The sequence below is a fragment of the Asparagus officinalis genome, chromosome 10, assembly GCF_001876935.1.
Source record: "Asparagus officinalis chromosome 10, Aspof.V1, whole genome shotgun sequence".
NCBI classification, from domain to species: domain Eukaryota; kingdom Viridiplantae; phylum Streptophyta; class Magnoliopsida; order Asparagales; family Asparagaceae; genus Asparagus; species Asparagus officinalis.
In genome coordinates, this window is record NC_033803.1 from 71,475,723 (window position 1) to 71,528,761 (window position 53,039).

The 53,039-nt window shown below is 37.2% G+C and overlaps 1 protein-coding gene across 3 annotated transcripts; it reads left to right on the forward strand.

Annotated features, from left to right (window-relative positions):
• LOC109824929 (phosphatidylinositol 4-phosphate 5-kinase 9-like) lies at nucleotides 20,336-42,890 on the forward strand. Of its 3 annotated transcripts, XM_020391557.1 has the most exons (10): nucleotides 20,342-20,468; nucleotides 20,631-20,726; nucleotides 32,855-34,179; nucleotides 36,383-36,550; nucleotides 37,639-37,804; nucleotides 39,229-39,339; nucleotides 39,491-39,678; nucleotides 40,006-40,163; nucleotides 41,213-41,378; nucleotides 42,297-42,890. In XM_020391557.1, the coding sequence occupies exons 3-10, from the start codon at nucleotides 32,912-32,914 to the stop codon at nucleotides 42,562-42,564; spliced, it is 2,493 nt and encodes an 830-aa protein (XP_020247146.1). In that variant the 5' UTR covers nucleotides 20,342-20,468; nucleotides 20,631-20,726; nucleotides 32,855-32,911; the 3' UTR covers nucleotides 42,565-42,890. The 3 variants fall into 3 exon arrangements, with proteins under 3 accessions (XP_020247145.1, XP_020247146.1, XP_020247147.1); XM_020391556.1 differs by lacking the exon at nucleotides 20,631-20,726 and having other exon boundaries at nucleotides 20,336-20,468; XM_020391558.1 differs by lacking the exons at nucleotides 20,342-20,468; nucleotides 20,631-20,726 and adding an exon at nucleotides 30,002-30,020.

Sequence of the window (53,039 nt, forward strand, 5' to 3'; positions counted from 1 at the left end):
GAAGGGCGTTGTCCTTTTTGTGAACAGTGCTGGGTTCCCGATTGGTCCGGGTCTTCGTTGTTCCGAAATCCTATCAGCTCACGTAGCTCGTCGATTCACTTCAGTCGTTCGTCGACATCAATTAGACTCTTGTGGATCGGATAGTGACGTTCATCGTCGCTCTTTAACACTGAACCGTTCGTGGAGACCTATAGGCAATTTTCGATGCCTACAGATACCCCCTCCATTGACCTAGAGTTACGCGTTGACCGGCGTTAACCCTAGGGTTTTGAACGTCGTACGTTGAATTTTTGCTTCACGCTCTGTGAGAGGTGCCAAGGAGACTAAAGCTCCAAAGGTTGCTCCTATGCCAAAGGAAACCCTCTCCTTTAGTCGCCGAGATTACTCGAGCAGCCCTACCTCTAAAGGAGTGGGCTCAGTTTATGCCAAACGCAGCCCTCAGTGGTGCGTTGTGCAATCAAAACGCAGCCTTCAAAACTGCGTTGATTTGGCGGAATGCAACTCTCAGGAGTGCGTTTCAGAACCAAAACGCAACTCTCAGGAGTGCGTTCAAGATCCAAAACGCAGACTTACAAACTGCGTTAACCAACAAAAACGCAACCGGCAAAGGTGCGTTTCATCAACAAAACGCAGACTTCGGTCTAGCGTTAGTAAAACAGAACACGACCCTCGTGTTTCTTCTTCAGAACACGATGAGATTTGTCGTGTTCAAAAAGATCAACGTGGACTCAAGATCCATGTTCACCAGGAGCCAGTCTCATCCTTTAATGGACAGGGGGTTCCATCTTTACCCTCACGCTCTGTGAGAGGTTCATCCCAAGTCTCTGACTTGCGGGAATTGCTGTCGATGTTCAACCGACCGACGAATGTCGTTTTGCTCAATAATCGACGACATCCTCACAGGAAGAAGACTTTAGAGGATAAATACCTTAGAGTCACTTCTAACATGGTTGGTAGAGGGAGATCATCAACCCTTAGTTCTGACGAGTCAGAGACAGATCGTTCTCCAAGCGTCAGAGAAATCACTAACGAGTTTGAAGGAATCTACCAACGTACTCGGACTCGAACAGGAGCCATTCCTCCTATCAACTATCAGAGTTTAGCCAGAGGAACTAATTCCGATGACGAACACTCAGCCATTGCGGAGTCCCAATCATCAAGCTCTTTCGTTGGGCATGAGAGCTTCGTCCACATGGCAGAACATTCGGAAGACCTTTCAAAGAGACTTGATGAACAGGAAGCCATGCTCAAATCTCAGCAGGAGGCCATCAATGAACTCATGGCCATGTTGACTCAAATCGTCGCAGACAAGGCCAAATCTCAAGAGACAGATTCGCCGCTTAGGCAAGAATCTTCCCGGAGAGGAAAAGCGTCTTCATCCCGACCTCACACAAGCAAAGGGAAGGGAAAAGTGGTTGATGATACAGCTTCTGACCAAGAAGCCCACAAACTGGAATCTGAGAACGAGCAGAATCTTCAGTCTGCCAAAATGGAAGAATTGGAAGCCCGCCTTAAAGCCATTGCTAACAGAAGCGAGCTCCAAGATGAGGGAGTTATCAGACCCTATCCTGCCGAATGGGATGCATCCCCTTATCCTCCAAAGTTCGAGGTCCCGACGCTACAAACTTTTGACGGCACGGGATCACCGAACCAACATATTTATCATTTCAAGTCACAGACTGGAAATATAATATCGAACGATGCCATACTGGCTCGATTGTTCATTGGCACCCTCAAGGGAATTGCCTTTGAATGGTTCAGGAAACTGCCTGCGGGCTGTATCCAAAAGTGGGCGGATCTAGAGAGACTCTTCCTGTCAAGATTCTTTGAAGAGGATACAGAAGTCTCCATCCATACCCTTCTCTCTACTAAGCAGAAGAAGAGGGAATCAGTCAAAGCCTTCGTCAAAAGGTTTCGAAATATGGCCTTGCGTTGTCTGACAGGTATGACATAGTCTACCCTAGTACAAACCTGTCGACACAACTTACAAACCGACCTCCTAGCTCGAATAGGAGTTGTAGAATGCCGTTCCTGGAGACAACTAATCTCTCAAGGCGAGCATGCTCAAAAAATTATTGCCAGGATCAAAGCTGAAGAACCAAGTAGGCAGGATCAACCTGAGCAATCAGACCAAGCCCAATCTTCTCCTGAGCAACTGGACCAGGCTTACTCTTCCCAGTCAGAAGGGAAAGGTACTACGGCCACTGAAGCTAATCCTCTTCAGTAGGATGGCGGGTCCAACAACTATCATGTTAACAGTTACCTCTGATAGTCAAACTCATCAGATAATGGCCTACCAGGTGATGTGCCTCTATTCCGACTTTATGGATAGTGCCCCACTAGGCTATGTGCCTTGTCTACCTCTTTTTTATTCCCCTGCTAAGTCTTCATCAAGACTGGGGGTTGGTTACTTGGAATCCACTGGATTAAGAGTAACGAATCTTTCACATCGTCGAGTTAACATTACACTTCTGACGATCATCATCCCCACAGAGTATGCATTCAGTTTGCATCACTCCAAATTCTTGTCACGTTAACAATACACCTCTGACAAAACCCACTTATCAATCCTCGTCAATAGGATGATAAGTCCCCAAAGTTGCTCCAATTGCAACACAAATCCTGTCACGTTAACACTACACCTCTGACAAAATCAACTTATCGACTCTTTCCAATAGAGCGATAAGTTCTCAAAATTGCTTCCATAGCAATATCTTTCTTGTCACGTTAACACTACACCTCTGACAAAATCCACTTATCGACTCTCTTCAATAGAGCGATAGGTCCACAAACTCGTCAAGTTAACACCACACCTCTGACGACCAAATCAACTTATCGACTCTCTCCAATTGAGCGATAAGTTCTCAAAATTGCTTCCATAGCAATATCTTTCTTGTCACGTTAACACTACACCTCTGACAAAATCCGCTTATCGACTCTCTTCAATGGAGCGATAGGTCCACAAACTCGTCAAGTTAACACCACACCTCTGACGACCAAATCAACTTATCGACTCTCTTCAATAGAGCGATAGGTCCGTAAAATACTGTTATGTTAACATAACACCTCTAACAGTCAACCCCCCAATGAACTTGTTAATTCTTTCGGTGTTTCAAGCTACACAGGAAGAAATGACACCAAAAATCCATGCCTTCACGCATGGGGGACTTTATCTCGATCCCTAATTAGAGATAAGTCTGCATCTAACACATGCTGCCGGGTAGCCTATTCCCGCAATAATAGCAAAGCCTACGTATTCAATATCGTAGCAGGTCGTTATTAATAACGCCAAAATCCATGCCTTACACGCATGGGGAATTTTATCCTGAATCCTAAGTAGGGATAAGTCAATGTCTAACACACGTTGCCGGTTAGTCTTTTACCGTGAAAAGGACATCAAAATCCATGCCTCACACGCATGGGGGACTTTATCTTGATCCCTAAATAGAGATAAGTCTACGCCTAACACGCGTTGCCGGTTAGTCTTTTACCGTGAAAAGGACATCAAAATCCATGCCTCACACGCATGGGGGACTTTATCTCGATCCCTAAATAGAGATAAGTCTACGCCTAACACGCGTTGCCGGTTAGTCTTTTCCCGTCAAAATGACAAAGTCTATGTATTCAAAATCATAGCATCAAGACTAAGAGAGTTCATTCTCTTAGCACAACGTTACATGTGGAACGGACCTAGATGATTCACATGCTAGCCCGACTCAAACGGTAGTCGGTAAAGGCTTATCAAATCCGTTGATGGCTGAGGGTTTGCCAAAAATCCTACGCACATTTGCAGGCCCATCAGCTTAATAGATGTGAGTCGAGACTTAAAACAGATGCGCCAAAGACAAGTCTCAAAGACTTAGTCAAAAATGCACGGAAGCCACTTCCATGTCTTAAGTCAAAATGTTGACCCGCGATGCAAAAAACCAAACGCCGAGGTCACACCTGTGTTCCAAATTCAACATGCAACGGTGAAACCCGCATCTCAAGTTCAAAATGCAGGGTCCACCCCCACATTCCAGAAGCAGGATTATGGCACATACCTTCACACAGGTCCTGCATGGAAAATCCGTTCAACCAAGCTGCTTTCGAAGCGAGTGCAGAGAACAACTCCTTTGTGACAAGGAATCAACAGCTCCAAGATCAGAGTTGAGATCCAAAGTATTCCGAAAATTCGTCCCAGTCAACCGCGAACTTTCGAAAACTTTGGAGGGGGTTCTGTAGGCTGTCTAAAAATCACAATAGATAGTTAATCCCTCATCAAACACCGATGATGGAAGTTATAATCTGACGACTTCCAGAAGGCTACAATTTGAGGACTTTCACGTAGAAGGTTACAATCTGACGACCTTCACAACAACTAATGAAGGCCCCAATTCAACAGCATTCACAATCAACATCGGGAGTTACAACCTGACGACTCTCATATTTTCAAGGAGCCAAGACGAAGATTACAAGAGGACGATCTGTGCAAAGCTCTAGCAAAAGAGACTACAAATTGACGGTCTCTTCATATTAAAATGCAGATATCTCTCAAACCGTAAGGAATTTGGCAAAACGGAGGAAGCGAACCGAAGCCTTCGGCTCGGTTCGGATGGCCCCGTCTCGTCGAGATAGCCGATTTTCATATATAATTCGTCTAATTCCGACTTACGGTTTGAAAGTTATGACCTGTTCTTCGCAGCAAATTATGTTCTGAGGTCCGTCTGCAAGACTGGACTTCATCAGAACATTGGACTTAGCCTGAAGCCCGCCAAGCCCGCCTAAGGTTCGCCTCTGCATTACAGAGTCAAAGCGCACATGCTCAACTCTGCGTTTTCAACATCAAAACGCAAAGTTAATCACTAAAACAGCACAACTGTGCGTTTTCAGCCTTTAAACAGGCTCAACTCTGCGTTTTCAATCTAGAAACGCAGAGTTAATCTTTAAAACAGCACAACTGTGCGTTTTCAGCCTTTAAACAGGCCAACTGTGCGTTTACAGGTCAACTGTGCGTTTACTCTGCATTACAGAGTCAAAGCGCACATGCTCAACTCTGCGTTTTCAACATCAAAACGCAGAGTTAATCGCTAAAACAGGTCAACTGTGCGTTTTCAGCCTTTAAACAGGCTCAACTCTGCGTTTTCAATCTAGAAACGCAGAGTTAATCTTTAAAACAGCACAACTGTGCGTTTTCAGCCTTTAAACAGGCCAACTGTGCGTTTACAGGTCAACTGTGCGTTTATGGGCTCAACTGTGCGTTTTTAGCCTTAAACAGATCAACTGTGCGTTTACAGGTCAACTGTGCGTTTATGGGCTCAACTGTGTGTTTTTAGCCTGAAACAGGCCAACTGTGTGTTTACAGGTCAACTGTGCGTTTATGGGCTCAACTGTGCGTTTTTAGCCTGAAACAGGCCAACTGTGCGTTTACAGGCCCAGCTGTGCGTTTTCAGCCTTAGCTGTGCGTTTTCAGCCTCAACTGTGCGTTTTCAGCCCAGCTGTGCGTTTTTCAGCTCCAGCTGTGCGTTTTCAGCCCCAGCTGTGCGTTTTTCAACCTCAACTGTGCGTTTCAGGTCCAGAAACGCACAGTTCGAGCCCAGAACGCTGTTTTCAGCGTTTAACTCGTTCAAGCACGATTTGAACGGTTCCAGAACCGTTTTCTCCCCAAGATTTTAGGGGATCACTACCCTATCATGGAGAGATTTATGGGGAGCAGTTAGACCCCATTAAACCCTCATTAAGGAGATATTTAAGGGGGCGGTTATACCCTTAACCCCCTATAAATACCTCAAAACTCAACTGAGTTCGGATCCTTTTTTTTGGAGGGGGGGAGCTGACTTTTTGGGGATCCTTGATCGAGCATCTTGCCGCGTTCTGCAGCAACAAGGAGTTTTGGAGACCAGCAACAGGAGCTTCTTCCTTGGCTTATTAACCGAACTTTCGGTTCAAATCAACTCTTTTTCAAGAGTTCAAACTCGTTCAGAGTTATCAACTCGATCAGAGTTCAAAACTTGCTCTGCAAGTTCTTCTAAAACTCGTTCAGAGTTATCAACTCGATCAGAGTTCAAAACTTACTCTACGAGTTCTTCTAAAACTCGTTCAGAGTTATCAACTCGTCAAGAGTTATTTCAAAACTTGCCACGCAAGTTCTCCACAGCGTCAAATCGTGAGGAGAAGACATCGTTCCAGTGAATCAAGACGTTCGGATCGTCAACGAGAAGCAAACTCGACGCGAGCATTCGAGGGAGGCATCTCATCGCCACCGTGAAGAACCCAGAATTAAACAAAGGGGAGAATCGAATTCATTCTCCTCTCTTTTGTAATCGGAATCCAAATTGTAATTGATTTTGAGAGGAATACAAGTCAAATTTTTCTTTCATTATTTCTTTTACTGCAAATTTCCAACAAACAATAGGCCCAAAAGAGCTATGACTCAAGCCAGCGTAGCGACGCAAAGCCCAGTTAAGAACAAATCTATTGACCCGCCGAGCAACGAGTCATCTTTATCGACGCGAAGTGTGGGATCAGTCGACCCCTCATAATCAAGACGACTCCTCAAGAGTCCGTCCGCCTCATAATCGAGACGACTCCTTAAATAGTCAGCTAGACCATCTACTCGACTGTCTACTCGGCCAGAGGCTCACTTGACTGTCCGATCGGCAAGTCATGGGGACGATTCAAAAAACCGACCCGTTACTACTAAGGGGATAATATCCAACTAATCTCCCTTCAGATATACATCAATCAACACTACAGTATTGATCGATCCTATCAAGATCTCAACTCTGATAAATCTCGTGCATAAACAACTTTCTCTGGCTCACAGGTTACTTCACAGATATTACTAAAATATCCTCTTCTGTGCTCGAATGACCTTCCTTCCAGTCACTATCCGACATCTGTAGAAGGATAAACGATTAAGCAGTCAGCTTATCTTCCGCCATACCTTATCTGTCAAATTCAGGATATAATGGAGATATCCTCTCCTGTGCTCGAATGATTTTCCTTCCAGTCGCTAGCCGATATCTGTAAAGCGAAGGATGACTCAACAGCCTGTCCGCCCTAACCGCCCTCCTGTGCATAGTCAGAGCCAAGGGTCAGTGTCTCAAAGGCGATTGACTATAAAAGAAGAGAAGCAAGGTAAGAAAAAAGGAGGTTCGGCCTTCATTAAACTTTGGGGATTATTTCTCCCTCCTGATCTATTTTCTTTTTACTAATAACTCAAAGAGAGTACCCCCTTCAAGGACCTCAATGGCCCCGGGACTCTTCCAAAAACCCCACTTAAGCTCACCGTCTGACTTGATCATCAGAGGTATCACGAGGGAAACAAGCCCCGCCCTCTTACGATTCTTGCGTGTGTAGGTCATCCATCAGTCCCGAGCTCTAAGAATCAGGCATAAAGTCAGAGGAGGAGTCGGTCCCATCTCTCATCCTCTCACTCTTCGTCATCAGTGCGAAGATCTGAGTTGTATCCATCAGCGGATAGCTCTTATTGGCTGTGTGATATCGAATATCAACAACATTGATTCATCACATCTCCTGTAACTAGGCATACTAGTTGACAGAGCATATTTATATCAACTCTAATCATTTCCTGAAACTTCAAGATAAAACATTATACATGTAGTCAAATAAAGAGCTATAAAAATTAATTTTTCTAGCCATTATTAAAATGACAGGACATTAAAACATGTTAGTATAAAAGATCATGGTCTATGATTATAAATAATCGTAGTCTATGTCTGAAGATGTAACTGCATAGGGTTAGAATTTGCCCTTAATATCTAAACATTTCAAACTAATATGGAACTAAAATACTGTACTTATATCTTTACATGCATGTATATGCACATACATGAATAAAATTACTAATAGTTACATGCAAAGCATTCAAGAGAACCTTATAATATGATTTCATGTATTAAAGTATATTTCATACTTCATATGCATAAATTTTAAATTCTCGTATTATAAGGGATTGCAAATTTGTTGCCTATAAAGGAAACCTTCCAAATTTAAATTGGTTACCTACAAAAGAGACCTTTCAAATTTAAATTGGTTGCCTACAAAAGAGACTTTTCAAATTTAAATTTATGCATATGAATTATTCTCATAATTTTGGTCATCTTATTCATGCTTGAATATAAAATGTTTCATATGGAATTATAACAATTATCAAAGAAATATAATCACATAAGCATATGACGTATAAGCCCTATTTATATGGAAACCCCATATCGAATGATTTGTAATAAAGTAATAATATTGTATATGATTGTAAAACAAAAGCTATAAATGAAAAGGTTTTTGTTAATACCATTAGACCAGAAACTTAACTAGATCAGCTCCTAACCAAAACACCTAAAGTGAAAAGATTAAAGTTTTACCCGGATAGTTTAGTCAGGTAAGAATAGTACTAGAGGGAGATCAAAGGTCAATTAAGTACCTCGTTTCTTACGGAGCGCGTTACGCAACCCCTAAACATTGCCTTAAATACCAACTAATCCAAGAAAACTTGAACCGTTTCACTTAATGATTTCTTGTTCCTTAACAGTATATGAGAATAGTGACTGTTAACAATAAATACGTAAATAGTAACTGTAAAATTGTATCAGTAACCGTGAACAATAAATGCGTGAACAATATTGGTGAATAGTGTTTGCATTTTGAACAGTCCTTATAGTTTTACTATTTATAATGGCATGGTAATTTGCTACAGTAACTGTCATGAATATTTAATTGCTGCAGTAGCTGTCATGATTACTTAATTGCTACAATGACATTAATTAATTATAATTAATTACAACAATTAAAATAAAGAAAGAAAACAGTTACAGAAATCGTATTTTTCCTAGAATGAACAGTAATTACATTTTTATGAACAAGGAAAATAATTCTCTGATGAACAATGCTCTATGTAAATAGTAAACATATTTTTCAGATAAAATAAATAGTAATTGAAACTGTTTTTAGATGAACAGTAACATTTTAATATAAAATGAATAGTATGGTTTTTATTTTTAATTAACAGTAACCGAAACTATTTTTTTAAATCAATACCATTTTTAACAGAAATTAAAATGGGTGAATAGTAACTTTGATGAACAGTGATTTTTTTTAAAAATAATAATTTCGGATTTAAAACAATAGTTATAAACTTCTCAATTTTCTAGATTGTTGGAAAAATATCAAATAAAAATTATAGCATGTAAAATAAATCTGAAATAAAATAATAAGAAAATCTGGCCTGATCGGGAGCAGTCGTGTAAACACTGCCCTAGAAGATTGAGGACCCGCCTATCGCCCTAACGCAGATGATCCTCTCTCCCTTAGCAGTAAAAACCCTTGGAAGAGGCCGACCTCTGTACTCGGACGAGAGAACAGAGCTTCAGTTCAGACGAAGAATGGTTGCTCAAAAATAACACCAACATATGAACGAAAATAATATGCAGAGGAGAGAAGAGGAAAAAGAGAGAATTGTTTCTATATATATTCCGAAAGTGAATAAGTGGTGTAAATATATAGGGTTGAGAAAGCCATTATAATTCCTACAATTAATACGGTAACGTTCGTCATAAATTTTCGTAACGTTCCCCGTAAGTTATATAGGGACCCGACTCCGCCACTAATCACGGTGACTAATTTATTCTTTCTAGCCTTCAACTATTTGTTTATTTCAACTCGTTATATGTGACTTGAGCACCAAATTTTCTTTTATATATACAAGCAAGCATACATCCATACGAATCACAACAGAGAAAATATTGGTGACCAATACATTGGCTCAAAAAATTAAAAAGTTAGCCGACCACTTATCCATGAAACGTAGGTGATCAGCAAAGGTTCTATTCCCATCAACTTTTTCGAATTCCTCTCAACTTTCCACACGTTTCCCCACTCCCACGAACGCCCTTAAAATTAAAAAAAAAAAAATCACTATCATTGCCAAACATTAGGCATCTTTGAAGCCCATGCAACAAATACCAACTTTTATATAGTGAGGAAGAACAATATAAAGTTTCTCGACCATTATTGTCCTTTACCTCCTTTGCATGTATTTAAATATTATTATTAGTACATGATCAATTAGATTAAAGCAAAAGGAGGGGTTGGAAATTAAGATACGCATAATGCACATGCAACACACAAAGTGGAGTAGATTAACGTAGAAGGAGCTGGAAAAGATGAGCGATAATTACACACACGATGCATATTTATATAAATATATATATGGTTCTTTTGACAATATATGCTTCGTGGAGTTGATTTAGAGGTTCTTTCATATATAATATAAGTGATATATTTGTACAGTGATTGAGTTGACAATTTTTTCTAGCCCAATATGTTATATTATTATTTTTTAATCTTTAGAACCTTATGTGAGTCACATTTGAGAAGATCAAAATTATATTCCTACTAAAAGGTCAATATCTAGACCAAATAAACTAAAGAATATATTCTTACTATAAGAAAACGAGAATACACAAACCAAAGGAGAGAGAATCAATTGAGATAGTCTTTTAGTCATATGTAAAGGAGACCACAAGATGCACTGTGTTGAAAATATCATAAGACTGTGTTAATGAGACAATGAGGATTAATTAATATAGGTCTACTAGAATGTGGCTAGAAACATAGTTCGCATTAAATATTTGTAGAACTCCTTCTTTGGTTTGTGCGAGTTCATTTCTAAAATTCCAAAAATGCTTTCATATTTAAAGGTAAAAAACATCTTATATACTTGAAAAATCAGCAGAAAATGTCCTCACACATTATAACATAAGTTGCATGTGTTTACACTTACTTTACGATACGTATAAAAGTGGCATTTTATTTGTCAATGAATAAACAATAGTGACACAAATAAAAAGTATAGAAAATCACAATACATATTTGTGTCATTAAATATACAATTAATTATAATCGAAAAAGGCTAATAGTCAAACATGGATTGTGTGAGGATCTATTGATAGGCTTAAAAAAAAACTTAGATATTAGTTATAATAATGATTAAACATTTGTGATAGTGTATAAGCTAGACAACTCATTAGTTACGTGTGCTTTGTTTAGAGTAATTCTAGGATGGACGACCTTCTAAGAAGTTATTGTGTTGAATGGTGATACTCTTTATATTTTTATGGTCTAGACGATATTATATATGTGTCACCACTCTTGACATATGTACGTGTCACGAGTTTTTGTGACACACGTATGTGTCACCACTCTCGACATACATATATGCCGTGAGTTTTGCGACACATGTATGTATCCTAAATTTTACGGCACATATTTGTCACAAATTTTGCACCACATTCTCACGTGTATAATAGGATGCTCTCCAAACATGTTATGCCACACACTTTCAGTATGTATTGCGCTCTATTTGTACAATACACAAATATGTCACCTAGAGATAAAAAAATATATCATAATTTACAACTTCTGTTATAGTAATATTTGAAAAAAATCAATAGAAATGCCCTCAAATTTGTAAAAATCGAATTTTTCTAGTTCATTCTCTTGACAATTCGACCCTAACACTTCATCAAATTTTGTGTTATGCACACATCACGTAAATCGGAATATCAAGCTGTTAACATAACAAAAATTTGAGACAAAGTTTTTACTGTTGTTGTATTGTAGATTTCACATCAAACAAATTAATGGTCTTCATCAAGTGGAAGACAAAAATATCATCAATTGGAGACGTCCCTTTCTCTTTCTCATATCCAAAGCAAATAATATGGTTTTTTCAGGAGGACAATTGGAACTTATTCTCTTTGGAGTTATACTATTTTGGTGTTTGTTTTATCTTATTATTTGATTGTTGCAAACTTGATAAAGTAAACAACATAACACAATCAACAATATAAGATCAATCCTCATTAGATGTGCAAAATAAAATGTTGGATTTAATCTAATAAATCTATTTGTGGGCACATATGATTAAATAAATGTGTATTGCTATCTTTCAGGATAACCCACTAAAGTGATCAATTAAGTTGGGTTAATTTGGTATTTAAATAAGTCATGGGGTTATATGTGCAGATACCAGGTTGTAATTGTGATTTATTGAGGGGCTAAATTACAAAAGTACAACATCTGTAAATAAGGGGTTATGGTCCCTAACCTAGAGTTACATTCTCTAATTCTCTACACCCCCATCTAGATAGAGAAATTCGGATTTAGAGAAACCCTAAGGTTAGAAGATCCAAAACCCATCTCAAGTTTCATCCATGGATTCAGGTATAAGCTTCCGCTCTTTTGATTATTGTTAATCTCTTTGAATTAATCATGGCTATATGGTTTTAGATCTCAAGTTTTGGTATAGATCTAACAAGTGGTATCAGAGCCACCTTGATTAATTCTTAGGGATTTAAGTTTTATTGGGTTTTTTGATCTTAAATCTCTGGTTAAAGATTCAATTTTTGGGTTCGGATGAACAGTAACGAAAATTTTCGGATGAACAATAAAGTTTTTTTGTTCGGATGAACAGTAAAGTTTTTTCGGATGAACAGTAACTGAAAAATCGCCGTTGAACAGTAACTTTTTGGATTTTTTTTCGATTTTTCTTGGTCTGGATCTGAATTTGGAAAAATAAAATCGAGGAATTTTTTTTTTGGTTTGTCGGCGGCGGTTTCGGTTTGAAACCCTAAGGGTTCGTGCGTGAAACGTGGCGAACATTAAGGAGGTGGTTACCTCAAATTTTAGCGAAGCTGAAAGCTTCAAACGAACCTCGCGTTCGTTCATTTTTTAACCGAACTTCGCGTTCGTTATCAAGTGAGCCTCTCGCTCAACGAACTTCGCGTTCGTTCTAAGGTGAGCCTCGCGCTTAATTCAGGTGAGCGTCAAGCTCAATTTTTAACGAACCTCGCGTTCATTCTAAGGTGAACCTCGCGTTCAACTCAGGTGAGCGCCAAGCTCAATTTTAACGAACCTCGCGTTCGTTCTAAGGTGAACCTCGCGTTCGTGCTTCAGTCGAACCTCGCGTTCGAGCTTCAGTCGAACCTCGCGTTCGAGCTTCAGGCGAACCTCGCGTTCGAGCTTCAGGCGAACCTCGCGTTCGAGCTTCAGGCGAACCTCGCGTTCGTGCTTCAGGCGAACCTCGCGTTCGAGCTTCAGTCGAACCTCGCGTTGGAGCTTCAGTCGAACCTCGCGTTAGAGCTTCAGTCGAACCTCGCGTTAGAGCTTCAGTCGAACCTCGCGTTCGAGCTTCAGTCGAACCTCGCGTTCGTGCTTCAGGCGAACCTCGCGTTCGTGCTTCAGTCGAACCTCGTGTTCGAGCTTCAATCGAACCTCACGTTCGTGCTTCAGTCGAACCTCGCGTTCATCTTCTTTAACGAACCTCGCGTTCGTTCTTAAGTTGAACCTCGCGTTCATTTTTTCAAACGAACCTCGCGTTCGTTCTCAAACGAACCTCGCGTTCGTGCTTAAGTGAGTCTCGTACTCAATACAGTCGAACCTCGCGTTCGAAGTCAAGCGAACTTCGTGTTCACTATGGTTAAGCCTCAGCTTTTTATGGGTCCACTTTGGTATACTTAATTTATTCAATTAAGTTATGGGCCCTAATTAAGCTGTGAGACCCCAATTAAGTTTTTGAAATTCAATTGATTTAAATTAAAACTTTTTAATTTAAATCTAATTTGGTTTTTAATCAATTATTTAATTCAAATATTATGACACTAAGGAATTAAGGTTGTCTCTCACTCCAATTGATTAATTGAAATAAGAAGTTACCAAAGTAACCTCTCTTGTGTAGATTGTTCATGAGGAATGTGAGATGTTTATGTGTATGTTTTCGTGTAAATATTTAATCGGCCCAAAGGAAGGTTAATATTTATTTAGACTGTATACACATCTGCGATGATAAGCGTGTGACAATTATAAGGTTTACATGTGAATAATGAATTGATCCAAAGATAGTTTCATTATTTGACATGAGTTATTGTCAATGTTTGATCATTACAATAAGGTATCACTTACAAGTTAATATTACTGTCCAAAGACTTGATATTAATATTGTGCCCGATATCTTGGATGGGGATTTTCATTATTTGAATTTTATTAATTATGGTTATTGATGTGAGCATTTTTTGTTTTATTTCAGCTAATGCATCTGCTGCAACAATTTCTGCTAACATCAACTCAATTCCCATGCTAAATGGGACAAACTTCAAGGTTTGGAAAGAGAACATATTAATTGTTCTTGGCTGCATGGATCTTGACTATGCATTAAGAACTGAACAACCCCAACCTCTCAATGCGGATAGCACTCCTGATGCAAAGAATGAGCATGAGAAGTGGGAGCGTTCAAATCGCATGAGTCTTATGATCATTAAGCGCGGCGTTCCGGAAGCCTTCAGGGGCATAGAATCCGAAGGGATTACTAAGGCTAAAGATTTCCTTGCCGAAATTGAGAAGCGTTTTACGAAAAACGATAAGGTAGAAACAAGCACACTTTTAGCTCGCTTGATTTCGATGAAGTATAAGGGTAAGGGAAACATCAGGGAGTATATTATGGAAATGTCTCATATTGCTTCAAAGCTTAAGGCACTTAAACTCGATCTTTGTGATGAGTTATTAGTGCATCTGGTTCTGTTGTCTCTTCCTGCACAGTTTAATCAATTTAAGGTCAGTTATAACTGTCAAAAGGAGAAATGGACTCTAAATGAGCTCATTTCATACTGTGTGCAAGAAGAAGACAGGTTGAAGCAAGATAAGACAGAAAGTGCTCATTTGGCCTATGCCTCTAAGGATAAGGGCAAGAAAAGGAAGAATGATAAGGAAGCTGCTAAGGGTCCAGTTGAGAAGAAACAACATAAGGATAATCAGGGTTGTTTCTTCTGTAAGAAGCCTGGACATGTAAAGAAGGACTGTACAAAATATCATGCCTGGCGTGATAATAAGGGTACGTTCCTTGCTTTGGTCTGTTATGAGGTTAATTTAGCTTCAGTACCTAGAAACACTTGGTGGTTAGACTCTGGTGCTACTACTCACATAAGTGTTTCTATGCAGGGTTTCCTGAGCTACCGAAAGCCAAGTGATGTTGAAAGACACATCTTTGTGGGCGACGGACAATCGGTAGATGTGGAAGCAATTGGGCACTTTAGGTTGTTGTTAGGAACTGGTTCTTATTTGGATTTGAAAGATACTTTTGTAGTACCGTCTTTTAGACGGAATTTGATTTCAGTTTCTGTATTGGACAAATCAGGTTATGCTACCGAAAGCCAAGTGATGTTGAAAGACACATCTTTGTGGGCGACGGACAATCGGTAGATGTGGAAGCAATTGGGCACTTTAGGTTGTTGTTAGGAACTGGTTATTATTTGGATTTAAAAGATACTTTTGTAGTACCGTCTTTTAGACGGAATTTGGTTTCTGTTTCTGTATTGGACAAATCAGGTTATTCTTGTTCATTTGGAAACAGTCAATTCAGTTTATCTTTTAATTCAAATGTTGTGGGAACCGGTTACTTGAGTATTTATGACAACCTATATTTGCTTGATACAATTGCTTCTTACAATGAATCCTTGCATGTGGAATCACGTGGTACTAAGCGTAAATTAAATAAGGAAAATTCGGCGACATTATGGCATAAGCGCTTAGGTCATATCTCAAAAGGTAGAGTTGAGCGTCTTGTGTCTGATGGCATTTTGGATTCCCTTGATTTTTCGGACTTCGACGTATGTGTTGAATGTATCAAGGGAAAACAGACCAAAGTGAAGAGATTAGGTGCCAACAGATCTTCGGATGTCTTAGAATTGATACATACGGATATTTGTGGGCCATTCCCTACGGAATCCTGGAATGGTCAACAATATTTTATATCATTCATAGACGATTACTCACGTTATGGGCACCTATATCTTATTCATGAAAAATCTGAGTCTCTGGACATGTTCAAAGCCTATAAAGCTGAAGTTGAGAATCAACTCAACAGAAGAATTAAAACCGTCAGATCTGATCGTGGTGGTGAGTACTACGGTAGATATGATGGTTCAGGTGAACAACGTCCAGGACCATTTGCTAGATACCTAGAGGAATGCGGTATCGTCCCACAGTACACTATGCCGGGTTCACCTAGCATGAATGGTGTAGCTGAAAGACGAAACAGGACTCTTAAGGATATGGTAAGAAGTATGATTGCTCATTCTTCTTTACCAGAGTCACTCTGGGGAGAAGCACTTAAGACAGCAGCTTACATTCTGAATAGAGTACCAAGTAAAGCAGTTGCTAAAACACCTTATGAGCTTTGGACTGGTCGAAAGCCCAGTTTAAAGCATTTACATATTTGGGGATGTCCAGCTGAGGCAAGGCCTTATAGGCCAAATGAAAAGAAATTGGACTCCAAAACAGTTAGCAGCTACTTTATTGGGTACCCTGATCGCTCTAGGGGCTATAAGTTTTATGATCCCACTATAAGGAATATTTTTGAGACGGGAACAGCAACATTCTTTGAGGATGTTGAGTTTGGGGGGAGAAATAAGGTTAGAGACATTAGTTTTGAGGAGGAATTGGCTTCAGATCCAATCCATACAGTTACTTTTGACAATATTCAGGTTCCTATACCTGTTGTTGCTCAAGAAGTAAATCCGGAACCTCAAGATGATAATGTTGAACAACTCCCTGTTCCAGAAGAACAAACTCAACAACCTCAAGAACCAGTGCCATTAAGGAGATCCACGAGAGAAAGGAGAAATGCTATTCCGGATGATTATATTGTATTTCTCCAAGAACATGAGGAAAGTAGTGGAATGTTAGAAGATGATCCAATCAACTTCTCTCAGGCCATGAAAAGTTCTAACTCTCAACAGTGGATTGATGCCATGAATGAAGAGTATAAGTCTATGCAAGACAATAAGGTTTGGGAACTTGTCCCATTGCCAGAAGGTGCAAAACCAATTGGTTGTAAATGGATTTTTAAAACCAAGCGGGATGCAAACGGTAATGTGGAGAGGTATAAGGCGCGTCTTGTGGCTAAAGGCTATACTCAAAAGGAAGGCATTGATTATACAGAGACTTTCTCTCCGGTTTCATCGAAAGACTCTTTCAGAATAATCATGGCACTTGTTGCTCATTATGATCTTGAGTTACATCAGATGGATGTTAAGACTGCATTTCTCAATGGAGACATTGATGAGATGATTTATATGGTGCAACCAGAAAACTTTGTGTCAGGAGACCCAAAGAATATGGTTTGCAAATTAAGGAAATCCATCTATGGACTCAAGCAAGCTCCTCGTCAATGGTATCATAAGTTTCAACAAATAGTTATCTCGTTCGGTTTTGAGATGAACATTGTTGATGACTGTGTATATCACAAGTTCAGTGGGAGTAAGTATATTTTTCTGGTTCTGTATGTGGATGACATCTTGCTTGCCACTAATGATATAGGCATGTTGCACGAAACCAAGAGATTTCTATCAAAGAATTTTGAGATGAAAGATCTTGGGGACGCCTCTTTTATATTAGGGATCCAGATACATCGAGATCGCTCTCGGGGTATTCTTGGATTATCACAAAAGAGCTATATCGATAAGGTACTTAAAAGGTTTGGCATGCAAGATTGCAGACCAGGTGACACCCCTGTTGCTAAAGGAGACAAGTTTAGTCTCAATCAGTGCCCTAAAGGTAACCTTGAAATTCAGGAAATGCAGAAGATTCCTTATGCTTCGGCTGTAGGAAGTCTAATGTATGCTCAGGTATGTACGCGTCCGGATATTGCGTACATTGTTGGGATGTTAGGCAGATACTTAAGCAACCCTGGTATGGATCATTGGATAGCAGTCAAAAGGGTTATGAGGTATCTTCAGAAAACAAAAGATTACATGCTCACATACAGAAAATCAGAGAAATTAGAGGTCATTGGGTATTCGGACTCTGATTTTGCTGGATGCCAAGATAGCAGGAAGTCTACATCAGGCTACATTTATATGTTAGCAGGAGGAGCTATATCATGGAAAAGTGTCAAACAAACACTAGTAGCTTCCTCCACTATGGCAGCAGAATTTGTAGCTTGCTATGAGGCATCCAATCAGGGAATATGGCTGCGAAATTTTGTCACGGGACTGCGCATTTTGGAAAATGTTGAAAGACCACTAAGGTTATATTGTGACAATAAATCTGCAGTAATGTATTCCAATAACAACAGGAGCTCAACTAAGTCAAAACATATTGACATTAAGTTCCTGGTTGTGAAAGAAAGGGTACAGAGTGGACAGATATCCATAGAGCACATTGGGACAAACTCCATGTTAGCTGATCCTCTTACTAAGGGATTGCCACCTAAGGTCTTTCATGAGCATACTGCTCATATGGGTGTGGTATTATTTGAGGATATTATGTTTTAGTGGGAGTTTGTATTTGTGGTGCTTTATGTTTGTTTGTATTGTCTGATCAGAATAAAGTTTTCAGTTAAGACACTCTGTTACATTATGTTTGGTTTTGACCTCACTAAGGAGGACCAGTTGAAAATAGACATGTACTGATCACATTGCATGTAATTTTCATGCTGCACATCCATGATTGATCTATGTCGTTTGATTGTATTGGTATATGTGACCATTGATGGGTCGAGTCACGATAAATGTGACGAAGGCCGCTTTGATCCTATATTGATATAGTCAATGGACGAGATTGTTCGGAAATACCTTTTCAGTGATAGCAATTTTTGAGCTCATAAGGTTATACACAATTTAAGGAATCATATGGTGCCCAAGTGGGAGATTGTTGGATTTAATCTAATAAATCTATTTGTGGGCACATATGATTAAATAAATGTGTATTGCTATCTTTCAGGATAACCCACTAAAGTGATCAATTAAGTTGGGTTAATTTGGTATTTAAATAAGTCATGTGGTTATATGTGCAGATACCAGGATGTAATTGTGATTTATTGAGGGGCTAAATTATAAAAGTACAACATCTATAAATAAGGGGTTATGGTCCCTAACCTAGGGTTACATTCTCTAATTCTCTACACCATCATCTAGCTAGAGAAATTCGGATTTAGAGAAACCCTAAGGTTAGAAGATCCAAAACCCATCTCAAGGTTCATCCATGGATTCAGGTATAAGCTTCCGCTCTTTTGATTATTGTTAATCTCTTTGAATTAATCATGGCTATATGGTTTTAGATCTCAAGTTTTGGTATAGATCTAACATAAAACACTAAGACTTGTTTAGTACGGGATTAATACTTGTCCAAAATAATAAGGGGTTTTACGCCTTAGAAACCACCTTTAATTAAAATATGGTAATTATACGGAAACAACCTTTCATTGTTTTAGTTATACAAAAACCACATTGAAAGTTGGTTTTAATTGCAATCAACCACATCACAGTCAAATTCTTCACTTCAAATCCAAAATTACCCTTAAAAAACTCGCATTCAATGTACATGACTCATTTTTCAGTGTTTAGGTCTTGCTAGGATACAAAATCACGTACTTTGAACTTGAATTTTTAAAGCTTATTTTTGGTTTTTTTAGTGAAATTTTGATAGGAGATGGTTGATGACAACAAAAACTTACTTTAAAGATGTCTTACGTGTAAATTAAAAATAAAAGGTAATTTACATATAATTATCCTATTGTTAAAGATGGTTTTCAGGAAAAGCCCAAGTAATAATAAGGTTTTCCCAGGTTATCCCCGTCTTTTTTTGATACAAGGGAAACCCGGTTAGCTCGCTCAACTCTACTCCTTTGGAGTCCGCCTAGCTTCCATAGTTCGAATCCCCCAATCCGCACTTCCGCACGGGGCACACCCTCCTCTCATATGAGGGGCCCACCCCCATGTGACTGGGGACATGCAGGGCCAACCTAGAGGGACTCAAACCAGTATGCGTACAGATGAGCTGAGTTAGCTAATCGGTAAAACCCCGGGTCTCCTTAACCACCCAACCTAAGGAGACCAGGTGAAATTGTAGCGGGGATTCGAACACAAGATCAACAGGACACAATTGCCTAGGGAGTCCACCTCCCCCATGGTGCTGCTAACGAAATGGGATCCTCTCCCCATGCATAGTGTCCTAATATTTCCTAATGTTCAATTTTGATCATTCATTTTACACATGTGGGACCCATTGGAGGGAATGGAGGGTGACAGAAGGGATGGATACATTAAGAAATATTAGAAAATACTATACATGAGGAGAGGATCCGGATCCGCTGCTAACCATGTTATCCCCGTCTTTGTCCAACGTCCATTCATGGAACATTAAACAAAAGCAAAATCATTAACTTCCTAGTACGCAAATGCCGCCCGCGGGTCCCACATCAGTGAGGGGGTAAACTTTTTATTTCCACCACCCACCCCCACCCAATTTAAAAGGATCCCTCTCTCTTTTATTCAATTTAAATTCAACACCCACGAGCAAAAAAAAAAAAAAAAAAAAAAAACCCTAAATCTCTCATTGAGCTCTCGCCCTCTCGCGCTCTCTCTCGATTCACTTGCAGGAATCTGAAGCAATTTCATCAATTTCAAGAATTCGTGAGCTTTCTCTCTCTCTTTCTCTCTAACCAAGCTCATGATTTTAATGCTGTTTTCGTAATTTGCATCCTTTTGTAGTTTGTTGTTTGCATGAAGAAACTAAATTTGACGCCATGAGATGCTAATTGCTACTAAATTATCTTGTATGTTGCTTGGACAAAGAAATCGCCCGCAAATTGAGATGGAATTGGGTTTACATTCTCCAAAATTTCAAATCCTAGCGTCTTTAGCATCCTTTGGGGAGTTATTCTTGCACTGGTATCACTTTGAAGCCTTCCCACTGCATCAAAAACCCACCTTTGGGGTTTAGGGTTCTAAGTTTCTCAGTTTTGACTGAGAATTCTTGTCGGATTTGTTCTATATGTTACAGTATTTAATTCAAACTTGGAAATGAAATGTTCCTAATTTCACCTTGTATTGGTTTTTGCTCGTCACACGCAAAACCTTTTGATGCTCCAAAGAGTTGGTTATAAAGTGTTTTATCCACCTTATATCTGCCAAGCACCAGAAATTTTCACTTGGTATGATTACTCGTAAAGTTTGTTATAAGAACAAATAATGAACTTGGTATTACTACGACCAATATTTGTTTCATCTTGTACCGTTGCATTACTCATTTTAATCCGAATAATGGGTATGAGTTGATTGCCATCTTAAAAGTAATACTAAGTGGTATAAGATGTCAGAAGACGCATTTGTGCTCTCTTGAAGATCTAATTTCTTATACCCAATGAGTGTCAAAGAAGTTAATCTGCTCTTCAAATGGGGAAACTCAAAGGGAATATGTAAAGAACTTCTAATAAATGAGACTGCATGTTTGCATTTCAGCACGGCATGATTAAACACAAATCGTATTTAGTACTCTAGTGTATCATACAACCATTTGAAAGTCATGCAAACGTATTTCATTAGCAAAGATAACCCCGGGTTTATAACGAAGATAACGTAGCGCAAAAATAATAAACCTCGGAATTCACCAAGGGTTGTTCTTTGAATCGACAAAGGACGATCTTCGAATCCACAAAAAGAATATAATAAAGAGGAATTTATTTATGAAAAGTTATGCCTCTAGGACATTATGCAAGCCTCTGCGTAAATAGAAAAACAAACTAAACTCCCATTAGGACCCGAATTTTATCAAAAATAGAAATAATAAAACTATCCTCAAAAGACTCATTATGATTGAGGAAACAAATCGGTCCAATTTAGAATCAAACCTGATTTGTTTCCTGATCAAAACAAACCCCTAAACATTACCTAAAATAGTAAAAAACTAACAAAAAACTCTAATCTCTCTCAATCCAGAGGGAATGTCACAAAACAAACCGTAGTAAACCGATTAACGGTGGGTGGTTGATTCCGTCTAGAAAAAATACACGATTTTCATATATAATTCGTCTAACCCGACATATGGTTTGAGAGATATGACCCGTTCTTAGTTACAAGTTATTTTCCTCTGCCGGACCTCCACTTAGGATTTTGACAGTCTAGTTTCTCCATGAATATATCTGTCGTGCGTTCTACATCGCTCTCCCCCTTCTTGATAAGAGCTCGACCCTGAGATTAAACTTACACGGACAGTTGCTCCTTCTGGTGGGTAGTATTCAAATAGATCAACAACATTGAAACGATGAGAAATGGCTAAGTCTTCAAGAAGGTCAATGACATAAGCGATGTCACTAATCTTGTTCAATATCTCGTAGAGGCCATACTTCTTGTTCTTCATCTTGTTATATGTTCCAACCGAAAAATGCTATTTTCGCAGAAACACCATCACCGTATCTCCTTCCTCAAACGCCTTCTTCCTCCTATGTTAATTAACATCCACCTTGTATTTAGCATTAGACTTTTCTATCTACTCTTTTACTTCATGTTGAATAGCTTGTATCTTCTCGGCTATATGATCTGCAGCAATTCTCTGACCCAGTAGTTTAGGCAATGGAAGCAGATCAAGATAATGGTTTGGAAGTCTCCCATATAGAATCACAAATGGAGCTCTACCTGTATTTCAACTCTCCATACACTATAAATAAATTCAACATGTTCCAGAGGAAGATCCTATTGTTTTGGACGATCGCTAGAGATGGATCTGAAAAGATCACCAAGAGTGCAATTGATCACTTCATTCTTGCCATTTTTTTGAGGGTGGTAGAAGCAAAGTTTTGAATCATTGCCACAATGTCCTCCAAAAGTGATACAAGAATTTTGAGTCACGATCAGAGATGATGAACTTTGACACTCCATGAAGGTGTACTATATCTTGAAAGAAAATGTTGACAATGTTGCTAACATCTGGTGTCTCATTGCGTGGAATGAAATGTGCTATTTTTGTGTATCTGTTAACCACAACAAAAATAGAATTCATATCTCATTGCGTTCTAAGGAGCCCCAATACAAAGTCCATTGAGATATCATGTCACGACATATTAAGAACAGGTAATAGTTTGTACAATCCCGTATTTTGGGACTGTCCCTTAGCAACTTTGACAAGCTGGACAACGTCGTACATTTTTCGTCTCCGTCAACTGAGGCCAGTAGTATTTCTCCTTAATGGAAGTAATTCTATTGTCGCTCTCCAGATGTCCTCCTAACCTATCACCATGAAGGTCTTGTATGATTTGCTCTCTTATAAACTCTGGGGTGTGCATAACTGGTCTCCACGAAATAAATAACCATCCTGAATATGAAAACCTCTGGCTAACTGATTCTTTAGACAGTTGTTCCAAGCGTTCTTGAAGTCTTCGTCTTCTGCATAAGGTTTCTTTAGGTATTTAAATCCAGTCACTTCTGTTGGTAAAGTCGCCAACAAAGTTGATCTCTGACCGAGTGTATCTGTAACCTTATTTTGCGCCCATAATTGTGCTTCAAAATAAAGGTGAAACATTGCATAAATGCTATCCATCGAGCATGCATACAATTAATGGAAGTTTGACTATTGAAGTGTTGCGCAAAAACTCCTCCAAGATCAAGTAGTTCTTCCAATGTTTTAAGGACTAGTGTTGAGGATCTGCGTTATCGTTTGGCTCAGAAACCTGCTCAATCAGTCCTTCTTCTTCAACTGTGCACCACTAAGAACACAAAGGGGGAATCTACTGTCACTCTCTAAGATCTCACAAAGGGTTGAAAGCACAGAGCCTTCGTAGGAGCACAGAGCTCAGATCGTGAAGAGGATCACACAAAGGGGGTAAGGCAAAGAGCTCAAGATCTCAACACCCTCGCTATTTCCCCACACCGAGCTACTACCGGCCCTTCACCTTAAATAGGGAAGGGGGCAGCCGACACGGGGGAGGAGGCTAGGGTTTAGGGAGGTAGGAGCCGACCTACGGATGGGACTCACAGCGGCGGCCATCAGATCACAGAGATCGGGAGGAGGTGAGAAACCATCGAAGAAAAAAGAGGTAGAGAGGGGCTAGGGCTCATCAGCTTAAATGAGGGAATTGGGCCTTTATGGAAACGGGCCACAGTCTTTGGGCCAACAAAATGACAACTAGACTATGACATGTAACTCTAGCTCATACGTGGTCCACTTTTGTCGAGCTTAACTGAGTTTTTCATTGTAGAAGACAACCTAATGCCCTTCCCGGGACAGGACACTACCAATACCCACAGTGGATGTATCACAATGAACACTTTTTGAAAATCTAGAAGTGCGTGCATTGGGGATGAGGACAACTTCTCCTTGATGTGTGTGAAGCTACGATCTGTATCTTTCCCCAATTAAACTTGTCCTTTTTTATGTTGTAGAAGGTTGTTAGACCATGAAAGCTACGAACTTCCCTGACAGCCTTCGGGTTAGGCCAATCTCGGATAGCATGCACATTCTTCTCATCAACATGAATATCATCTGCACTGACTATAAAGTCTAAGAATAATAGGTTACTAGTCATGAAGTTATACTTCTTCAGATTGATGTACAACTTGTTCTCCCACAAAGCTGTTAGTACCTCCCTCAAGTGGTCCATATGCACGGACGTGTTCTGGCTATAAATATTGATATCATCGAAATAAACTACAACAAATTTGCTAGTGAATGGTTTCAATACTTGATACATCAATCGCATGAAAGTGCTAGGAGGGTTGAAAAGGCTGAAATGCATGATTAACCACTTAGATAAGCCTTCTTTTATCTTGAAATCAGTCTTCTATTCATCTCTTTTCTCTAATGCGAATCTAGTGATATCCACTCTGAATATTAATTTTCGAAAATATTTTTGATCTTGACAACATATCCATCATGTCTTCCAAGTGAGGGATGAGAAATCGATATTTCACAATAATATTATTGATAGTCTTACTGCGCACACACATGTGCCATTCTCCATTCTTATTCGGGACAAATAATGCCAGCACAACACATGGATTCATGCTCACTCATACAAGTTCTTTCTGGATGAGATCCTCCACTTATTTTTGTAAGATCTCTTCTTCTTTCGAACTCATCCGATAATGTGGCAGGTTTGACAAGCGTGAACTAGGGATGAAATGAATATGATGTTGGACGTCTCGAAGCATCGTTAACTCGACAGAATTTTTTAGGCATGATCGCATCAAACTGGTGCCAGAGGGTCTGCATCTCATGTGGAATTTGAGCAGGGGCAGAATCTTCTTTTCTTGATACAACAAGAACATAGATCTCTTTTGATTATTTCAAATTTTTTGTAAAAGCTTCATTATTAATAACCAAACAGGTATTCTTCTCAGCTGTCTTGGCTGACCCCTTTTTTGTAAGAGGCATAAGCACAACCTAACGTGCATCTTTTTTTAAAATATAGATATTGTCTTCCCCCCTTTGTGTAGCATTAACATCTACTTGACATGGCCTATCTAAAAGCATATGACAAGCATCCATCTCGACCACATCGCACAACACCTCATCAATATAGTTATGACCGATGAAAAAAGACACCCGACACACCTTATCGACTTGCATGCTATTGCCCTTGTGAATCCAACTAATCTTATAAGGGGTGGGTTGCTCCTCTCTCTTCAAGTCTTAACTTCTGAACCACATGTCGAGAGAGAATACTCTCACTACTGTTACTGTCAATAATAACACCACAAGTCTTGTGGATCATGTTGCACGTTGTGCGGAAAATATTATGCCTCTGCGGAGGTTCTTCTTTCTTTGGAGCTAATAATTATCGCCGCACTATGCATGAAAGACGATACCCATCATTAGGATACTCAATATCCTTGTCATCATAGTATTCAACATCGTCTTGATCTTTATCCTCCTTATCACGGTCCGTCATGTTCACAATACTTCTTTTAGGACATTGATTAGATCGATGACCCGGTTGACCGCATCTGTAGCACTTAATTGGATCAGGTTTAGCATAAGGATTTGTTGGTGTAGTCTCCTTTTCCATTGTTGTTGTTGGTCTTGTATTCTTCTCAATTGCAAAATCTGGATCAGGAGCAGATTGAGACTGTTTGTTCTCGGTACGATTATAATTTCTCTGAGAACCCTTCGAATTTACCCATGATTTTTTATTGTTCTGACCAAGTTGCTCTACCTTCTCAGATAGGCTAATCTTGTCCGCCAAAGTGCACGTCTATTGCAATGACACATGATCCTGAATTGCAATCCTCAATCCCTCCATATAACGAGACATTTGTTGGGCATCATTGTTGTTCAAATTGTTGCGGGACGACAACCAGTAATACTCCTGCATGTACTCATCAACAGTTCTGTCACATTATTTGCAATTTTAGTATTGACCAAACAAGACTTATTCGTAGTCACTAGGTAGGAAACATGCTTTCAAAAACTTCTTCATCTTCTCCCACTTGTGAACTCTTGAATCCTCCAGCATCACTTGTTCCATTGTCGTCCTCCATTTGATATGATCGTTATGGCGCAATCCATCCATCCTCCAACTGCGTTGTTTGTCTACAATAAATACGAAAACTCAAGTACTAGACAAACAACATTAGTGGTAAATTGTTTGTTAAACATCATCAAAACAAGAAGGCCAACAAGTTCTATTCGTCCTTTCAGCAACCTTATTCTACTGGGGTGTGTAGAGAACATATTTATGCCTTTTAATACCCCAAGTAGTATACAAATCATTCAATTGTTTGTTACAAAACTCAAGACCATTGTCTGTCCTAAGAGTTTTTATTTTCTTTCCCGTTTGGTTTTCAATCATAATTTTCCAGTTTTTAAATTTATCAAAAACTTCAGATTTTTGTTTCATGAGTAAAACCCAAACTTTCCTAGAATAATCATCAATTATGGAAAGAAAATATTGGTTCCCTCCATGCGTAGGCACACTAGAGGGACCCCACACATCAGCATGCAAATATTCAAGTATACTAGTGCACTTAGACTGATTAGGAAAAGAAGAAGTAGGAAAAGTAACCCTATGTTGTTTTCCTAGCACACAAGATTCACAGAAAGGGATGGGGGATATTTTATCACTACCAAAGTGACCTCCTTTATGCAAAATTTCTAATCCTTTATTACTCATGTGACCTAATCTATTATGCCATAAAACAGATTTATCACCTATCACAGAATTAACAGAATCAAGCACAGGTTCAGCATGACAAATATACAAATTATTTTGTTTTTCAGCAGTAAAAACAACAAGAGATCCTTTCAGAATTTTCATAACCCCTTTACCCCATTTTCCCTCCAAAACATCATTTTCTAGAGGTGCACAAGAAATCAAGTTATAACGTAAATCAGGAACATGCCTAACATCCTTCAAAGTAAACACAGAACCAGAGGAAAACCTAAGGCATACATCACCAGTTCCTAAAACATTGCATTTCTTTTCATTTGCCATTGACACAAAGCCATTCTCTATTTTCTTGTAGTTTGAAAACAAGGTTTTAAAAGGAGTCATATGAAAAGTACAACCAGAGTCTACCAACCAATCTGATTTACACAAAGGATCAGATAACACAGAGTTCAAATATGCATAATCACACAGATTATTAATCATGAAAATCTCACCCATTTTGCCCTCACAGACAGCCATATTAGCATGTTCATTTTGCTGATTTTTCTTAGGCTTAGGACAATCTTTAATAAAGTGACCAGTTTCATGACAATTATAGCATTTTTTAGCTTTAAACCTAGACTTAGATCTACCCCTTCCATTTTCAAATTTTCAAATTTTTTCTTACTTTATTCCCCATTACTAGCATTCTTTTGGTAATTAGACCTATTCTGAGGCCTACCCCTCACATGCATAACCTCACCAGAATTTTTATTTCCCCCAGAATGTTTTAAATCTAATTCCTTACTCTTAAGACCATTGACCACAACATCAAGGGTAACCTCATCTCTACCATATTTAATAGCAGATTTCACATCATTATATGAGTCAGGAATAGCATTTAGAAGGGCAATAGGAGTATAATCATCTATATGTTTATCACCAGTTAACTTAATATGACATATTAAGAACAGGTAATAGTTTGTACAATCCCGTATTTTGGGACTGTCCCTTAGCAACTTTGACAAGCTGGACAACGTCGTACATTTTTCGTCTCCGTCAACTGAGGCCAGTAGTATTTCTCCTTAATGGAAGTAATTCTATTGTCGCTCTCCAGATGTCCTCCTAACCTATCACCATGAAGGTCTTGTATGATTTGCTCTCTTATAAACTCTGGGGTGTGCATAACTGGTCTCCACGAAATAAATAACCATCCTGAATATGAAAACCTCTGGCTAACTGATTCTTTAGACAGTTGTTCCAAGCGTTCTTGAAGTCTTCGTCTTCTGCATAAGGTTTCTTTAGGTATTTAAATCCAGTCACTTCTGTTGGTAAAGTCGCCAACAAAGTTGATCTCTGACCGAGTGTATCTGTAACCTTATTTTGCGCCCATAATTGTGCTTCAAAATAAAGGTGAAACATTGCATAAATGCTATCCATCGAGCATGCATACAATTAATGGAAGTTTGACTATTGAAGTGTTGCGCAAAAACTCCTCCAAGATCAAGTAGTTCTTCCAATGTTTTAAGGACTAGTGTTGAGGATCTGCGTTATCGTTTGGCTCAGAAACCTGCTCAATCAGTCCTTCTTCTTCAACTGTGCACCACTAAGAACACAAAGGGGGAATCTACTGTCACTCTCTAAGATCTCACAAAGGGTTGAAAGCACAGAGCCTTCGTAGGAGCACAGAGCTCAGATCGTGAAGAGGATCACACAAAGGGGGTAAGACAAAGAGCTCAAGATCTCAACACCCTCGCTATTTCCCCACACCGAGCTACTACCGGCCCTTCACCTTAAATAGGGAAGGGGGCAGCCGACACGGGGGAGGAGGCTAGGGTTTAGGGAGGTAGGAGCCGACCTACGGATGGGACTCACAGCGGCGGCCATCAGATCACAGAGATCGGGAGGAGGTGAGAAACCATCGAAGAAAAAAGAGGTAGAGAGGGGCTAGGGCTCATCAGCTTAAATGAGGGAATTGGGCCTTTATGGAAACGGGCCACAGTCTTTGGGCCAACAAAATGACAACTAGACTATGACATGTAACTCTAGCTCATACGTGGTCCACTTTTGTCGAGCTTAACTGAGTTTTTCATTGTAGAAGACAACCTAATGCCCTTCCCGGGACAGGACACTACCAATACCCACAGTGGATGTATCACAATGAACACTTTTTGAAAATCTAGAAGTGCGTGCATTGGGGATGAGGACAACTTCTCCTTGATGTGTGTGAAGCTACGATCTGTATCTTTCCCCAATTAAACTTGTCCTTTTTTATGTTGTAGAAGGTTGTTAGACCATGAAAGCTACGAACTTCCCTGACAGCCTTCGGGTTAGGCCAATCTCGGATAGCATGCACATTCTTCTCATCAACATGAATATCATCTGCACTGACTATAAAGTCTAAGAATAATAGGTTACTAGTCATGAAGTTATACTTCTTCAGATTGATGTACAACTTGTTCTCCCACAAAGCTGTTAGTACCTCCCTCAAGTGGTCCATATGCACGGACGTGTTCTGGCTATAAATATTGATATCATCGAAATAAACTACAACAAATTTGCTAGTGAATGGTTTCAATACTTGATACATCAATCGCATGAAAGTGCTAGGAGGGTTGAAAAGGCTGAAATGCATGATTAACCACTTAGATAAGCCTTCTTTTATCTTGAAATCAGTCTTCTATTCATCTCTTTTCTCTAATGCGAATCTAGTGATATCCACTCTGAATATTAATTTTCGAAAATATTTTTGATCTTGACAACATATCCATCATGTCTTCCAAGTGAGGGATGAGAAATCGATATTTCACAATAATATTATTGATAGTCTTACTGCGCACACACATGTGCCATTCTCCATTCTTATTCGGGACAAATAATGCCAGCACAACACATGGATTCATGCTCACTCATACAAGTTCTTTCTGGATGAGATCCTCCACTTATTTTTGTAAGATCTCTTCTTCTTTCGAACTCATCCGATAATGTGGCAGGTTTGACAAGCGTGAACTAGGGATGAAATGAATATGATGTTGGACGTCTCGAAGCATCGTTAACTCGACAGAATTTTTTAGGCATGATCGCATCAAACTGGTGCCAGAGGGTCTGCATCTCATGTGGAATTTGAGCAGGGGCAGAATCTTCTTTTCTTGATACAACAAGAACATAGATCTCTTTTGATTATTTCAAATTTTTTGTAAAAGCTTCATTATTAATAACCAAACAGGTATTCTTCTCAGCTGTCTTGGCTGACCCCTTTTTTGTAAGAGGCATAAGCACAACCTAACGTGCATCTTTTTTTAAAATATAGATATTGTCTTCCCCCCTTTGTGTAGCATTAACATCTACTTGACATGGCCTATCTAAAAGCATATGACAAGCATCCATCTCGACCACATCGCACAACACCTCATCAATATAGTTATGACCGATGAAAAAAGACACCCGACACACCTTATCGACTTGCATGCTATTGCCCTTGTGAATCCAACTAATCTTATAAGGGGTGGGTTGCTCCTCTCTCTTCAAGTCTTAACTTCTGAACCACATGTCGAGAGAGAATACTCTCACTACTGTTACTGTCAATAATAACACCACAAGTCTTGTGGATCATGTTGCACGTTGTGCGGAAAATATTATGCCTCTGCGGAGGTTCTTCTTTCTTTGGAGCTAATAATTATCGCCGCACTATGCATGAAAGACGATACCCATCATTAGGATACTCAATATCCTTGTCATCATAGTATTCAACATCGTCTTGATCTTTATCCTCCTTATCACGGTCCGTCATGTTCACAATACTTCTTTTAGGACATTGATTAGATCGATGACCCGGTTGACCGCATCTGTAGCACTTAATTGGATCAGGTTTAGCATAAGGATTTGTTGGTGTAGTCTCCTTTTCCATTGTTGTTGTTGGTCTTGTATTCTTCTCAATTGCAAAATCTGGATCAGGAGCAGATTGAGACTGTTTGTTCTCGGTACGATTATAATTTCTCTGAGAACCCTTCGAATTTACCCATGATTTTTTATTGTTCTGACCAAGTTGCTCTACCTTCTCAGATAGGCTAATCTTGTCCGCCAAAGTGCACGTCTATTGCAATGACACATGATCCTGAATTGCAATCCTCAATCCCTCCATATAACGAGACATTTGTTGGGCATCATTGTTGTTCAAATTGTTGCGGGACGACAACCAGTAATACTCCTGCATGTACTCATCAACAGTTCTGTCACATTATTTGCAATTTTAGTATTGACCAAACAAGACTTATTCGTAGTCACTAGGTAGGAAACATGCTTTCAAAAACTTCTTCATCTTCTCCCACTTGTGAACTCTTGAATCCTCCAGCATCACTTGTTCCATTGTCGTTGGTCTCTGCAATCATATCCTCAGTGCGGGGCTTCATAATCATCAATGTCACTATTGAATTCATCCTTCGGAGTCGGATCACATCAACGGCGACAATCAGCACGATCTTGAACTCGTACCGGCTTCAGACACTCTATTGCTGACTCAAGTGGGTCTATAGTGGTCTTCATCTGGTTAAACTCAGTCTTCAACCCATCAAGCTCAGTTCGAAACTCATTAAACTCAGTTCAAATAACATGGGCTTCATCGATTGCCATTGGATCGGAGAACATGACTCTGATTCCAACTAACACAGAGTGGAAGTCATAAACCTTGGAATCCATCAAAGATTCTTTGAATCCACAAAGAACGATCTTCAAATCCACGAAGAACTTCGAATACATGAAGAGAATATAATAGAGGAATATATATGAAAAGGTATGCCCCTAGGTATTACAATTCTCTGCTTAAATACAAAAGTAAACTAGACTCCTATTAGGACTCAAATTTTACCAAAAATAGAAATAAGAAAACTATCCTTGAAAGACTCCCTACGATTGAGGAAACAAATATATCAAATTTGTAATTAAACCCGATTTATTTTCTAACCAAACCGGACTCTTGAAACATTACCCAAAATTATAAAAAGCTAATAAAAACTCTGATATCTCTCAATTCAGAGGGAATTTCACAAAACAGATGGCAACAAACCAAGCAATGATGGGTTTGGTTGACTCCATCTCTGAAAAACTACATGATTTTCATATATAATGCGTCCAATTCGGACATGCAGTTTGAGAGATATGATTTGTTCTTCATTATAAGTTATTTCCTTTGCGGAGGCCCCGTTTAGACTTTTGACGGTCCAATTTCTCTATGAATATATCCGTAGTGTGTTTTACATCATAACAAGCATTGGTATGATCGGAGTTGCTTTTTCGTACATTAAAAGGTGTGGTGAGTTCATATTTTAGACTCTTGTGCATGCATAATTCTTGGGGATTATGTTGCTTATATTACTTCGCAAATGTACTAATAGATTACGAATATTACTGCAATGTCCCAGTTTACATTGACTTCATGATCAGCACTAGTATTCTTTATCACAAGTTAGAAAAATAGAGAGGAATTAGGTGGCATGTGTTCCCAGTTTTACCTGATATAATATCCTTCAGGAAACAAAAGTGCATTTTGAAGTCAACATGCTTGATATTTTCGACTTTGGATTTGAAATAATATGTTAAATATTTTCACTACTTCAGTTCAGTGACTGGTGATATATCATCCAGTCTTGTGCATGTTCTGTCAGGATTTCCACTAACACCAATTCCTTTAGTGGAAAGAAAGCCATGCAATTTTCTTTCTTGATAGTTTTATTTTTGAGAACCTGGTCTAAATTCTCTTAAGTAATCATCTCATGTTTCTTGCATGGAGGTAAAATCTCATAAATTTATATTTCTTCTTGTCCTTGTTCTCATCTTCTTATTACTATTATTTGAAAAGTTAAATAACCAGAAATAACATAATTACATGCAAGTTTTTTTTGGATATTCTCTCATTTCTTCTTCTTTTCCCTCTTTTTTCAGTCTGGACAATTGAACTCTTACTTCTGCTAAGGGACTGACCCCTCTGGGGGATTATGCATGTCAGTCCCTGTGGTCACCGATGATCATAACAAAGGGGCATCTTGCTCAGGAAGAGCTAGGTTATGTCATGATGTCAGTTGTATCAGTGAAAAAGCGCTCTCATTTCATTCAGCCAATGGACAAGCTTCTCCTTTATCTAGTGAAACAGTTGGCCTTAGGGTTGGCGAACTTCTACTTCCAAATGGCGACTGGTATTCTGGGACACTATTGGCGAACATGCCAGAGGGACAAGGCAAGTATGTGTGGTCAGATGGCTGCATATATGAAGGTGAGTGGAAAAGAGGGATGAGACATGGTAATGGAAAGATTTCATGGCCATCTGGAGCTGTTTATGAAGGAGAATTTTCTGGAGGGTATATGCATGGTACCGGTTGCTACAGTGGAGCTGATCGTTTGATGTACAAAGGACGGTGGAAACTAAATCTTAAACATGGATTGGGGTATCAGACTTATCCTAACGGGGATTTCTTTGAAGGTTCTTGGATTCAGGGAGTGATAGAAGGTCCAGGTAAATATGTATGGGCCAACGAAAATGTTTATGTTGGTAATATGAAAGGAGGAAAAATGTCAGGGAAGGGAACTCTTACTTGGAAAAATGAAGACGTGTTTGAAGGAAACTTCTTGAATGGCATGATGCATGGCTTTGGAGTCTATTCATGGAGTGATGGTGGGTGCTATGTTGGAACCTGGACCAGGGGCTTGAAGGATGGTAAAGGATCCTTTTATCCTAAAGGAAGCAAGGTTCCAGCTGTACAGGAGGTTTATATTAATGCTTTAAGAAATAGAGGGCTATTACCTGATTTAAAAAGACAAAATCATGCATCACGGATCCTTCATGCTTCTTCTGTCGATATGGGAAACATGAAGGTTAATGAAAATCAAGGATCAAATAGTGGCTCATCAGAAAATTTTCCTAAAGTCAACCTTATAAATTATGAACAGTCTCGGAACAAGAATGTTTCTTTGGAACGTCGTTGGAGCCTTGAAGTGGCTATTGAAAAAGTTATTGGGCATGACATATCATTGTTTACTGGAGAATCTGCTAGCGATGAAAAAGTTACTGTTGCAAATGTGCCCATACTAGAACGGGAATATGTGCAAGGTGTTCTTATCAGTGAGCTAGTAGTCAATAATAACTTTTCATCATCTAGAAGAGAAAAAAGGCGTCATAAGAAGCTGGCGAAGGACATTAAAAAGCCAGGGGAGACCATTATTAAGGGACACAGAAGTTATGATCTAATGCTTAGTTTGCAGCTTGGAATCAGGTAATATTCTGATTTTTCAATATTTGAATTAACAAATTTCACTACTTCCAGTTAATTCATTAGTTAATTTGTCTTTTATATTGTTGCTGTTGATCTTGTGCCACATGTTTCTTAATGAAACTCTTCATCTCAGCTTGTTTAATTGGTTATATCCTTGTCTTGGTTTGTGTAAAATTGTTGCAGTTAATTATTGTTCAAATTTATTTTATAATTTTCTGGAGGAGCATAATTATTTTCTTTAATAATGCTCATCAGTAGCACATAGAGTTTTACCTTTCAGTAATTTAATAAGTAGTCCGAAAATCCCAATGCAACATAATACTGTTCTGGTTATTGTTAGGCCATTAACATGTGATGCTACTTTTTGCAGAAGCAAAATTATTTTAAAGAAGTAATGAAAAAAGCTTCTATCACGCATCAAAAATAGCAAAGCACAAGCCAACTGCCATAACCTTCTAATAGTTGTGAGGATACTTTGGAGCAAAAATAATTTACAGATCGCAAAAATCTTAATTTAAGCAGCTTTTAGAGTCTATTCTCACGAGATTCTAACTAGATAATAATATATTTAACATCAATACAAGTATAAATTTAACATTTACATGTAAATATCTACGGTAACCTATGTTCCTCTTTGATCCCAAAATCTGTAATCGAACAGATTTTATCGTTATGTAGTAAGCTATTACCATATTTCTTTTTTCAAAGGTGTTTTTGAGTTTTCAGATTTTTCTGTTTATGTTTAAACAAATAGTGGTCATTTCTTTTTACAGAAAAATATAAGCTCTTCAATAAAAATACTCTAGGGCTTCTCATCAGACTAATATCAGTTAATTTTCAGCTAAGTTACCAGATTGGTATTTTTGGTAGGACCATATTTCCAATATGGTATTTGTTTCTTTCACTTGCGACGTTATGGTGTTTATACTAACATATGACCTCAATTTTATATTATTTTATATAAGAAAATAACCAAATTGGTATTAATTTTGATATTAATACCATAGTGTCGCAAGTGAAAAAAGGGAAAATTGGGTCCTGCAAAAAATGCCAATTTAGTAATTTAGCCGTTAATTCTTTTAATAATCCTTATATGTTAGTCTAGAATGAATTTAACATTAATACAAAAATAAAAATGGTGACTTCTGCAATTTATAATCCTTTTTGACTCAGTTAATTTTATACACAACCAAGGGCTTTAAATAGAGGACCTTTTCATGTAACTCTATCTTCAGCCTGCACCAATCCCTTATCAAATTATGTTGTTCATCAGTCATCAAGTTGACACTTGCCCATTCCCAAACCTCATCAGCACTTGTCATCTTCTCCGTGGGCACCGTCCCATCAGAACCCTGCCAACCAAGGTGGTCCTTCTATGACGACCATCAAAGATAGCAAGGTCGGCTAATCTGCCACAATGGTTGCAAATCCTATAGTTTTATTTATATACAGGACCAGTACAACTTCCAGGACCACTGACTCTAAAAATTTCAACATAGTGTTGATGCCTTTAGTCTGGTCAATTTGTATGTTTGCCTTAATTTGTTGAATTATACGGCCAAACTTTGACATTTAAGTGATGTAATAGAAGATCTTTTGAAGCCTGCAAAATCATCTTGGAGTTTGTATTGTACATTTAGGAAATTGGTTCTTTATATTTTTATCTATTAGTTAATTATTAGTTTGAATTTGAACAGAATAGAACTTCAGGTTTGACTTTATCTTTTATTTAGGATTTTTATTTTATTTAGGATTTTAACTTCATATTTTCTACCTTTCTTAGAATTTGAGCGTAGTTAGAAATTGCCAGTGTTGACTTATGATTTTATGCTATAAACACAATTCCTATGCTTGTTCATATTTCAATTATTGAATACTGATATTATTGACTGATTGTATTGAGGGCTGAGTTCCCTGTGTTCTCCATTCTGATTATATTTTCCTCCCTCCTTAAATTTCACCTTCAACTAAAAATTCTGCTTTATTTGGATCTTCCTTTGTAGCATTGCTGCTTCTACATTTTATTTAGATTCTAAATGTTTATTTCAAGTAGCTATTATGGTAGTAGCTCCTTGGAGTTCCAGATTTGTAAAGATAAATAATCCAGTTATGTTATATAGATGCTAGTTTACCAGTTAATTTAGCATCTGCTGTTTTCATTCATCTTTTCTGTGGATTATTGATGCTGAGCATTTGATGCCAGGTATACAGTAGGTAAGATAACCCCAATTCAGAGACGAGAAGTTCGTGCATCTGATTTTGGTCCTCGAGCAAGCTTTTGGATGGATTTTCCTAAAGGAGGTTCACAGCTAACACCTTCCCACCGTTCAGAAGATTTTAAGTGGAAAGACTACTGCCCAATGGTGTTCAGGTTTGTAGAATCATGAATTCACATCTTCAGAAAGGTTCTTGTAAAAACAACAAAGTCACGTGGTATTATACAACTCATTGCTCAAGTGGCAGGGCTATGTCATGTCATAATTCCTCAATAAAAAGTTAAATAAATTATAATTTATAAATCTACAAATAAATTATAATTTATAAATCTACTATGTAATTAGAAAAAGAGGGTACCTTATGTCATGCTGAGAGTATTTCTGTTCAAAAAATATTCTCTGATCTGAATACAGGCTTGGCAGAATACTACACTTCTGTCTGTTCAAGTGTGAGTACTTTTTATAAACAAGAAGGAAATGAAACATAGTTGAATTAAAATAGACTAAATGGTTTCCTTTGCACCACGCGTTTGTTATAGCAGAGACAAATAAAGGAATTTTTTGGCTCATCATGGGAAACACACGTTTGTTATAGCAGAGACAAATAAAGGAATTTTTGGCTCATCATGGGAAACACACGTTTGTTATAGCAGAGATATTCTGTTCTTCAAGTAGAATTGGGAATCAATCCAGTAAAAAGTTTTTGATATTTGGAGAAGCAGCAACCAGTTAATACTTGACGGTTAATTATTCATATGTTTGTGGGTGATTTCTACGATATGCACCTGAGTCTCTAAGTTTCTAACATTTTTCAAGCTAATATCATTTTTTGCCATTAAACAGAAGAGGAACGGATTTGACAAGAGTTAGGATGAACTACTATTTATCTTTCCCACTAGAACTTCATTCTGGATTTCCTACTTTATGTTATTTACTGTGGTAATTATTTAGCCCTTAAAGTTAGGAGAAATATTTACTGCAGTATTGATATTAGTTTTTGAAGCTTCATATCAGTACCCTGACCTATATAAATGTTATCTAGAAGTCTATACTGAAAAGGTTTTAGCTTTAGCTGTTATGTGAGGACATTTGTAATTTTTGCTTGACCTTGGTTTCTTAAATTGTTCTTCCTTTGAGATATCCTTCTATTATAATATTTTGATAGAATCCTATTATTGTGTTTTAACTACATGAGTTTAATGTTAAATTCTTAACTAGACTTGTCTACCGTAACTGGATGCAGAAATTTACGAGAGTTGTTCAAGATTGATGCTGCAGATTACATGATGTCCATTTGTGGTAGTGCTGCACTCAGAGAGCTCTCTTCCCCCGGGAAGAGTGGCAGTGTGTTTTTCCTTTCTCAAGATGATCGCTTCATGATTAAGACCCTCCGTAAATCCGAAGTGAAGGTGCTTTAGCTTTCAAAATTTGATATCTTTATGTATGGAAGAGTTAGTAAATTGGAAAGTAGAAACTTACATATCACTTATGACAGAGGCATCTCTCTCTATAATATTAAAATTTAAATCTAATTTTCCATAAGCCAGTTTGTTACCATGCATTATACTACAACTATTTGCTAGATATTCCCCTGCCAACTCCGAACATAACCTAATTCCCATACCAGTTTGTTACTATGGTGCTATACTCCAAATATTAGTATTTATCTAGATATTGCACTACCAAAAATTGATAAAGGAGCTTCAACCTACATAAAGATGCTGGGATCATTTGATGTATTTTGTTACTTTTTCTATTCTGCACCTCACTGTGATCTTGCGGTTTCCTTCACAATGACCTTGTTCAAGTACTGCCATAATCATATAAAAATTCATTGTTCTGTCAAAATTTTCCTGCAGTATATGATGCGATGAGTTATTTTGTGTTAGCATGATCGTGCTATTCCATCCACAAACTTCTAGAGGACAGTCAGGTTTAAACCCTTCAATACTGATAGGTTTCTTGACTATGTGCACCTCCTTGGTCAAATTTTATCGTGTCAGTTAATATCCAAGAACACAGAGTGCTCCAACTTCAACCTAAAGACTTTTGATGTCCCAATTACAAATGTGACTTTGGATGTACACATATGAATACCCTCCTCATTCAGTACCCCCACATACCATACCAAGAAATACATATACATTGTGCAACTGACTGTAGTCTATGCTGGAATTTTCTTTTGTTATTTTCTGTCTCCGATGTTCCTCCATTGTTATCTCTTATTTCAGGTTTTATGTGGTCAGCATGAAGAGTAAAAACATTTTTCACCTCCATCTCCTTAACTCGTCCTTTTCCCATCTGTTTGAAAAAAAATTCTATATTGTTGGGCAGTTAGCTTTAGGTGGTCGGAGATGGTTGACATCAGAAGAAACTCAATGAATGCCTTGAATCACTCCTATATTCGTTCTTACCTCAAGGATTAATCAAAATGGTGGAAAATGATCATATGCATGAAATTGCATACATGTTGAAAGCATAGTATAATCTGAAGGACCAAAGGTTGTCATATCAAAAACTAAAAAGTATTGTTTGATCAGGCGGTGTTTCTTAATAAGAAGACAGTAAATTTTTTGCCTCTATTCTGCCCCATTAGCAAGGAACTTAATATCTTTGATTTTCATGATACTGGATTACTCTTGTATCAGTATACTTCACGTTGTTTTACAAGTTGTGTTTTGTTGTAGACTTTTAGTCAATCTTTTTTCACCTTTTATGTTTTATATGCTCACTATCTCTCTATATTGTATAGGGCCAAAACATGTTCATGGAATCAAAATTTCAATTTGTGCAATCAGAAATAAGCAGAGTGTAACAGTATTTAAATGTGTAGGTTTTGTTGCGGATGCTTCCTATCTACTACCATCATGTGCGCACGTATGACAATACACTGATAACTAAGTTTTTTGGTCTGCACAGGGTTATACCCTCTAGCGGACAAAAGGTAATACCTGGAGTTTTTTCCCCTTCAGGATAGTCATAATTCAGTATTTCCTGTGAATCATTGATTCGTAATTTGTTTCCACGCATTTGGTTAACATTTATATTGGCTTTCTTAATGATAGTCATCTTTATGTGTTATTTCTCATTTGCAGTTCCGGTTCGTTGTCATGGGAAACATGTTTTGTACAGAACTAAGAATTCATAGAAGATTTGACTTGAAAGGATCATCACTTGGTCGTTCTTCCAAGAACATCGAAATTGATGAGAATACAACCCTTAAAGATTTGGATCTAAACTATTCTTTCTATTTGGAACCTTCTTGGAGAGATGCTCTACTGAAGTAAGATGATGCTCAAGAAACTTTTTATGCTTTCTCATTCATGCTATCATCAAATGTTCCTGATTTATGTGTCATGTTGGCCAAAAAGTAGTTGCACTGTTCTTTAGCTAAGACTGATTCACTTTAACTTAGTACATAGAGTTTAACCAAGAATATTTATTAAATATACTCCGATGACTGTATCAGATTGTTCGTCCATAGTTAAGATACTTTACGTGCGCATTATTAATTGTACTACTTGTTCACCTGTAACTAAAATTAATGGCTTTTCTTTTCAATTGTAGTTTCTAATGCTTCAGCTAGTGACTATTTCAATATCTCTTGCAGGCAGATTGAGATTGATAGTAAATTCTTGGAATCACAGTGTATAATGGACTACAGCCTCTTGTTGGGTGTGCATTATCGGGCTCCCGAACATCTGCAAACTGGTGTATCATTTCGTCGAAGTTTGACAGGAGATGGACTGACTATCGTTTCAGAGGAAGGTGACTAATGCATCCTTCTAATAAGCTCTTGCATCATCTTATGTCTAAGAATTACTTCTCCTCTCAAGTTCAAGCTGTTTGTAGTATTGAAAATAGGCATCACGCTGAATTGCCTGCATGCATTGCCTTTATGTACAAGGCGTTTTGTTTTTTGGATACAAACCCATTTGATGAGTGCTATTTCAGGAATACTGATGTTTTTATATTTATCTTGGTATAAGGCGTTGCAATTTATGAGTTATCTCTGCTGTCTAGCTTCAAAAAATCCGTACCTCTGGCATATCTTGTTATCTGGCTCATGATTGTCAAGACCTGAAAATGAACAGTTGCACATCAGTTCTGTGCTAGGATGGCTTCTCTTGTGATATAGTTTAATGAGTTTACAATCAAATTGATCCATGGGCACAGGCATGTTTGGCTACACACTACACAGAGAGGGTGACCTTTAGGAATGATGGTCACAGATGGTACCAGATCCAAATATCCAAAGCCATCAGAGCGTACAGAACAACTAAGTGCCATATGGCATATAGTTCTGAGTATGCATGGCTTAACAAAAAAATTGCAATTGCAGTTAGCATCTGTCACAGAAGAACTAGGATAGAGCCTCTTGTATACAAGAGAGTATGATGAATAACCTCCTGGGAAGTCTGTCTTGTGTGCTCCACTATTACTTCCAGAAACGTTAGAACTTATGGCCTTATATTTTTTAGAAAATTTATATATTTACCTTGTCTTTTGCTTATTTCTCGGACATGTCCGTCCTCGAGCTAGGAGTCAACATAACTGAATCACCATTGAACTAAGCCACTATGCACAGAATTTTTTTGTTCTTACACATAATTCATTTCATGTAGTTCTCTGAGTACTGTTACTGCTCGCTCTTCACATAAATATTCAAATAGGTCGATAAATGGAAAATTTCGAAGTATAGCTGCAATGTTGTAGAAAATTTAATTCACCATCTTCCTTTGATTAACAATGTAAGGAGAAATTAATAGAGTTCAACTTGGAAGTTGTCCATTGATTCTATGATTGTCCACTTGTAGATGCTCAAGAGGATGAGATATTTAACTACCCGCAAGGCCTTGTTCTGGTTCCTCATGGAAGCAGTGAAAACAGTTTTGTTGTGGGTCCTCATATACGTGGTAGCCGCCTCAGAGCATCAGCTGCTGGTGATGAGGAAGTAGATCTCCTACTTCCTGGTACAGCTAGGTGAGTTTTCTGCATTCTTTCTATAAGTGGATGTGTAAACCATTTGTATGCTAAATACTTATTCATTAGATTTTTTCGAAACATGGATTTTTATTATTTTAACATGATACGCTAGTGTAATTTTTTTTCTTTAAAAAAACTACAAATGTAGCACAAGTGGGAAAATGTTCATCAAGAAATATTGGTTAAGTTGCTTTGGTTCACGATCAAGAACAAACTGATCAAATTCCCCTTAAAGCGTTGGTGAGCTCTCAATTTCCTCCTAAAGTATCAATTTGCCTATTTACCTGCTTGAACTATGTGTATGTGCCCAATATAGTCATATTCTTAGCCGGCAATCAAATATTTAATGGATCGATAACATGACAATGGTTTTTTTGCATTCTTTTTTGTATAATCTGCAATTCAAAAACTGATTTTTCAATTCTATAGAAGGCATGAAGGGCAAAAAAAATTGCGCGAAAGTAGTTGCGATTAACTTTTTTTGTTCGTGGGGGTGCGGTAGGGGGGGGGCGGGTTAGAAAAATGCGACGACAATGTGAAAATACCCGTCACCAAATGCAAAAAAACAGTGTCACGTCATTGATCTGTTAAATAGTTGATTGCAAGCTCACGAAATGACCATATTGGTCTCATAAACATAGTTTAAGTGGGAAAATAGGTAAATTGATACTTAAGTTGATAGTTCACCGATACTTAGAAGGATGAGTTGATCATGTTGTCCTACAATTAATGACTTATTCATCTTACCTTTATAAGTAATGAAAATAAAGCTATTGAAAAATGGCGTCTTCAATTCTTCTACGTACGTTATTTGAAATATTATGAAGTTTTCCTCCCTAAGCTTGGCTTTAATCAAATTACGTTGATGAGCATTTTTTCTAGTTATGTAACTCTAACATATGTTTATTTAACCAGACTTCAGATCCAACTTGGAGTTAATATGCCAGCAAGGGCAGAGCTCATTCCAGCCCAGGATGAAACCCAGGCTTTCCATGAAGTTTATGATGTCGTGCTCTACCTTGGGATCATTGATATATTGCAGGCGTATGACATGAACAAGAAAATAGAGCATGCATACAAATCTATTCAGTTTGATTCTCTCTCCATCTCAGTAGTGGATCCGGAGTTTTACTCCAAACGCTTCTTGGATTTTATCCAAACCGTGTTTCCTGAAAATCCTTAGGAAGTTCACACCCTCATCAGTAGTCTCATGAGAATCAACTTCTTGATAATGGATTGTGACTTCAGATATCAGCTTCTGAAGATTTTGTTGTATAAAAAGTGATTCTTGGCCCCACCAAAAAAGAACGAAAGAATTACAGTCTCAAACTTGAATCCAAAGTGTTGTATTTTTCTTTCTTCTTTTTTTCCCTGTATTCCCCCCCATTTGATGTTTCTATGAACACTAATCTGTAATATCAGTTGAGACGATTACTGCTGGAGCCAATAAACATTGTACACTGGAATAATTTGAATAGAATCTTAATGGCGTGTGAATTTTCTTATTCATTTGTATCCAAGGTGAAAGATATGTTCCGTTTAAGCCTTCAGGATTGGTATTTGACAGTGATTTTCTTTTGGAGTATTTAAGTCTCAGTAATATTAAATTAACTATAATATAGTATAGTATAGTATAATATAATAAGCATGTTGATAATAACTCTATAATATTTACATAGTAACTATAATATGTGTTTTTGATTCTTTGTATAACTTCATGAGAATTAGATAGGGTTAGAGATCTATAATTATTAGGAGATTGAGTCTCATCATGATTAGGAGTTTGAATCATATTCTAATTAGGAAGTTAGGCTAGAAATAGAGTTTTGATTTCCCTATATATATTCTTCTATTGTTGGAGGAAAAACCAAGGGGAAGGGAGATAGCCAATATTCTTGGAATATAGGGTTAAGCAAAGGGCGTGACCTGATTCAAGAATATTGTGCAAGAGGCGAGGGTTTCGCGGTCTTTATCCGTGCAAAAGATTACAACATTGGGAGAGAGTTTCGCAGTCTTTATCCGTTCAAAAAGATTGTAAGGAGTGAGTTTTGGAGAGAATATGTGAGTTGATTATGTATGTGAGGTTGAGAGATTGAGAGAAGAGAGTTGAGTGGTTCTTCTTGTAGTTCTCCCTGATACATAGTGGATTTCTCTTATATTTTCTTTGTAGAATTGGACGATCATCCTCCAATCATAACCGTTAATTTTTGGGGAGAGTGTAAAAAGATTAATGAATTCAATTTATTCAGGGAAGGGTGAGGATGTATTGTTAATTGTAGTTATAACGATCAAGAAGATATTTTCATCAAAAAATAATAATTCAAGAATATTATTGTTCAGTTCCAAAAGAAATATACAAGGATCCAAATTCCTTTATAACGTTCATCTTTTGTAAAATATAATTAAAAATCACAAATTCTCATAGGATACTTATTAAATTTCATACACTAGCGTTACTAAAAAAAAAAATAATATATATATCTTTGATGAGCTTCGAGCATATTAGCCTGCGGGCTGGGTCGAGGGTGATTTAAATAAGGTGCAACTTTTTTGTCAAATTTACACCACTTAAAAAATAAATTAAAAGGAGCTTGATAGTTAAAATTTAAGGATGGATTCCTAATATCTAATTGGTGATACACTGACAATTGATCTACAGACAATAGTATTAAATCTCCTTTTTACCATAATGCTGGCCTTCATCCGTGGTTTTAAGGTATTAAAGTGATGTTATTTACAAACTGGGCGTATTTGTATCGTAATAGTAGGTAAACAAGAGGGCACCAGGAAGAGGAAACTAAAGCGCAACATTTTGAAAGTTTGGAGCATTCATTCTCCGCGACATTTTGAAAGTTTAGAGCCTCCTTTCGGTTGCGAGTCACATTTTTTGCATTATGCCGGAAGTGCTCTCATACTTTGAAAAACCCTCTTCTGGAGCCTAATTTACGAGGAAAATACATATTATCACAATGATTTAGAATTGGATGCCTACAGAATAACCTCTCGCGATTGGAAAATCCGAAAAGATCTAACAAGTCATACGTTTTCCTGACAATTCGGTTACGATAATCCTTCGCATTCTATGTCATGTGAGGATACCTGAAGGGAGATATTAGGCTTCATTGGGTGTCACAGGATATCAATGTGTCGCAGAGATTAGTTATGATTTTCCGTGACATCCTTGTGTAAGTGTTGAGATATGCACGCAGTATAGCGTCGGCAAAAATAGCAAAGAGATGACTCCATACTGCGTATAAAACATACCCATGTGGGGTTAAAAATGCTGAGCACGTGGCCTTTGTTTCGGATCACATGAGATCAATGTGGGAGGAAAATATACATTTGGTTGCGAGTTGGTTGGCGCTGAGAATTTGGGGAGACAAGCGATCAATCATTCAGACGATCGACCTTAAAGGGCGTGGCCTAATTATGCAGCGCGTGTACTTGTTAGACGCCGTTCACGGGCGTCGAATTTTTCAAAAATAAAGAAGAAATTTGCAAAATAGACATATTTTACTAAGTATTTAGCAAAACGGGCCGTTTTGCTAAATATTTAGCAAAATAGACATTTTTTTTGCCAACAGACCAAAAGGAGGTCGATTTTGCAAAACAGACATTCGAAACATACGGGACTAGTAGTCTCGTATGATTTAATTGGGGATCAAATCATACGGGACTACTAGTCCCGTATGTTTCGAATGGTCTGTTTTGCTAAATATTTAGCAAAACGGCTTGTTTTGCTAAATATTTAGCAAAATAGGTCTATTTTGTAAATTTTTCCATGACTTAAATATAATGATGAAATACGTCGACAGTGTGCTGGCACAAGGATCACAATCAACTTAAACATCACAAACCGGCTAACTAATCACAAGTTTGGCAATAATTCAAGCATTTTAAGGTTTGTTGGTGTCATTATTATTATTATTATTTTCATAAAGGTAGTCATTATCTTATTAGTAGTAGTAATTACAAGCATTAGCATAAGAAGCACAAGCAACAACAGTATTAGGCCAATCAAAATTGTTTAATCATAAATAAATACATTTGTTGTGCTACAGTAGTGTCATGAATTATAGTCCCTAAACTAATTTATTAGCACCTTCAATTAACATATGAGTTTGGGTCAATTAATGGCACTCTTCTGCCCTCGGCTTAGATGACAAATCATCATTTTTTTCCCAATTAATTAAACTGCAAATTAAAGTTAGTTTCACCACGTAATTATCATGTGACATGTCAACCAAGCTAAAATGACAAGTTGAGCTATTGCAGGCGCTAATAAAAAAGTTCTAAACATAATGCTTTAAGCATTTGGTTTAATACATCACATTCCTAATCATTTTGAAAAGAAATATAACAAGTTAAAGTGAAATATAGCAACTTAAACCATATGTCAAATTGTTTGAATACAAAGCGAGTTTACAAATAATTTTTTTGTTGTATTTTGAGTCAAAGAGTGACTTTGAAAGCGAGCTTAAAAAACAAAATGAAGTTTAAACTAACCCAGTAGCTTTGGTAAAAAGATAAAAATAAATATCTAAAAGTAGTAATAGATGTGTTTCTCCCTTTAACTCTTGTTATTTCTTTCAGACATATTTTGATTAGATGCTTGGGCGTAAGTGCTTAACAGCAGGTTCCTTAAGCGCATATTTTGATTAGATGTTGGAACTACGAATATATATAGTTGCAACATCATGCATTTGTTTAGGTTGATGTAGTAGGACATTATGCTGTTCCAACTAGAACTTTGAGTGTTTAGTTAGATGCAGTTGCAGCACGAAAATGTAGTTGCAACACCCAATAAAGAACAAATGTAGGCTTAAGAACAAAATAACTTTCCACTCTATTATTCTTTCAACCAAATTAAACAAATATTCACTAATTGGAAAATTTTGGGAATTTTCAGATTTCTTACAATTTCCGAATTTTCAAAATCAAGATCAATAAGCCAAAACAACGCTTAAATATTTGCTCATACGTATATGCTGATTAATTATCTCTTCCTCAAGGAAAACTAATTAACATCGATCGGAATATTTTCTTCTTCAATTAAGGAAAACACTTAGATGACCACTATCATTTTTCTATGTCCTTTTATTAATGAAATTGGCTCACAAGAAAACAACATGTAGCCCCCCAATAAAGACCAAAGAGTGTATTAATGGGTCTATCAAAATGGTCTACTACGAATCTGTGAATCTTTAATTTTCTTAAAGGCATTAACCATTTGCACAATGCACAAGCAACAGCTAAATTAATGACTTGGTTAACGTAATCAAACATACCATGCTAAAAATTAGAAAAATACAAGTATGTGCTAGTTTGGTTGTTCATAAGCAATGCCATATTTGCAAGTTATACTAATATAATATGTGTTGGATAAGTAACATTCTAGTGGTATAACACAAGCAACCTATATCCTGACCCCCACGACCTAAGTAATTATAACATGCAAAAAAATTTGTACTGATGGATTAAAAACTAGAGAACACTTACAAAGAACAAACTAATATTCATATAACATGAGTCAAAAGCCAAACTAATGTTGTTTCCCCTTGATGTTCTAAAATTGACAAGTAAAAGGAAGGATATACTTCACCAGTCTTATAGTTGCTCCCATTATTTTTAATAAAAAATTTCTTTTCATTTCCTAGCTAGAAGAGGTTGACACATGTGAATTTACTAGAAATTGATGGTGTGCTAAGATCATCTTCCATAAACGTTTATGATATTTACCTTCAATAACATAAAATGACAGGGGTTAGGATTCTCTTCAATTAGGTGATAATTGAAGAGTGTCTAATTATCCTAATCTTTACCCTTCATTCCAATTTTAAGGGCTAAGATTAAGCCAGGTGGGAATCTAAATATTATCTTGAAAACCACACCATTGTCTTTAAACCCACTATTGTGATAATCGGCATTGTAACAGTGAAGATTTTACATGACTTTTTACCGTTGGAATTGGAATAACAGAATACAATTGGGATAATTGAACATTCTCCAATTACCAGTACCTAATTAGAGAGGATTTGAATCCAAAAGGATAGAATGCTTCATGTTCATTACTATTAATACTATTAGACCTAGGTTGGTTCATCTTAATCCCAACTCTACGAACCGTTCCTACCTTTACACAAGGCCACTTCTAAAAAACATATTCTGCCTAACCTATAGATATTTCACATTAAGCATAACATAATGACCAGACATTTCCTTATGTAATGTTCTTTTTTATAAAGCAACCAGCTGTTCCTCATAAGTTAACAGTTTGAACAATCCTAGCATGTGCTCCAAGGTTTGAAAGTCATAACTAAACTATGCACCGAGAATCAATTTGATCCCCCTAAAGACTTCTGCTACAAGAAATATAATTAATCAAGCCATAACAAGTTGAAATTAGATAATGTTACAACAAATCAGGAGCAAATCCCGGCTCAAAACATGTGATTAATTCCTTAGGCCTTTTCAATTTATTACGTAGGAATGTTTTTTTTTTTTTTTTTTTGAGAGAAAAAACAAGGGATATAGGTATCTTTACACAAGAAGGATACGAACTGTATCCAATAAAAATTGGTAGATAGAAAACTTAATTTCTCAAAACTAGTGATGTATAACCTTCTTCTCCAAAACATCCATGAAGGTGAAGAGAGGTCCTTGACGTCATTCACCGTTGATATGGATATAAAAGAGAACCAAAGCCGGACATACATATAGTATAAAGAAATTAAATTTTCTATAAACCAATTATAAACCAAAAAAAAAACATACTACAAAAATATTATGTACATTTTCCACCAGAAACTAACTGTTGATGTTAACCACTGCTCCTTGGGATTGGTTTATCTTCTAAAGCTCCTGCTAACTTGAGAGCATCCTTCTTTCTTACAGATCCTGCTCATTCATGTAAAGCAACAATAGATGAATTAATGATAGATTGGACGGAGAAAGATTTTTGCTCAAAAACAATCTTGTTTCTTGAAGTCCATATAAACTAGGACACTGAAGATAAAATAGTACGCCATAAAATTTCATCCATTTTGTGCAGAGATTCAACAGTTGATAGAAGACCATCGAACGATGTTGGCCAAATGAAGGGTATGTGGTAATTGCTAAAGTGCTTCCATACTGTTTTGGCTGTGTTACATGAAAAGAAGATATGATCTCTGGTTTCACTATTACGTAGGTATGTAAGAATTAATAATATACTAAACTAGTTCTATATGCTCATCAAACATATTATCATCAATTAAACAATCAAACCACACCTATTTGCTCTCTTTCTCCTATCACCCCTTTGCCAATATGAGCTTTGAAAGCAAATTGCCGATTTGTGTTTATTGACATTTTTTCTTAGTTTTTCAAATTAAGAATATAGGATATGGTAGGCTCATGAGCAGAAAAAAGATACAGAAATCTTGAGACTTATAATGCTTAATACTACTCTAGGTCTCTTTCATTTTGACACTCTTTAATTATCTCAATAATCCTAATTTCTACCAGGGGTAATTACAAATACATGTCCTGTACTATAAAGGTTAGTCAATTATTATTACGATTTTTGTATTAAGACACAGGCCTCATGATGTTCGAACAAAATTATCTTTTCGTTATCTGTACAAGTCATGTGAATGTTGTTGGAAATTTATCAAATAATTAAAATTATAGCATAAAATAAATCCGAATAAAATAAACAATTAAATCTGGCATGACGGGAGCAGTCGTGTATTCACTGCCTTAGAAGATTGAGAACCCGCCTATCGCCCTGGCACAAATGGTTCTCTCCCCCTAGCGGTAAAAGCCCCCGGAAACGGCCGACCTCCGTACTCGGGCGAGAGTACAGAGCTTCAGCTCAGATGAAGAAGATTGCCAAAAAAATTAATAACAAAATTTATAGAGGGGAAAAACAATTTTCTTTAAACCAGAGGAGAGGAGAAAACCTTTTTCTTATCTTTTAGAATGTGAATAAGGGTGTATTTATAGGGTTGAGGGAGAGAGGATTCTTTTCAATTTTCCGATGTAGGACTAAAACATAAAGGCAAAATTGCCTTTTCGTAATAAATATCCAACAAATGTTATATAATATCAATATACCGCAAGGGAAGCATTTGTATATTTTCAGTGTGCTGCAAAGAGATTCGAAACTCTCCTTTAGCTGTTGAATATACGTACCCTATAGTCTCCACGGGATCAAAGTATTAATAAAAATGATAAATTTTCAAAACCAACCTATTTAGAAACTTAATTGCAAAAATCGATCCATTTCGAATTTAATTGCTAAAATCGACCTAGTTTCAGTCAGTTGGCTGAAACTGGGTCGATTTCGACGAAATAATTTACGGAACTTCACGGGACTTCAAGTCACGTGTCCCGTGAAGTTTAAACGTATTGTTAAACTTCACACGCGGGATTTGAAATCCCGTGAGGTTTCGTAACTATTTTTTATCAAAATCGACCCAGTTTCAGCCAGTTGGCTGAAACTAGGTTGATTTTGATAATTAAGTTGCTAATAGGTTGTTTTTTGTAATTAAGTTTCTAAATAGATTGGTTTTGAAAATGTGTCCTTAAGTCATTACATAGGAAGTACTTGGCGAAGATCCATCATGGTACTTGCGTATCATATGAATGCTCAAAGATTCTCACCTCTTATCTAAGATTCAAGTACATTTTGTTGAAGAAATCTGAACATTGGTACCACAACAAAGCACCGGTTCCACTCTTTTCAAAATGTTAACACATTGAATGTCAACACCATATAAAGTTCTTTGTACTTTTCACTATCATCTTTGTTTTTTCTTTTACCAATTATCAAGGATTTTGTTTGGTTTGTTGTAAATGTAATTGCAATTGGTGATAACTTAGTGTTTTAAAGATATAACCAGACGTGATTTCGCTGTGATTGTAGTTGTAATTATAATTTATCAATCTAGACGAAACAAACAGTTGCAATTGGCGTTAAATATCTTAGTTGCATGTAACTACGGCTACGAATTGAAACCCAATTCTTTTTAAAACTCATCGCATGGGAGCGATTTGGGTTTAGTAGCTTTAGTTTATAAATTATAAATGAGCTGACAGCCAATTTTAGAAAATAGGCTTTCCAAAAAGAATACTCCTTTACTTCACAATTTTTTTTTCTTATACTCCTTTAATTCACAATTTTTCTTTAATATTGCCTTTATTTACGTTTTTCTTCCTAGTCTTTCTTTTTCATAGAACAAAATCTCCTTTTTCAAGATGCTTATAATTAATGGCAAGGGTAAATGAAAGCACATTGCAAGGTTCCTTTAGAGTTGACATTCCTTGTAACTTTTATGATAATAACACAAAACCATTTATAACATCATTTTCTTGGGGCCGTAATCAAATTATGGATACTTTATAAATAAGATCAATTACTAATATAAAGTAAAAGAAAATTATGACTATAAAAAGTAAAAAAATTCTGGCTGGAATACCTTTGGGGTATTCCATCCTTATTCTCAAAAAAAAAATTGGATTATGACTAATATAAATAAGATCAATTCCTAAGAAAATTATGGATACTTTATAAATAAGATCAATTCCTAAGAAAATTATGGATACTTTATAAATAAGATCAATTCCTAAGAAAATTATGGATACTTTATAAATAAGATCAATTCCTAATATAAAGTAAAAAAATTCTGGCTGGAATACCTTTGGGGTATTCCATCCTTATTCTCAAAAAAAAAAAGTAAAATAAAAATCCTGATCAATTTTGAGAAATAAAGAAAAGAAGATTATGACTGTGATTAAGGTCGAGACCGAGGTCGTTAATTATTTTAATCACGCGAGCTTTGTCTCTTAGGAAAAGGATACTCAAGGATTAATTTTATTCCCTCGAATAAGAAAAGAACAAAAGTAATTAAGGATAAGGTATTAGATTAAGTTTGTAACTTCTAAAAATTTCTCTCTGCCCAAGACAACAGCCTTTAAATAAATAAATAAATAGATACACTATAAAATAAATTGGGAATATGTTAAAAAAAACAGAGTGTACACATTGGCGTGTATTCATCAACAAAGAGAGACACTATGTTTTTTTATTTTGTTACAAGATGTTATATATTGTTACATATATTTATATATGTTAAAGTGCACATGAGTCCATGTGGCCTATAATTTTGCCTCCAAATCTTGTGGAAATGATTTTGATGTGTGGTTGATTTACTTAGGAGAGGGGGATCAATAATAACGGTGTGTTCCTAAAGTTATGCATGAAAAAGGGCCTGGTTTATCTTGCAACACAAATTTGTGTCCTTTTTTAATTAATTAATTTTGTTTTTGGAAATAATTTTGCTTGAGCCCTGTTTAAGCCTCAATTAAGCCAATATTAGGCCCATACAAGGTGAAGTCCCCCAAAATCATAGGAGAAGTTATGTAATAAAGACTTTTACTGCTTGGTTAACTTTTAGTGGCGAACATAGATCTTATCATATAAATATGTATCTTTTTTTTTTAATATGTATCTTTTTAACGTCTATTTCTGCGATACATATTCAAAAGAGGAAAAAAAAAGTAAAATAAATAAAGATAAACAAGGAGAAGATATTAGGGTTATATTCCTAGAAAATATAGGTAAATCATATAGATAGGATAACACAGAGAGGAGAGATTAGTTAACTAGTATTATTAAACTCATTCTCAATTGGAAAATATCTTAGGGACCCTACATGGGACATGTGAGGTGTCGGCTCCTTGTCCCATGACGCACTGTTCATGAACAGTGCATCATGGGACAGGGAGGCGACACCTCATCTGTCCCATGTAGGGTCTCACATCTTTGGGTCCTTGTAGCACCACCCTTCTCAATTCAATAACCCTTTGCGTGCTTACTTTTTAATAGTTAATCCACATATAAATGCATCAACGACATCACCAATTATTGTCTTTCGTCAATTAAATATTTAGGACAGAAGTCTCCTTCACACTCCATTTTTGTGGGCATCAGATATTCATTAATGCAGTACATTTCCAAGTATTTTTACATGTAATCTTAATTATGTTCTAATGGTCCACTTTTTTTGGCCTTCTTGTATTCAATGCAATTTGTTGCTCCATAAAGTCTATAGGCATGGAAAATGACAAAATATATATATCTAGTGATTCCAGGCTAAAAAAAAATTGCATGTTACTAAAAATAGACACATCAAAAGTCTAATAATCCAACCATGCATGTATAGAATAATATTAATGAGATATATCGATCATCAACAATACGTAAAAAAAAAAAAAAAACTAAACGTCTTTGAGAAATGACGCTAGTGAAATTTATCATTGAGAACATGGTTAATTTAAATACAGCCAATGTATAGTATATCCGTCCGTCTAATTAAAACATCAGTAACTATGAAAATTTACAGTCTTTTATGGGCTTGAAAAAAAAAATTCCCGGCCCCCAAAATAAAATTACCAAACCGATGGCACGACCGTAAATACACCGACACGCGCGCATTGTTTCGGAGGCACGCGTGAGGGCTTGTGATGATTGGTCCTGATCTTCGCATGGGGCTCCGTAATCAGCTGCCCGCTATAATCTCAAATCTCACGTAATTATTCCTACTCATACCCTCTCTCTCTCTCTCTCTCTGCCACGTGGCGGTTACCCTCCTCCCAGACCGACGTGGCAGTCCC

Bases quoted from the DNA above. Each gene is read 5' to 3' on its own strand.
- LOC109824929 (XM_020391556.1), top strand. From the start codon at position 32,912: ATGTCAGTCCCTGTGGTCACCGATGATCATAACAAAGGGGCATCTTGC. The intron at 36,551-37,638 runs GTTTGTAGAATC...AACTGGATGCAG, and splicing joins TACTGCCCAATGGTGTTCAG to AAATTTACGAGAGTTGTTCA. The intron at 39,679-40,005 runs GTAAGATGATGC...TATCTCTTGCAG, and splicing joins TGGAGAGATGCTCTACTGAA to GCAGATTGAGATTGATAGTA.